This window comes from Falco rusticolus, chromosome 11 (genome assembly GCF_015220075.1).
Source record: "Falco rusticolus isolate bFalRus1 chromosome 11, bFalRus1.pri, whole genome shotgun sequence".
Taxonomy (NCBI): domain Eukaryota; kingdom Metazoa; phylum Chordata; class Aves; order Falconiformes; family Falconidae; genus Falco; species Falco rusticolus.
Window position 1 is genome coordinate 32,602,494 of NC_051197.1, and position 72,089 is coordinate 32,674,582.

Genomic DNA, 72,089 nt, shown 5'->3' on the forward strand with positions numbered 1-72,089 from the left:
AACTCTGAGCAGTATCATATCAATACAATAGACAGTGACATCCAGAAAACAAATGGAAGAAACAACATAGATGTCAACTGAGATAAGACAATTTGGTAACTGAAGAGCCCACAATCCCTCAGCAGTGAAGTGGATTCCTTAACTGCTGGAAAGCTAAGCCTCCCATAATCCAAGCTCTGGCCTTTATTTCACCCAGTAATTATGCACCCATACATTGAAAGGTGTGACAAGGCTTAGACTCCATAAACCTTTTCCTAATTTCAGAGCCCTGCAGCATCTAGCCATGGTCAGGTTACAAAATCAAAGCTATAATTGCAACTATGTAGGCAGCACCTACAGCAAAATGCAACTTAAGGTAATGACTCCCCATAAAAGTCTTATCTGTGTTAGCTAAGGAGAATCTAACAGAAAATGTGTCTTCTACATCTTCTTCCCTCAAATCTTAACCCTAACCAGAGTCATAACCCAGGCTTGAATCACACCCCAGGTAGCTGATATCTATAACAAAACTGGATATATGATATTTATATTTAGTAACAGCAGCTTTCTTCCTGTCCTTGCACGCTGAGGTGAATTCTGCATTAACCTCAGATATTCAAGCCTCTTTTCACAAGAGCTGCCCCCAACACACTACCTATACACACACAGCACAGCTGGCTCCTGACTTACAATTTCCAAGGCTTTTTAGTTGGACTTTGCTATTTTTATCTCCTGTGTTATGACATGAAAATCAAAAATGTTGAGCTAATTGTGCTTCTCTGTTCCAAAAATGATGCTGAAGAATATCTTTGTTAAAAATATAAATATATATATATATATGTGCTAACCTCTCCAAAACATCTGTGACTGAGGATAAAGTACTCAAAATCAGAAATTCTTTGAGGGTGCTACATAAAGATATGCATTACCTCAGGTGCAGCTAATGGATGAAATGCACTCCTCACTCGGCTTATCAGTACATTCACTGGAAATAAAGTCCAACAAGAAGAGCCTGGAATTTCCGGCTAGGTCTTGCCTGAATCTTAAAACTGAAAGGACCAGCAGATAAGCTTACTAAACACTTTCTTTTTATAAAGATTTTCTCTTTTCCCAGAGGGAAAAATAATTTAGCTAGCAACTTTAATCTATTCTGCAGAGTGGAATCAATAATTGGCAGGAAGCAAAATAATAAATAACACTGTCCTGCTGGATGGAAAGAAATGGAAATAAGATTTCTGGTGCAAATTAGGAATGACAGAAGCAAGGGAGAAAAAAAACCCAACAAACCAACCACATGCCATGTAACTCCATTTGCAAGAAAATAGGGCTTGCCTGCAATCTTGCTGTGAGAGAACAAAAACATGAACAAAATACCTTTGCAACATGTTCTGAACAGAATGTATTTTCTTTACAATAGCAACAGAACTATTCAGTAAAGTAGGCTTTATTGCAGTTTTAGAACTTGGACAGGCTGCAATGTTACTCATTTCACTGTTACAAATTGTCTCATTATCAGTCAGATGGTAAAACAGAGTTGTACAACTAGCATTGGAGCCCTGCTGAAAAGTTACCTGACCTTAGGAAGTGCACTGCTCTGTAAGTCTCATCTAGGATGGACAATTCTTCTCCCATAGAAGCCCAATTGCTTCAGCAGTGCAAGGTCAAAGGCACGGCATTCAACCTGGCTGGGGTGGGGAGAGATCCATGCTCCAAATTTTTCACTTCACATCTCTCTACCTGTTTCTATTTGTAGTATCGGATAGCATATATAATAACATGATAGCATTTATTATAATAAATTAATACTGATAGTATTATAATCATGCTGATTACACTTACTTCCCTTTTAAACTGCATGGAAATTTATACGGCTTAAGCATGGGGAAAACTAGGGGATGCTACTGAGTGGAATAAATATTCTAATTTTAAATTCAGTAGTCTTAACACCCTTTGCAATTATGATTCATTATTTCTTACATCTTAGCATGTTAATATTATACATTGTTATACTCCACAATTTCAGAGTCTTCAACATATTGAGGCGGTACAGTTTAACACATTTGTCTCTTATAACTTTTTTTTTTTTTTTTTAAAGGAGGCTGCCATTAGAAGAAATGATTGCCAAGTGCAAATCTGGTTATGCATGTCTTATTAGGTTGTACTAGTACAGACTTACGTGCCTGCCCAAGAGTCTTGCTCGACCAGAACAAAACAGTCAGACCTTGAAAGACTCAAGCTCCAAAACTAGAAAAATACAAGACTTAAAGCAGCAGAAGGTGTGAGTGGGTGACATCTGAACTCACGTCTTATGCCATTATGGCTCAGAATTGTAGTATTCGTACCATATTTAATATTTTTCCATAAATAAAAACCTGATACGCTATTCTGGGAATCATATGCACCAGTTTAGTAAGTTTTTTAGGAGGAAAGGTATGTCACTCAAGCAAAATTATGAATATTGAAAAGGTCAAAATAATATTTCATATATTACAATTGCTACTCTGCTTATTTGGAACAATGAGTTATTATTTTTTTTTTCTCCCAGCACACAAGATGAGCCAACATTAATCCATTCTTCTGATAAAGTTTACAAAGAGAATGAAAATTTTCACAAAATGAAGACATTGACATTCCAAGATTCACACCTCTAATTTAATGACTCTTCTTTCTAGATATAAGAAGAACTTTCTTGGCTCACAGCATATAAAATAATCTCTTGTGGTTTTAGAAATAAAGCTGCAGACTTTCCCTGTCAGGGACTACTGGAGGTTCATGCTTATTAAAAATAATAGCAGTCCCTACTAATTTTTTTAAGATTTCCTGAAACCCTCTTGCTAGGAATAGTGAATGTAATAATACTGAATGAATTCACTATGAATGTAATTACTATATCAGTAAATCTTGAAAAATGTTTCAAGTTAAAACTTTAACAAACATTGTTCTCCTTACATATGACAAAATTAAATATCAAACTTGAGAAACTTAGTGCAAAGTCATCTGCACTGGAGATCAATGCACAATTATCTCTTGTTTTCCTAACTTGTATTCTTGTTACGTGTTTGCTACAGAACAGCTAAATACTTGCATTCATTGGTTTGGTTTCTCTTAAGTGAACTAGCATCTAGTGGAACGTGATGGATTTGCATCTCTAATAATGTAACTACATCTTGCATTAATTTTATTATAAGTTTGAGGGACTGAATAGATTTCCATATGTGTGAAACAGTCCAGTGGAACTGGTAAACTGGTAAACATTATAGAATTAGTGATGGAAGGGGGCGGAAATGGTGGGGAGAGGATTTTACTACAAATAAGACTGCCATCTGGTTCATATAAACTTATCCTGGAAATTAATTTTTTTCTGCAATAAATACAAAACCAGCAACACATAAAGAGGTTGCACCCATGAAGCTTCTTCCAGCTTGTGGCTAGCAACCCTAGCAAAAGTGACTTTTTGAGACAAAAAGAGGTGACAGAATGGCTCCTTTGAAACATCAACCTAAGACACCCATCAAAGTTTGGAATACTCTGGGAAATATCCTCTCACAAGTTTTGTGGTAGGTTTTTTTCTATCCCTCCCTAGAAAAAAAATCTTAATATCTCTTCCAGCTGGAAAGTGCTCACAAGGGTGGCTTTTAAGCAGGAAACAACAAACCTCCAGGTGACATTGGCATGTGTTTCATCTCCGGATGATCTGGCAAGGAAAAGCATACCCTACCTCAGATATTCCAGAGTGGTCACCACACTTTACTCAATTTAGCTGTTCTGAAGGACAAAGGCTTATTTTGGTTGAATTCTCTCAGTCTGATCTCAGATACAACTGCAAGAAGCAGAGAGGAGTATTTCCTGCAAGAATGTACCGGAGCAGTACTCAGGACAATATCATGGTAGTGACAGGACTGGAAAGATATGGTATTAGTCATGGCATGAGTAGAACGTGTCCAACGATAGCAATATCGCAGGACACACTGATAGCTATTAATACAAAGTATTGAGCTGTTTTCCTTGTAAAATATATCTGCATTTTGATTTCTATCCAGGAACTGGAGCTCATGGAGATGATAACAGATCTGAAATCTGATTTCATCAAATGAAGTGTATTCATTTTGAATGTAGCAACTGAACTGAAAGCTATGACAATTTATTACTTGCTCAAAATTAATTAAAATCAGGGAAGGAGAAAAGACCAGAAAATTGCATGTTATTGACATAATTAAAATTAAAATTTGGTTCTCCTATTTCATTTATTGTTTTGCTAGAAAGAAAAAACCTTGGAAAGAAAGAAGCTTTTTGAGTGAGCAGTTAAACTAATTAAAAGTAATAAATTCCACTATCCTGAGATGAAGGTACAGATCACTTGTTAAGGATGCTACACAGTGTCATTTACTGACATTAGAGGAGAACTGGAATCATCAACTGATAGTGAAAAGTAGCAAAAAACATCAGACAGCATACAGATTGATTTCTCAGCAACCTTCTTTAATTTAAACACTCTGTTCTATACTGTAGCAAAAACACTGTTTTGTTTATAGCTCTGAGAATGGAGATAGGTTCAAAATGTACCTGCTAGTGTTTGGGAAAAAATGGTGTGTGGGCAACATACAAGTGGGTACAGTGCTAATGTAGGTCACAAACACGTTGACTTTAAACCACTTTGGGGGGGGGGGGGGAAGTTATACTAACAGCTTGTAGAGAAAGAGATATTTTGAAGGCTGGCTGTTTCTTCTTAGTGGTCAATTTAATCACAATGAACATGGTGGGTTCATTCAAAGGTGCATCTTTTCAGCCTTTGGAGATTGAAATAGTTAATTGAATTAACTTAGAAACATCCCCTAAGAAGATGTCATGAACATTACTACTAAGTAAACGTCACTGATGGGCCACTGTCTCTAGACTACAAACCACTGGACATCATACTAAGAACTTCAAGATTTATGTACAGTATGCATGGAAGTTTAAAATTCAAGCTACAGAAATATATCTGAAATAATTGCTTAATCTGTTAAGAAATGAGATAAATAAAATTCCTGTAAAAAGCAGAGAAAATGAGAACATTCAGAACCAAAACCAGCTGCAGGGTTATGGCACAAATTCTGTGAAACTATATCATAAACAACAGGAATTGCATCTTGCTTTATCAATGGATGGGTAAAAATCTGGGATGGGCATCTTTTCAGTGCACGCTGTTGTGAGAGAAAAGGCATTCTATCCTCCATTTCTCACCTCTCATTGCATTATTTCCATATTAAAACCACCCATACTATGCAAAACTATAGGTAAACTTTATTTTGCTGTTATTTTCTCTATTTTAAAATAGGTGAACACATGCATTTTGAAAATTACAGGCCACAGTCTTGCAATTGAAACTGAAAATTGCACAGGCCATCTGGAATCTCCCATACTCAAAGGTTTCCTCTCTGCTGGTGACTGAGGCCTTTCTAGATGGATTCTTCATGGAAAGAAAATTAGCAGGGGTTGATATAACCCGGATGACAGTAGTTATATAACACAGGAAGTCATAAAAAATCCTAAACACTATCAAACCTCTCTTTGCAGGTGACTCCGCCTTACATGATACATCATGTCTGCAAGAAATGACCCTATCTCAAGAAAGGCAACATCAATGGAAAATAAGTAAGAAAGCACATACTACCACGCACAGCTAGTCACGTGGATAATGCCGACTAGATGCTCAGCATTTCAGCAAGATTAAATCATGTCACTTAAGAAAGAGAAAATAGAAGATTATGGTAACTTGATCTTCGCTGGCTGCCAGATACCCACCCAGCTGCTCTCTCATTGCCCCTCCTCGATAGGACAGGAGAGAAAATTTCATGAAAAAGCTTGTTAGTCAAGATAAGGACAGGGACATCACTTAGTAATTACTGTCATTGGCAGAACAGACTCAACCTGGGGAAAAACAATCTAATTCATTGCCAAATATTAACAAAGTAGGATAGTAAGACATAAAAACAAAACTAAAACCATGTTCCCTCCACCCTTTCTTCCTTCCTGGGCTCAGATTTACTCCCAACTCTTCTACCTCCTCCCCTGAGGAGCACAGGGAATGGGGAATGAGGGTTGTGGTCAGTCTATAACATTTCATCTCTGCTGTTCCTTCTTCCACGCACTCTTTCCCTGCACCAGCATGAGGTCCTTCCCATGGGAAGTAGCCCTTCAGAAACAGAATGCTACAGAGTGGGTCCCCAACAGGCCAAAGTTCCTGCCAGAAAACCTGCTTCTGCATGTGGTCCTCTCCATGGGCCACAGGTCCTGCCGGGAGCCTGCTCCTCTGTGGGGTCTCCACAGGCTGCAGGTTCCTTCAGGGCACATCCACCGTGGAGTCCTCCACAAGCTGCAGTGTGGATCTCTGCCCCATTGCGGACCTCCATGGGCTGAGGGGCACAGCCTGCCTTTACCATGGTCTTCACCATGGGCTGCAGGGGAATCTCTGCTCCAGTACCTGGAGCATGCCCTGCCCTCCTTCCTCACCGGCCTGGGTGCCTGCAGAGTTGTTTCTTTCATGTTTCCCCCCTCCTCTCTCACAGATTCTGTCAGTTGTTTTTTACCTGTTCTTAAATGTGTTATCACAGAGGTGCCACCAGTGTTACCAATGGTCTCAGCTCTGGCAAGTGTCAGGTCCATTGGAGATGGCTGGAACCAGCTGTGTTTGTCACAGGGCAGCCCCAGTCTCCTCTCACAGGGGCCACCCCTGCAGCCCCCCTGCTGCCAAAACCTTGCCCCACAAGCCCAACAGAGTAACGCACCAGTATCATAATATGTACAGTTCTCCCTGGGCTGCCAGGTGACAGTCTGTGTTACTGATGCCTGTGATTTTATTCTTAGTCTCAAGCTACTTCATATCTTTTAATTGAAACCTGGCTTTGTGGTTTGCATAAAAAAATCCAGACATCATTTTGGTTTAAAATGCACTTGTATCCCTCAGGGCAGCAGATGAAAGTTGGAAAATGTGAGTCTTAACAGATCAAACGCCAGAAGTAAATTAAAATGAAATAAGTTGCTACTTTTAGAGCACATTGCCATAAAGCAAATCTCACAATTAATGGATGTTTTCCATTAGCCCTAAAGCACCCCAACAGTCTAGATAAAGCACAGCAGCTTGGGGTTTGCAGTATTATGTTGATGACATATTTTAGCAGTTTCACACTCATTAGATATTTCTGGACAACACTGCAATTTATTTTTTTTAGGAGCAGTGAAGGACTAAAGTTAAAGTAGCTATGGCAAACCCACAGTTTCCTGAAAACATTCTCCCAAGACTTGTTACATCGGTTTTGAATCTGAACTTATAATTAACAAGTAATCAGAAATAGAGGATTTTGTTGTTTTGTGTTAACTCTGTTTTTACAAAATGTGTTTTAATCTTTAGATCAGACATTGCAGGATATAAAACAAAGACAAAGAAAAGTATGGTAAGAGACTTTAAGTACAGTTTGAATCTGCCCTAATTATTACCCAGCTCCATTTTCAGTGCAATGCCATACTGAAAATGCACATGCATGCCCCTCATTGAGCAAATGAATGCAATTAACAGCAAACATTACAGGGCCTGAAAATAAAAATTTAAAACTTCTCAATACTGAGCTCTCAGCTACCAGTTAGACCGTGCAATTCCACAGGTTTTCCCACGCGTTGCGGTTTGTGCTGAAAATACTGATAGGCCACCAAATAGACCTTGTTTTACTGCATGCAACATGTGTTCTTCCTGATCTCTGTGGGCTTTGACAGAAAGAGCTGAAACAAGTTCTGTGAACAACCATCTCAAAGATGCCTGAGCTCTGACCTTGAAGATGTAGGCAGAGTGAAGTTGCTCTCCGCATAAGAGTAGGAGGGAACCTTGAGTTGGTGTTTGCTCAGCATGCTACATTAGCTCACCTGTTAAGGACCTAGTTGGCAAATGTAAGAGTAGAACTGTTTAGCTAGTCAATGCACTCATACTCTCTTCACTTAAATTCGAAAGGGAAAGTGACAGCTCCTAAGACCTCACAAATGCTTTGGTATTAGTCCCCAAAACATTAAAGCTGCTAATCTTACAAGCTCTCAGTAGCTTGTATTACTAGCCAAACACAACAGTGGCATGCACAGTCATTAGTGTAGAGGTTAGTGATGATGCATGGTGTGGCGTATGAAGGAACCATGCACGCCCAGTTTAAAGCCGGCCACCCACTATACACCTCCTGCAGCTTCTGGGTGTAACAATTGCCGAACACATTCCTCTAAGGGTTCAGGCCCTCCATAGTAACCTAGTGGTTGCCTTAGGAAGCATGAACATGATTATTAGCTTTTGTACAGAGATCTCAAACCTTGGCCAGTCCTAAGAAAGAGGTAAATATAAGCCAGCCTCTGCTGTGCTGTATGCTTTTGTCTTTCTGTAAAAAAAATTATTAGGCTTGATGTAGTACGCTGTCTCTGGAAAGAGTGAAAGGATACAGCTTGAAGTACACTTTTGTATATAAATAAATATATATATATATGTATATATATAAAAGACCACATTAGTTCTAATAGCTTCAAACTATATCAGTGTAATCCAAAACTATCAGACGTTTGGGTTTGTTTTAACTCAGTACATTAATTTTAAAGAAAATGAAGGAGATAAACCATATTTTCTCTGTAGTACCTGTTTACATCAGCCTGAAAAATGTTGATTTTCTAAAGAGACATGGATCACAAACTTTTCAGCACTATCCTTAGCACTTAGAATTCAGAGCATTGCCTTCCAAAGTAATTTTCATTTTGGGAGAACTGATGGGGTTCATTTTTATTTAACATAGGTAATGGACCAGATGGGAGGGGAGTTTTGGTTTGGTGGTTTGGGTTTTTATTTGGAAACAAGTCACATTTCACAGGAAACTTCCAGAAAATTTCTTCTGAAGAAATATTTCAACATTTCACAGTACAATATTAATTAAGAACTATAAACCTTAACATGTTCTCAAAAGTAACAAATAAGATTCAAATAAAAATATTTGAAGGCAGTGTTCTACATAATGATGTATGATGTGAATTTAATATTTGTGATGTTATCATATAAAAAATTACAAATATCAACAAAGGGGAATAAAACCAGCATCTGTGTTCTTAGAAACTTATTTCAAAACAACTTTGTCTCTCCTTTTTGATTTAGTTGCAGTGCAGAAGTGGCCTAGGAATTTAAGGAAAATTAAACTGAACATGCAAAGATTTATCACTATAACATCACAATAAAAAGTAGCTGAAAACTTTGTACATAAACAGAGCTTAGATTAACGTATCAAGGGATGTGTAGTCATGGCCCTTCCCCAAAACACTCTGTTGCAGAAATAGAAGCAGGAGTGAGCTGTTTCTACTGGGTTTTATACAACTCTGCATTTAAAAACCCTGTCAGGGATAAGCTTTTGGATGATGACAAACCCATGAAAACTGGATGGTTTCACATAAAAACTACCCAAGATTTATGGACATTTTGGGGGACGGGAGATGTGATATGCTCATTTTCTGTGAATCTGAAGTGCTTAAATAGGGAATTAGATAGCCAACTTCACATAAACAGTTGTGAAACATTCAAAATAGTCTTACTGCCATTTAATTACACAAAGAATGCTAGGTATATGTTCTCCCTATACACTCCAGTTTAAATATGGCAAAATACTGATATGAAATCAAACACTTCAGTTTGGCAGCAAGGAGCAGCTTACAAAACTGGGTCTGATTTCACTTGTTGCTGTCTTTTTATTTCATGAAATTGATTTGATATCTCAAGCAGGCTAAGATCTCATAACCCAGAGGCTTGATTATTAAATGTGAAACTGTAGTTTAAAGGCTTCTGACTAACTCAGAACAGGCGTGGCCTCATGCAATTTAGGCCACACTAACATATAGTTATATGGATATAGACAATTTAAGAAGAAAATGAACCCCCTTAATTAATAGCAAGAACAACCAAAGAACAAGCGGCAAATTCTGTCTCCCTCAGTGAAGCACCCCACAGGTACAATGTCAGCAATGAAATGGGTCCTTTAGCTCACCATGGGACCCCTTACTCCAAATAAATACGATGTACAAATTAAAGAGGAGAAAGTAGGACTATTAAGGGCAAATATTGATATAAGATTATTAATGAATATGATCCTATAGAAACATCTAATGACCAGCCAGAACAGGACTGTATTGAGAAAAGCATTATACAAAATGAGGGATAGATAATTCCTTCTTTGTAAGGTGTTTGTAGTCTTATTGCCATACTGACTGAGAGGTCTGTGACAGGTGTAGTTCAGCCTACCATCCTGCAATCAAAGTTATTCCTGGAATCAAGACAGATTTCCAAACTTTTCCATTTTTAACAAATTGAGGAGTTCAAGAATTATTTATTTAGATACTATTTAATTTATTAAAACATAAAGAATTTCCTGTTTTTCTTCCAGGAAAAGCTCTTGTGGCTTCCTTACCTTGAGGCTGATTTTGGCTGAGACCTACAACCTCTTTGATAAGAACTCCCAGTCCAGGCTGTATTTCTTACACTAGCACCATAAGACATTTGTAACACGTAAAAAAATTGGTTAAATGAGAAGGACTACAAAAATCAGGAGGGATTTGCAGGGCTTAATTTCCATATATTCTTTTATTTGCTCCTATTAAAATACAGTAGTGTCCTGGAAGCAACATGAAAGCCTTGGAAGGATGACCCAAAGGAGGTCAGGGTGGCATAGCTGACTCTACATCTATCCACATAAGATTTGTGCTATAATTCTATTGCCCACTAGCATACCACCCCCCTACACCTCCACAACTCACACAATTTTTTCTGATCAACACCAGTTGACTATGGTATTTATTAAAGTTATGTCAAACCTTGCAGGTCTCCTTTTCTAGCGACTGAATTTCATTATATAGTGAAGAAATTATAAAGCTCTCAGGGCTTCATAAATGTGAGAGGCTCAGGGTGAGGTAGGTCAGGAGTATGCATTGGGACCAAAGCAAAACAGTAAGAAGAGTGCATAGCAACCCATAGGACTTCTTCCTCAAATTTAGCTGGGAATAACCAAGAGGTTACCAGGTTGGCAACGTGCAAGATGGTTAATACTTAGAGATTTTAAAAAAATAATAATACTGGAAAACACATCTGAAAAAAACCCACTTTCTGAAAAGTTTGGTAATTGGGTTGGTCACTTTATACTGTGGACCTAGTTCTGTACACACAAAATAAACACCTCTGTCCTCTGTACAACAGTCTGTCTTTTGCTCTGTAAACACCCTTGTTTCTTGCAGGGATAACCTCATTCTGCAGAAGTTTGGAATCTCTTAAAAAAAAAAACAAACAGGTGGATACTCTGTTACTGGATGAACTTGGTTTTCCAACAGTGTGAATCGGAATGTTATATTACAACAGTACTTCCAGTTGATGACTGATTTTGGTTTTATGGGTTTAACCCAATTATGTTTGGATTCACGCTGAGAAAAGGAGAAAATTCAGACTAAAATAATTCATAGCTCCTTAAGATTCACAGAATTATGTTTCATCCCATGCTGGTTGTAATGGATTTTTATTCTTAGGTAAGGGAGTTTGATCAGAGGTTGATTTATATGTAAACTTCAGAAGATATTTTCAGGGAGGTGAATTAATTTTGTTCATCATCATGTCAACTTTTACCGCAGGATAAGTAAATCTGGATGTGAATGAAGCGTGTCTCTCTTTGTTCCTTTCCTCATGCAGAACTCCAACAGCTCAGTAGTAGGCGATGTGGTGATGGACATAGTAAGACAGAGATGGTCAGAGTTCTGGCACATTTTCCTTAAAGAGCAGCTTGGGTTTTATTTAAATTTGATAACTTTTTTCAAGCTTATTTAATGTGGCTGATTTTTTGTAAAAGAGAGGAAAAGTACATTGAATTGAAAAAATAATTAGTGGAAAGGCAAGATTTAAAAAATCATTAAAATTCATAACAGAATAATGGATTATTATGAATGTGGGAGTAACAAATACAGAATATATTATTAGTAAAATTGTAGAATTGTTGCTACTCATGCATTCCAGCTATATGAGTACTCCTTTCTGTGATCCCAGAGAGTGAATTACTGCTATGGAAACAACAGGCAGAAGTAGGGTTCAAAACAAAAAAGTAGAACCTTCCTACTTTTTTGTAGTGAACACGGAAAAGAATGTATAATACTATGTTCTGAAAGCTTTTCCTGTGTCCTAGGCTTAAATCAAGATGGTCAGCACTGAAAGGCAAGGCTGTTCTGGCCTACCAGTCCAAGCACATCACTGAATGTTTTACACCCAAAGTTCTAACTGGCCTGTGTTTAAACAGAAAAAAAGAAAAAAAAAAAAAAGAACAAGCAAACAAAACAGAACTAAACTAAAAAAAAAAAAGGAGGAAAATGAAAAATACATATAAAATTTAAAAGCTTTGATTGTCTTAAACTGGAGGGAGGACAATCCAGAAATCTACTTAACTGATCTCACTCTCACAGGATATAAACACATTTAATCTATATTTGTGTTAGGACTAGTCAACAGTTTTTTAAATAGAGCTCCTGCAGATGCTTGAAGACACATTAATCCATATTTTCCTTCTTTTGAACTGAAGATCTTTTCTGTTTGAGAAACAACCAGAAAAACAACAGAAATTTGAACATTTTTCTGCCACTCAGAACACAGGCACCTTTAATTTGTGATCTTTGGGGTTCTGTACAGATGGGCTCTTAGACAGGTACGCAGTGCACAGGCACAACGAGCACAGGAAAGGTGAGGATGCAAGGTACAGTCATGCAATACAATACCACAAACACCTGAGCTGTGGATTTAACTGTCTATCCGCTAACTAAAATGAGGAATTAAGTTTTCCAAGCTTTCAACAAGCATGCAAAATGTTAACATTAGCTAACAAGTGGAGATGTGATCCAGTCAAAAGGGTAAATATCACAGGTTAGACCAGATGATGTAGGAGACAAACAAAACCCTGTGATTGCATCTGGGAAGCCGTATCCAGTTCTGGACTCCCTAGTTCATGAGAGACTTGGTCAGATCAAATCAAGTGCAGTCGCAGTCCACAAGGACTTTTAGTGGGCTGGAAACCATGATGTGCAAGGAGAGGTTGGGAGGTGGCTTCATTCAGTCTGGAGAAGGGGAGACCATGCTGCCATCCATAGCTATATGGATAGGGAGGGTGCATAGGGAGGGTGCAGAGAAGATGGAGGCTGATTTTTTTTCCAGAGATGCATAACAGAAAAAGAGGCAATGGGCCCAAGCTGGAGCATGGGAAAATCTGATTAGATAGGTGGGAAAAAAACCAGTGTGGATGGTCAAACTCCAGTTGCTCAGAGACTCTGTGGAATCTTTGCCTTTGAGATAACTAAACCTCAACTGGGTAAAGCCAGATGGCCCCTGAAAGTCCCTGTGAACTTACACTGTTACTGTGATCTTATGATCTTCATGAACACATTGAAACAAGTCCTGTAAAGGTGCTGCAGACATTTTCTTTTAACAAAGAAACTGAAAACGTGAAGAGAGAAAATCTAATGTATTTTCTATTTAAAGATTCTAGCTCTGTGTCTCAGGTGCTAGGGGTATCAGCAGTACGGATGGAAGAATGCGATCTTTTCTCTGCCGTTGAAATGGATGCCTTGGGAGGGAGTATAGAACATAAGTAGTACGGAAAAGACACACTTATCTCAAAAATAAAATATAAACAAAATGAACACAATGATATTTAGTCTAGTGATATGGGTTCAAATTTTATTAGTGTGCCCTAGCTTGGCATTTGACACTCGCTTTCTGTGATGACTGAAGTTATTCATTTGAGATAAATTAGAAATAAAATTATCTCAGATGTTCTCAGAGTTCTGTATAGCACCTGCTTTATATCTCAGCTTCTCACTCTAAGGGAAAACAGAGAGAATGATTTTTAAAAGCCAAATTTTAAATGCCAAAAAAAATTAACATACAAATGGGAGCAGATGTTGCTTTCATAAAGGTTCACAGCACACACACAAAAAAAGTCAGTACTGCACACTGCAGAGAGTTTAACCTCTCTTCTTCCTCTCATTCCATTTTGGAAGTAACTAACTACACCATTGGTTTCAGGATAGATGGCTATCAGTTTTATAGTCTGTCTTTTTTTTTTTCTTTCTTTCTTTCTTTCATTATATTTACTCCCAAAGAACCAACTTATTTTCCTCCTGGGCATGTCCTAATCCAGAATCACTAAACAGCTTATTTCTATGTACTGCAACTAGTTTCCAACTTAATTCCAGCTGCCAATATTTGAGTTACGGGCTGTTAGGTGCAACTGGCTTTGTCTGCACTTGGGTTGTCTGACCCCAATCTAATTCATACACAATACTCTAGTGAAGTCTTGAGGAACCTCTATATATTTTCTGCTTTTTTAATGGTGAAAGAAATCTTCAGTTAAATCTCATCATACAAATACATCTGACTAAAAAGCCTACTGCAGGTTGTAATTACAATTGATTATATGATTAGAATGAAGTACTTCAAGAGCACTGCCTGAATAATTATTTGAAACTTGGACCAGGACCTCTCTTGAATTTGGAGAGAATCAGTGAGCTGCCTTTGTTTGTGATGATATTCCAGATATACAGTGTCCTAGCTTGGGTCAGAACCAGAACTGGGAATATAGGTAGTAAGAAGAGCAAGTTGTACTGCCGTTAGTGTATTTTGAAGAACGAATTTCACTGTGTGCCAGAACAGCACAGAGTACTCATTAGTATCACATAGGATTTCTCTGAGAGGGGCTAGGACATGAAGAAACATCATATGCCATGGTGGGATAAGATGTTAAGCCCTAAGACTCTTGCCCTGCCCCCCTCCTCCCACCCCAGTCCAGTGTGTTACACAAAGGTCTCCATCATGAAGCTTTGAATCCCACACATTTAACATTCTTATGAAAGGATCTGAATGAATAATTATAAATTATTCTTAGAAATGTCCCATTTCTTTCTGAAGCCTATGAGGATAGGATGGTTTACTTATACCTCATCCTGACTACCCCTATTGCAATCTTAAGAGTCACAAAGAAACAAAATCACAAATAGGTGATTTGTCAGCATCAAATGCAAACATTTACCAAATGTTGACAAACCAACCTTTGTGCAGCTTGACCCACAGCCAACTGGAATTCTCAGGTGAAGAGAGCAGTGAATTCACGGTCCTGCAGCCCAAGCCAAACTCCTTGACTGTCCACGGAGTCAGAGTTCGACTGACACTGTGGCTTTTGTCTGGAGAAGGCCAAGTCACTCTCTAGACAGGAAAGCTCAGGCACAGGAAAACTGAACTGGGACGTGTGAAGAGTAACCTGTTGTGGTGGGAAGTGTGGATGTGATTGTCTTAAGCCACCTGTCTCTTAAATCTAAACTCAAGGTCCAGAAGCCAAAGTCCTATAGACAGAACTAAAGCGATTCCTATTGAATTCAACTGGCTTTTAGCTAAGCATGTAATATGGAGTGCCTCAAGACTATCCTAAACTTTGTCCTGTTGGCAAACCATACATTTGTGCTGTCTGGCAACTTCCCAAAGAGCTTGTCACCTGCAACATCCCTACATCTTTTCCTTGTCCCACAAGTGCTGCAGATGTGGGCACAAAATCATTCACAGAGACGGTGAGTGTATTTTTGGGTGGAGAAAATTTGGTTTTGTGGATCACTAGATAAGGCAGGCTACTACACTAACCACTGGGATCCAGATTGCTTAGGCTACACAACAGAATCGCATTTGCGATGCATGAACCTAAACACAGACAACCACATCCATGTACTGTAGCATCTTTAAAGAGGTAGTTTCCAACTCCCCAAACAGCAATGTGTAAAGCTCACACAAGAGCTACCAGCTGATTCAGTATGTCTCTGGCCCTCAAATTTTAACCTAAACTGGAGTATTCTTCTACCAGTAAACAAATTGGAGAATTCATTGCTTCTATTCCCTTAATAATGGATGATTGGATTTTCTAGTTCCCGCTGACACGGCAACCCTACAAACAAGACTTAAATGTCTGTAGGATCTCCTGTGAAAATAAGCAGATAAATAATGAAACATGTTTGCATAGTAGAAGTTAATGAAAATAAATCAGGAAGCATTCCAGAGCCTGGAGCTGGGGCAGGATTTTGTCTTTTAATCATTATGAGCAGAAAGAAAATAGAGGGGAAAGGCACCAGAGAAAGAGCAGAAAGTTAATTAAAATGCACAACCTTCTGGTGTTTCCAAATTACATATTGACCTGGGGCAAAATTCCAGTTTCATCCACCAGGATGTTCTGTAAACAGACTTACAGGGGGCTTGTTCCTCTAGAATCATACGGAAAGGTTCCTTTTTGCCAGCCGAGTCGTTTAAACAGGTAGAATTGTGCATTATGTTATCTACCAAGATAATTTGTAATCTTTCACCAGTGTATCAAGAAATTGTTTTTCCTCCAGAAAATGAACCAGTTTCTAAACTTCTCACATAAATGAAGCTGGCTTTGGAACCCAAAAAACTACAGTTGCCTGTGACAGTCCTCCTACAGTGCAGCTAAAGGTAAATCATGTTTTCCTATTTAAAGGTACTAATTTTTCACCTCTAACAATTTAGGCACTTCTGAAAATATCCAGAATTCTAAACATTCACTGTGACATCTCTTAAAGATCAAATATGGTTTGAGTTGTTCCACCATCAATCATTTAAAGTATGAAACCCCAGAATCTTGCATGAGCGTGAAAGGAGATATAAGTGATAATGCTTTCCTGTCACCTCTTTTCCCATGCTTTTTCTTTGCCACATGCTGGATATGGAGCCTAAGCCCTGAATCACGTGTGCATCATACAGATATTAAGCACAGCAAGCCTGTAGGGCTCTTTTCCTTTGCTATACCAATTACCTTCCTTGAACAGTGATGAATATTTAAAATTCTTAGGGCTCTACATTGAATGAGAAGTGGAAATCAAATCTATATTTTAAGGAATATTTATTAGTCTTGTTTAACAGAGGTTAAGATTATTTTTGTTCTAATTTGGATGAGCTAAAGTATATAATAATACTGAAAATATCTGCAGATAATGTCTGTAGTGCTCCACACAACACTCACTCATTTAGAAATTAAGGAGGTGATTGGATTCCACCCATACTAATTAATAGCAATCTACAAAAGCATTCAAAGGCTTTACTCTGTCTTAAAAAAATGCCTGCTCTAATTCCTTTCGAACTCAAACTAAGCAGGCAACAAAATTTGAAAACCTTAGGAAAGATGGCATTACTAAAAACAAAACACGGCAAGTAAAAATCCCAAACACAGTTTACTTGCTTTACTGTGTACACTTTTTAGGTGGAACAGGTTGACCTGGTGATTAACAGTGGAGCTGAGTTAGCAAGACAGACTTCAGCCACTACAATATAAATTGTGTTTGCCATGCTAAAATACAGGAAAGGAAAAAAAAATATGTATTGGGAATGTATTATTTGTTCACATTGTTTTCCAGCTTTCTGATATACAAAGTTCAAACCTAGTTCCAGTGAAAGCACACACAAAATTATGAAAAATCTGTGCCTATTATGCACAGGTAATTATATAGTTATAGGATTATAAATATGTACAGAAAAATATATTCAGAAAGACATAGATGCTTTAACCATATTAGTTTTATTTCTCTGGAAACATACTCAGAATGAAATTCCTAATTTTACTGATCCAAGTAAAACAGCAAATTTACATCATGGAGTTACTGTATTTTATATTTTATTGGACCAAATTTGGTACTGCAAGCAGAAGTAGCATGCTGAGCACATTATACCTACAGTCGTAAGAAACCTGAAGTGTACTGCCTGGAAGTCAGACAAGAAGTGTAGCAGATGGAAGATAACACATGACAAGTGGTTGTTTCATGGAACAGGGAGATCCCAGCAGTAGCATTGGGCAGAAAGACGGCACGTACCTGCCTGACACAGGGCTCTTCCTGGGACTACATACCCTGGAAACCCTGTAATTCAGTATTTTGACCTGTCTTCTCCTACTAAGGAAAGAGAGAAAAAAATCTCTGCAATAGATTTGGAAGGCAGGCAGGCAATATTTTGGGGAAATTAAAATTTTACTGAAGTTGGCTCCCCTCTAATTGTATGGTAATTGCTCTGGGCCAACTTTAAAAAAGAGGCTGTCCCAGAGGGAGGAGGCACTGGAGAGAGGGAGTGATAATAGAAGAGAATGCATCTGAGTTGTGTAAATGAATGTCCCTGAAAATTAATAAAAGAAGTAGAAGAGGATGGATGTCAGTGTCTCAAAAATGCTGCAACATAAAAATATAATAAAAAGGGAATTATTACCTTGGGAGTGCCTAAAAACAATATAAGATTCTTTAAATATATAAAGGGAAAGAGATAAAGGGCTGAAAACTGAAATAATTAGCCCACTAAGGGATTAAGGAGAAACTTAATACGAAGCAAACAGGATATAGTGGGAAAATTAAATGAGTTTTGCACTTCTGAGTATCCGTGAGGGAAATGTGAGGTGAAATAGTATAAATAAAAAGAAGCATATTTTCCAACTGCTGAGTGGTACAAGTGAAAAGATATCGTTGCAGAAGATGATTTGGGTAAGTTAAAAATCACTAAAGCCAAATAAAGCTTCAAGAAAATAGGTTATCCCTGCAGTAACCGAAAGGAACATAGGAGGAAATAAGTAAGAGATTGTGGAGGTTCTTTTGAAAGGAATGTACTGAACTGCAAGAGAAAAGGGATATTCATATCAGTCCTTTAGAAAAGAAATACTGAAATAGTAAAGAGGAGCTTAACACACAGATCCACCAGTTATAATGATACACAATGGAGAAATAAAACATGAAATTGTTAAATGTAGATAATTTATTAGTATATGATTGTCATTCAGGAATGGACATCTTAAAGTTCTGTTTTCCAAATATACTGCCTACACCAGCATAATTATTTAAAAAATACATATATTTAGTTACAAGAGGAAGAAAAAGAAGTAGTGGAATAAAAGTAGAGGAAAGAAAATTAAAGACAAGAAGTACTTCTATTTTTGGTAATTACAAATCTGAACATGGTAAGTAAAACTAGTTCACTCAGACTTTTGCAGTGGTTTTGGTCCTAATTATGTGCAATTTATACTGCACACAAATAATCTCCAAATAAGTCTCTTCTGTATTGTCGGTGTGGCAGTCAAGCCATTACTGTGCACTCAAAGTTTATTATTGATTTTTTTAATCAAAAGAAAAAATGATAAATTAATATTGAAAAATATTAAAATAACATTACATCATTCATATACAAAATTATTTGTAAACAGAACCTCATCACATGAAGTGATAAAGTATTCTGGAAAAAAAAAAACCAAACCCAAACAAAACCATTTATCTTTCATCAGTTATTTGAACTGACTTGTCTACAATCACCCCACAGATTGTACTAATTCCAGTCTAGAACCTCATCTACAGGGATATTTCACCTTCAGAAAAAAAATCTATAACAAACCTCTGACAATTCATCCAATGACAATGATAGGATTTATTTACTGTTTTGACGTCGCTGTGGTCAAAGACTTGCCTTTCCCATTAATTATTACATTCATAAAGTTTAGTGAGATGCATGCACTTATTCAAGTGGCCATGTTTAAATAATTTACACAAATACTACAACTGGTGTCCTGAAACTGACTGTATAAATCTAAACCATATTGATGCTTTAAAATTGTATTCACTATATGAAAGCCATAAATGCTTTTAAAAACTAGAGGGGTTTATTCCATCCAGTTCTGTATAGAGTGCAATGCCTAATTACTTTGGCTTTGAAGTTGGGACTAACCACTCTCTGAAAAACTGGTGTTAGGTTCTAGGAGATATAAATACAGACTACTGGGGGCCAAGAAAAAAAATTAATAATAAGCCAGAAAGTATGTAGTTAACATTACTTATAAAAAAACTGAGCAGACATAATACAGAAGGATATTTTCCTATGGCAAAAAAAATTCTATGAAAAAAGGTTTTGTAGTTGCATTATTGGAGTGGCACAATGGCTATACATATGTACATTCTGCCAATTACTGCAGGAAAAAAAAAACAAACCAAAAAAACCCCAGCAACAAGATGCAGAAAGTGTTCAGGTTTCAGCATATAAAATTACATCCTACTTTTCTTATTTCACAACAATTAAATGTCAACTGTGAAGTGGAAATTATTGAAAAAAATAATAATTTCCATCAGTTTGGTAGGTACCTGCCTCCATTAGGTTTGTGAAATTACATCAGAATATAATCTGCTTCTTCAAAAAGTAGTAATATTGCTAATTGTGCATATAACAAGTCTTATTTAGTGGAAAGGAATGTATCTTCAGAAAATCCAATCTGCAAACATAGCTTTTTCTGACATTAGTACAGTTTTATTTGAATGTAGGAAAAGAAATAGAGAATTCATCCTTTATGCTTTAATCTTAAATTATATTCTAGCTGCAGGTGTGATAACGACCAGTTTCTTGTCTTTTTTTTTTTTCCTCTTCAGAAATGAATCTGAGACAAAGAATACTTTGAAAGTCCCTTTCAGAACCTGATAGATGCCATATGACATTCTTCTGTGATTTCACCTATAACTCACTGATCAATTGATCAGCAGAGCAATTCGGGCATCTGAAAAATTTTCTGCAGCACAGATTACAGAGAGGCTGCAAAGTAAGGGGCTTGCTGCACAAGACTCCACATTTTGTAGCCTGCAAGTTTGAGCATTTGCCTCAGCAGCAGCTCAGGCCACAGCACTGACCTGCTGCTTTATTTCCCTTGGGTACGCCTTTCACAGAGACTGTCAAGATAACCAACCTCGCATTGCTGGCCACTGCCCTCCTGGAACTGGGATCCAAAACTCAGGAAGTGTACAGTCTTAATAGTAGACAGTTATAAGTACCTATTTTTTGTCTTATTGCGCATGTATTTTGGTAATTCAAGCATGCACTTTTAAATTTCAGTGAGTGTAAATTAATGACCTTTGCTCAAAATATTTTATGAATACTTTCAGTCAATTACTTTTTATTATTTCCATATCTGTAGACATTATGAACTGGTTCTCAGGTAATTAATTTTAATAGCACCATGCATAAATGGGAAGTCTGCATTCTGAAGAGGGCATTTGGAGCTTATTTTTCAGTTTTCACTGCAGTAACAGAAACCACAAGAGTAACGGGGCAGCAACAGGCTGCCACAAGATTATTAGGAACAACGTATCTTGCTGATTTCCTGGCTACACCTGAGGGGTGACCCACTTCTTCAGAGCAGTCACAAATGGGAAGGAAAAATGTTGTGTCTATCCTGCATTCTTTTTTCTCCAAATGCATTTACGGCTTTATTGCAGTCTAACCTGTCGACCTGGTACATCGCGGGTATGAATCACATCCTAGGAGTTCTCTGTCCTTAAGCACTGTGTAGCACACATTCCTGCTGCTGGTAGTGGACCACATCACAGCAACATTCAGATTTCCAAGGATGAAAGCAAGAGGATTTGAAAAGTAATTGCAGATTACACCTACGCTGGCAATCATCTTTCTAAACCCTGCGTATATACTGTAGACACACACACATACATGTATATATCTGCAAACATGTATATATATGAATGCACATGCACACACATAACAGCTTCAAACGTTGCATATCTACATTTTAATTAGAACTGAGGGGAGGGAAGGACAGAATTCCAGGATGAGTTTGTGGAGAAATAAATTTGACTGTTTCCTATCATGTAAACAAAGATTGTTCTTTTTCTGAAAAAGATGAACTGAAGCGGTTTCCTATGAGATGAGGGGACTGGAGTGATTATATAGAAGGTCGTTTCCAGATGCATTCACTTAGGAAAGAAAACCCGAGAAGTCTAAGTGGGACATATTTAGCTCGCAGAAGATGCTGCCAGCCTGGCAAATCTCCCTCAGAGGAAGGGGTATGAAACCTGGGAGCTGGAGCTGCCTAGAGCACCGAAGTGCCCAGGCAGAGCCTCAGATTAGTGTTGGCCTGGGGTGAGTTGAAAAATATAAATAATCTTTTGAAATGCTGTGAAGTAGGTCCTTCTGACACACCCATCCACCCCATTTATTTACATCAAATTTAATTAATCTTCAATCTGTTGCTAACTACCTATTAACGAGGATTTGAGCCTCTGTCCACGTGCTAGCAGAAGCAGTCTCCTCTCCGTGCCTGGAAGGGCTGTGCCAGGCAGTCCTCTCTGCCTTTCAGCAGATATCGTAGTCAAAAAGGATCTCGTTCTTACACAGACACTGAAATGCCAGTTCACTTTAATTAATGACCTGATATCTGTCCCTCCACAGCATGCTGACGCCGATTCACACAGCTTCTCCACGCAGGAGTGAGAACTATCTCAAAAGGGCCCTAGGTAGGAAGGTAGGAAAGGTAATGATATGTTCCCTTTACCAGGAAGATAAAGCAATTCTGTGCAAGGCAGTCAGTGACGAGGCAACCTACGGAGAGTGCTGCAGACACCACTAGGTACCGCTGCAAACTGATTTCCTAATGTCCAAGCAACCTGCAATTCCTACATTAAGCCAGTAACCAATAAGTCTGTTTTAGGTACAGTATATCTTCCCAAGTAGTTCTTTCAAAACCCCATTAGTTAGAGACTGCCTATGCCCTGAAGGTTGAAAATGTATTATCCCTTCCAAGGTGTGTGTTTGTTTATTTATTGAGGTAGGAGAAATTAGTCTTTGTTTAGTCTTTGCTATGACAACTCAGGATCACTGTAATTATCCAACTGATTTTTAAATTCCGCAGAGCTGTTGGCCTTAGTGATATCTTGCATTTTTAAAAGGAGTGCTAAATTATAATGAGCACCATGTGTCTTTAAATTTTTTATATAACATTTCCCAATAATCCAACAGAAAGTACTTATTTCCCTTTCGGATATGTCCTTGAGAACAAGGTTAACCAGATAACGCTCTGGTTTTAAGCACTTCTGGCTGTTTCCTGGGGGAAATGAACACCTGCTGCTGCCAAATTCATCTACTTGGTCATCTCGTAGCAAAGCTTTGAGATGTTGTCATGTTCAAGCAGTCACTCTGGACTTAAGAAGCTGTGATGGTACATGTGCATTAATCCTGGGCTACTCTGATACTCATCTGTGTAACTAACACGCTACAGGCTTCTGATAATTTTTCTTTCCTTTCCCCCCCCCCTCCCCCCCAAGTTTCTCTATAGAAATACTGTGAATGGTATCTCCTCTGCACAACTCTTTTTCCTATCATCCATTTATCAGACATGAGATGTTCACTATATGTTACTTAATACATTAGAAATTATACTGACACTCATTATTTTCCCACAGCAGTTAATAAACTTTAAATTCTGCCAAGAGAATGGCCACCAGTTCTATTATATGGAACAAGCTTGGTGCTAAGTGAACTTTAAATACTCCATCTATATTTACCTGAATGAAACTTCCTGGATCTCCATAAGGGTGCATCTTGTTCACTTACACTGAAATTACATTAAGAAAATACATACTCTCAGAAAAAAAGATGTAAAAGAGAACAGTTTATTTCTCGTTCTGAAAGTACTCAGTTTCTTTTCTCCTGTGATCAGTCTCATAAGATTTTTACTGTTGCAATTTCAATGATTTATAAACTACTTTCTATAAAAAGTTTCCCTAAAAAAACATCCACACCTCATCTGAAAAATAAGGGTAAAGGGTTTTCCTTACTGATGTTAAGTATTTTAAGGTTTGTTGCGTTTGGGTTTTGGTTTTGTAGTTTTTTTTAAAATTAGACAAACATGCAAATAGGGAATAAATACATATAGATACTGAAATTTGGATCTTGTCAAATGAACATGCTTGAAAACCACTTTTCACTTTAATTCTGCTTTTTTACATGTTAAATAGCACCTAACTCCAGAAATGCTCTTTTAGGTATTTCATCATACCAAAACTGGTGGTTCAAAGATGAAATAACTTGAGGATGTGCAGTGTGCAAACTGCGATGTTCTATTATGTCTCTGCAGTTTACAAAACATGCTCGGATTTTGATATGTTGAAAATCTGGTTTTTAACTGCTTCCCAGATCAACTTTATATGTTTATTGATATGTGTTTAGTTCTGCATAGAAAGTAAAGCATAAGAATAATGAATAATAAGACTAGACTCAGCCACTTCAGCGATCTGTACAGACCATGTCAGTATTCACCTACTGCCCTTCTTTTACACTATTTGTCAATTGATGACTAAGAGTAGAAACCTCCATTATGTTAGTTTATAACGATCACTAGAAGTTCTTCTATGGCCAGTCATGTAGCAAAAGTAGGAAGGAGCTCAATGGTCTGCATTTAACCTAAAAAATAGTAATATTTTGTACAACAATCCCCTGTAATTTTCTGTATTTTTTTACTTAGCCATCATTTTACTAATTGAAACTTTTGGATTCGTGTAGCAGAGTTAATTCAATTTATGCATGCAAATATGTTAAGAAAGAATTCCTCAAGGCCAACATTTGTGTGATGAGGCTCATCTTCCTTTGTTGCCTCTACAGTGAATGGAGAGGATTAATCAGGCTGATCACTTTCTTGATTGCTGTAACTTAGCTTCTTTTCCGAGTTGGTCTCTGCGTTGACCACAGAGGGAGCAAAGGAAGAGCAGACTATTTAAAGTTACTCATTCTGAGTATCCCATGTAATGTGTGAATCAGCCTTTTTTTCCATGCTTCTGTATTAAATTGATGCATGCCCATGGACACTAACAGAGATATTTAATTTTTGGAAATACATGTGTTCATCTACAAACATACAATTTGAAAAATGTATTCCAAAGTATATGACAGCAGGGAGGGGGGGGGGGAGTTTAAACAGTTCTATTGTACAACAACAGATTCTAATGAATATATAATAAGAGTTAGTAACAAATACTTCAAATACTTGTTTTGTTTAGTGTAAAACTTATTCATTTGGCTTCTCATCCCCCTTCAAAGGCTTTCCTTCATAGGAGTACTAGCTTCTCTCCAGAGCAACAACGTTTTGATTATTACGAATTGCTTAATTCCAGGACACATTCTTTTTAGATTATGGTAAGAAAGGTGAATCATCTTAACTATCAAGAAAGTAAAAATCAAAATGTTTCAGAAATACAGTCACACCAATGAGGATCAGCTATGACTGGGCTCATATCCAGCTCCACTGCCTCCACTCCACAAAGAAAGGATTTAAGGGTTGCATGCCCACACTCAAGCATTTCTAATCTCTGAAGGAGGTGTCAGTGGTCAGATGTGGACATAATCAAGATCAGAAAGGATTTCTCCATCACCATTGTACTGACATTTTAAGTTGTTCCTTATTGTAAATGTGCAGGTTTTCAAACGCCATCTCCTAAACAGCACATACTACGGTGAGCATGCTATCCCCTGTCTGCTGGTCTGTTGTCTCACTTCTTATAGGATTTTCAATCAAGTTCGGGAGTTTGCTTCAAAACCTTTAGAGTAGCTCAGTGCTCTTGCCCATTTCTCATCTTGGTCTCCAAGATGAAGATAACAGTGCCCAATTTCACTTCTCAGGTACAACAAACCTTTTTTTTTCCTTCTAAAATTAAAACATTTATTAACTGATGAATTCTTATCAGGCATAAACACCCATAGGAATTATTATATTTTGGAAGTATTTAGACACCCATATTCTAATGTTTTTTATTTCAGTTATATTGCCTTTGTTTACTAGTATGGACAAAATCACCCTCAAACCATTCCAATGCAAATGTCATGTTTTATGCACTGTTCTTTTCTTGAGCAGGAAACTATGGAGAAATGAATGATGTACAGACATTGTGTGTAGTTTGTTGAAAGGTAATTCCTCTTTGGGAGCAGTTTTTCAGTACATGGTTTGTACTTGGCATCACAAAGATTAATTGATGCAAGACCCCAGATAATCAGATATTCATTACTGAAATAGAAATTCTTATATCCCTTGGGGAAAAAAAGGAATTTACTTTTTCCTAGAACATCCTTAGTTCCTGTGGTATATTCTGTCTGATTTGGCTTCTTTCTGCTCCCTATTGACTAATTTTTTTCTAATGGACCAAATCAACAAAGGTAAGTAGAGAAGGAAGGAAAAGAAACATTTTGATATTGGACTGCAGAAAGAAAAAGATCTTTGAAATCGCTGAAGAACATTATGGAGAGAGGAATATGTCTTGAATGTGAGCTTGTGGGAGGAAGCAGGAGGCTTTCTTGGGCACCCAATGTCTGTGATTGACAGAACTATCAGTACAATCTGATACCAAAGGGTGGAGATAAAAAGTCTGGATGCTAGGCTGCTAATACATAAATTGCAGGAAAAGTAAAAGAAATGTGACAGTTAATGAAAGCACCTGTTTAAGACCAGAGAGGTTTCCACCTTGATGGGGTGGGAACCAACATCTTGCTTTCTTCTCCATGGCAATAATTTCATTTGAAAAGTCAAGGAGGCTACTTTAGCATTTTTTTGCTGTTCTAATACTGTGGCCACTATGGTGCAGGAGAACTACAGATGGCGAGTCCACGTAAATTTAGCAGCAGAAGTAAATGGCCCAGGAGGAAGAAAAGAATTTCCTGCTGTAGAGTAAATCAGAGAATCTATGTGTACAGTATTTGTTGCCATCTCGATAGACTAGAACAGGATTCACATTAAAATTCAAGAAAGTTGTTCCAAAGTGGAATATTCAATAACACTTTCACATGATGATCAGAAATTACTTTGCATCGTTGGATAATATTGCATATAGTTATAAAGGTTACAGCACTGGAAATGCTAGTCTCTGAATTTGGAAGCGACATTGTGAGCAGCATACATCCAAAGCCAGAAAAAGGCCATGCTATTTTTGTCCTATTTTCCTTCTGAAGGATACAGTACAAAACTAACACTAAAAGGAATGGTTACAGGACAGTTGTGAATGTTAAAGAAATACAGCTGAATGCTACCGGCAGAATAAACCCATACCAAAAAAACTCCCAATAACCACAGTTCCCATATAGATTCAAATCCACAGGGTAAAAATATGTCTCATGTACACAAATTACCATAATCCTCCCAAGCTCAGGTATTTTCACTTAATATCCTCATTAAAGCAGGAAGGGAGAGCAGAATATAGTGTGCAGAATCATTTTTGCCATTTTATTACCTCATGCTATGGTTTTGCTTCTCTTTCTTAAGAGAATGTATTTTTCTTTTAAATGTATTTTTCTGTATAAATCTGAAGAGAGCATCATTCCTTTCAGATGATACACCATATGAAAACAGTTCTAGATTTTACACATATGGAAAGATGTACTTCCACTTCTGACACCATCATCTTAAGTTCTGGGATACAAAATCTTCTTTACAGATCTATAAAACTTTTTTTAGAGGCATTATGGAGGGAAGAGCAACAATATTAACTCTACTTTTTCTTTCTTTCCTTCTGCTGGGAAGCTTAATCTACCTGTGAACCACTTCTTCAGCCTTCTGAGCAACCATTTGTTACTTAATTTTCTTCCCCATTCCCGAGGAATAATTGAATTTTGATAATAATTTTCTTGATTGTGTTTTTCTGTGGCATTTTGTAGTAGATTGCCAGTGATTTGAGTAACTTTTAAGTAATTCATACATGTACAAAATATATTTGCCAGATTGGACTTCTCCCTCATCTTCAGAATAAGCAGCGCTGCCTTTAATGCCATTTCCCAAATATAAGCCTGGTTTTCAACCCAGTTTAGCCAGCAATTCCTAGTCACCCCGTCATAACAGGTTATTTCTGACAGTCTCCATGAAATCTTTCATATTCTGACTGCATAGGCCCCGAGTGAAGCAAGCAAACAAACTCCAATTTGTGTTTGCCGGGCACCAGGACCTTTCTATCCCTTCATTTCTTTGTTGGGCAGCAAAACTTGTGCATTTTGGTCTCTGCTGCTCTACTAACAATGCAGAACATATAATAAGCTTTTCTTCAGGTTGTCAGTCCTGTGTTAGAAATTCATGATCAGTTTTTATGCGAAAATATAGGTATGACAAGCTGCCTTTTAAAAGCCACGACAGCCATGAGGAAAAGCATCTCAGTGACCCTGCTTTAGCACTGCTTCAGGAAAATGTAGTCCATTATTTTCTCCCTGACTCCCAGGGAGATAGGTCATCCATTCCCAGAATTTGCAAACGAGACCGTGTGCAACCCTGATCGCTACAGGGCTAAACACCAGACCACACACCTCCAGAGACGGCAGGGGACAGGGCAAGAGGATCATCTCCTTCAGTGCATGAACAATGCTTGCAACAAACACCATGGAGGTTCTGCTCGTGCAAGCACGGTGACTTATTTTATGTGCTGCTGGTGTTGCAAACTACGTTTGTACCAATATCTGCACCCAAAGTTTATCCTAGACATTTTTATGAATGAGCACACAATATTGCCTAATTTCTGCTGGAGGAATCCCACAAATTCTTTGATTCAGTATCTTTGCCATGAGTATTTTGAATTGCTCTTAATTTAGTTTTCCCTTTTATTGATTATCCGACTTCTAAATTGAAGCATATACTAAAAAGCTTCTATGTTTATTTTTCAATCTCTTCATATAAGACCACAGAATATATATTTAATTTATAATAGATTAACTAAGTAGTTAAGGAATAATAAATGAATAAAAATCACATTATAACATTCCATTTAACATGTCTAATTAAAGCTACAGCAAACATAAACAATCAGAAATGTATACATCAGGCATTTGTTTTCAAGCAAGATTTCAAGAATTTTCTGTTCCTGCACCAAGTTCAGGGTGAAAGGGGAATGATGAGTTATTGTTAAACAGTGCAAACACCCTAGTTTGCTGACAAAGGACACACCACTAGTGGTGCCCATTTCTCCAGATCTTTCAAGGCTAGGGAAAGGCAACCCCTGAATTGTGGCACTGTAGTTTCCCAACACAAGGCATTGGGAAACACAAAACATCAAAGATCTCCATTTATTTCAGAAAGCACCTTTTTCAGATAGAGTCCATAATGGGAAAATTATTTCTCCAATGTATGTTTTTCAAGATGAAAAGTGCGAAGAAAATCCTATCTCAGCAGCATAGGCTGAAAGTCTCAAATAAGAAGATAAAAGAAACATCCTCTTCCTCTTTCCTAAGCCCTTCCCCAATCGCATCCCTACAAATGAGATCATGCTGGAGATTTTAAAGTATTTCCTGAAGTACCAGGTAATATCAAATCCAGGATTTCTATCTGTAGGGACTTCGGTACTTTGAGAGTGTCTTTCTGACCCAAATCAATATAAACATTTAGAACTTCAAAGGCATGAAAAGCATTGCTAAATGTTGACAGAGAATTCTCAAGATACGAGATATAAGTCTGCAGTGATTTGAAACTTTCGTATTATAAATTAAAGTACCTATAGATGCAGTGACACAGTTCCTTATGGCTGTCAAAATCTGGTTGCTTATGAAGTTTTTTCAAAGATATTGATGGCTTCTGCAATCGTGCAGCATAGTTAGGGGCAGTTCACCCACTTCTGGGGGATGTAATTTTTAGCCAAGGAGACAGAGAAATTAGGCCACGCTCACTGTTCTGCTAGAGAGTGCTAGGCTGGATAATTCAGGGAATTTTTTTACTATGTAGTACCTTTTGGGAAATCAAGAATTCTTACATACTTAAGAAATACTGAACATTTTGTTTTCTGCTGAGCAATCGCTGAATTTTGCCTAACCTGTCAGAGGACAGGAAAACCAATTAGTTTGCGCATAAAGTGAAAAAAGATTTTTCAGGTGTTAGGTTTTAAATGGCAGCATATCACTAATTGTAGCATGTGAAGGCACAGACCTCTGGTGAGACCCTTTATTGCATAAAATAAATGCTGGTTAGATACAATGCCTTACCCACCCAAGTTCTACCCTGGAACGTGCCTACCTGCAGCAAAGCACCTTCACAGCCAGTTCACACTCCACCGAGCTGTTTGCTCCCTCCATGACCATCTGAGGAGGGCTCTTCTGCTCAGACCAGGATTTAAGCTGGGGGAGGCTTGGGGCAGCCCCTCACTGCAGACAGGTGTGCACAATTAATCTGCAGGTGAGCTCAGAGAGCCAGAGTTAGTGCTAGCGGCTTCCTCACTGCACCTTAAGGCACAAGCACCCCGCAGCCTGGCACCCAGACGATGAGCAAAGCCTTTTCTCAGAACGGGCCCTTACAACTAATCTTTCTGAGGGTGTGCACTGAAATTCATAGTATTTTAAAGCATCATTTTATGTTAAATGTATGTATGTGTATGTATATCTATACATACATGCAAACGTAACCTTGTCTAGCAATGCTATTTTCCTTCAATTTTCAGGATGCTGCTACTACTAATCTGACCACAAGAATTCCATATTCAGTTGAGCGCAATGAGGAAGTACTATACTATCAGCTTCTGAATTATTATCAATCATTACATACCACGAGTGGGATCTTCCAGATTTTGTCAGGGACTGGAATTTCTACTTATCACTCACCTTTAATACACATTGGATTAATAAATCTGGTGGGTAACTTTGGAAGTTTCAGCTCGTGTAATTTTCATTTTGATCTGTTAGTTCATCCATGATACCTTCCTCTGCCTGTGGTAGTCTATCATGTGTTGTGTGTTTTCTCCTTCAGCTTCACTGAAACAACAGCACTCCCAAATAATGTGAAGACAGAGCAGAGGAGCTGCCCTGGGCAGTGAATGTCAACATGGCTTCATTGAAAGTTTTTTTTATGAAAATCCTGCTTATTGGTTTGATCATACCTTTCACAACTTTTTCTATAGTCCTAAATATTTTTGTGATATCACAGGTATCTTCTTCTTGCTTACAGTTTCTGCTGTGAAACTTCTAAACATAACCATAAAGCTAATTATTCAGGTACTCAATTACACTGTTTAGAGCTCTTACTCAAGGTCCAGCAACTTTTTTCCATTCCAGATGCCAAGAGGTGTTACAATGTAATTGCATCCTCTAGCCACTGGGTCCCAGGACTCCCTCCTGCTCTGCCACTAGAGCTCAGTATCACCCTGTCCACTCCCACTGGCCCCCCAGTAGCTGGCACCTGGGCCCTGCAGCACACACGCCCCAGATACACGAGGAGACACACAGACGGTTAAGGAAGGATGTGATGGGAAGATGCCAGATGCCAGGACAGACCGTGGGGACCAGGCGCAGGCTCAGCCAGGCAGGTGCCCTGACCAGTGCCACTTCACACCCAGCCAGCCCCTGTCACATCCCTCCTGCCCACCCCCCTGCGTCTCCCTTCCCCCGCACAGCCCCCCCAGGTCTGCGCAGCTCCATCCGTTCCACGCCTCTCCCAGCCCGTGGCCGGGTCCCCTTCAGTCACAGTCACATCGATGGCAAAATCCAGGCTGATCTCCCTGGAGGTGGTGCCTGTAGCTTCTCCATAGCCCAGCCGTTAGTGTGAGTGGTGAGCTCTTGTTGGTCTCCATGCTTGTTTTGTCAAGTCTGTGTCTCTGTATGTTTCATTTCTCATTTCCCCTTTTTTTTTCTCAATTTACAAGGTCTCTGACTAGATAAACTCGCTGGAATGAACACTCTCTCACACCCTCATCAATTAGTGTGACTGACCAGGTTTGTTTCTCATCACCAACCCCCTTATCGTTTGTCAGTCAGGTTTGTGACTATGGATGTTCCTGTTTATGGCTTCCTCCTTTTCTTATTTTCCCTTGCTACACTGAAAAAAGGCCCTTGGCTAGATGTCCTTAAAGGAGCAGACACCGTACTTCCAGCTTACCCTTCAGAATACCTCCTGCATGGATGTCTTCATGGCCTTTCCAAAGCCATCTGCCCTTGGAAAACCAACTCTTCTCTGTCCTACTCAGCTTTGAGATTTTTTCTTGTTGTTCTACCTGTTATTTTGAACACAATACCCAAAACACATAACACATTATCCAAATTCAGAAATGCCCATTGTATTGTTTCTCCACCAACACTGTAGGATTCAAATAATATAGATTTGTTTCCATTCTTTTTATGTATCTGCTGACAGTTTTTATCACTAACTGGAAACATTTCCTTAGAAAATGTGAGCATTCATTTTTTCTGACACCTTTCTAATATTTAACATCAGTGTTGGGTGCTCTGGTGTCAAAAATACAACTTTCTTACGCCTTCTTTATATTACTCTAAGCAATTACAATTTCAAAACCACAGAAAAATTGTGGATAAGGTTTGAGGGGAGAAGACCATCTGCAAGCAGTCCACAAGATGAAACGCTTTGTAAGAGAGAAGTGCTTCAGTATTATAATGGAAGAATCCTAATTAAAGTGCAGTCACGTTCTCTGGAAAACTGACCTGTGCAGAGTCATGCAAGAAGACAGACTATTGTGCTAAAATACAGAATTATTGGATTAATTTTTCTTGTTGCCCTTTTCCCCTTAGATTTCGCAGACCTATGTACCAAGTCCCACTGACTGCAGTTTATCTCAGTTGCAGACTTTTTGTCTCTGACTTTCCACACACCCAATAAAAGCTTGGCAGAGCAGCTTCTGCTCTATTACTCCACTCTACCCATTGCAGTTTCATGGTTTATACTCAGTGTTTAAGAGACTCTCCTGATTTTGTTTGACTGTTGAAAGAAGTTTAACACCATTCTGCTTTCAGTGTTTTACAGCAGAGACCATGGCCTCATTCAGTTCTCTCTGGAACACCAAAGGTATTTCTAAAGTAACTTTTTTTTTTTTTTTTTTGGGGGGGGGGGGGCAAAAAAAAAAAAGGGGGGGGGGGGGAGGCAGTATTAAAATGTAGGTGAGCATCTTCTTTTACTTGATTGCAGTCCCAGTGGTCAATGTTCTATAAAAGGCAAGGGAAAGGTTGATTTACTGACTCTAAAAAAATCTCCCACCCAAAGGTCTGTCCTTTTCCATAAAAGAAAAAAAGGAAATAAGGAAATTGTGGGTGTTCTCACATTGATTTTTTAACTTCAGATTCAATCCTGAATTTTTTGTTTGCTTCCTTTTCTCAGAATTTTTGCACACACAGCAATTTTTCTAATGGAAGATGGAGGGGGAAACATGATCAGATGCTTCTTCTAAAGAATTTTAACAACAATTTATCTGTCAAGTGTGGAAGACAGGTGAAAAAGGAAATTGCTTATATTTTAGGAAAGTTTTTTATTGTAGGAAGAAAAAAGTAGTTATGAATCACCTAAAGTGCAGACAATTATTTTTCATGGAGACTGGGTGGCAGTTTTTCAACCTTCTCCCCCATGTGTCTCCCTAAAATGTTCTGGTAGAATCCAGTAAGGTAAAATTAAACACACTGAATTTCAAAAAAAATTTGAAACTCACATGTCAATAACCTTTTGTGTCCTTTGACTACAAACTTTTTCCATTCATAGGCTACTAATCTGAAGCTTTTCTGGCTGCATTTTTGTATTTTACTATCTGACTGGCGTTTCCTGACCTGACTGAAGTGAGATGATTTACATACCTATATGAGCACATCACCGTTAAGTACCCAGCCACTTGCATCAATGGTCTCAGCAGAAGGGCAGAAGAGACAGAAACTACACCAAGGGCAGTTCTCCAGGTCCAGAGAGGAGTGCACTGGTGCTGCAGACAGATGTTATCTATATCGCCAATATCTGGTCCACACCTTTTCTGTTGGATAGTTGGAAAGTCATTTTTTCCAGGTTATGAGTCTGATACTTTTCAAATGCATTATATCTAGTATTAGAAAAATGCATTTTTATGTTGCCTCCCCATTTAATGCTTTGATGTTTGTTTAGCAGGTAAAAAGTATGAGAAAAAACAAGAAAAACAAAAGACCCTAAAAATCTTTTGAAATTCCTAGGGTTTTGCTTTTCTGCTTTTGCTACAAAGGAAAACATTTATAATGTAACTGTTTAAAAACACCTTTAAAGCATTATGTTTTTATCTTATTTGAATGAAACAAAGACACTGAATATCTTTAACAGTGATGTGGCATTAAGGAGGGAAGCAGTTTTGTGTCAGTTGCTGATAAACTATTTATGTAAAAGCTTAAAACAAAATAAACCAGCCTGAAACCCATGGATGCACTTCAATAAGAAACAAAAAGAGCTGCCTGTTCAGGATTAGTCTCACGTTGTGAGCAACTTCCCCAGAAGCTGACTACGGTCAATACTTCATGTAAAACTGGAAGTCCCATGCAAGCACAGGTGTGGACCGCTAGTCTTGAGATTTTTACTTTATATGAGTGGTTCATTATAGGTTGGAAGTAAAGGAGGTTTGCCCTTAAGCTGTATATGCATGAGTAGGACTCTAGGAAATGCAATCTCAAAATGGCTAATTGGAAGAGAATGCAGATGTTTTATTCAGTTGCAAATTCTGGCACTGCTATTTGGATGAGACACTGACAGGATTTCATTCTTTTGTGAATACAAAGAAGTGATGAAGTAAGCAGGCACTGACAGTGTTCGTGGAAATAAAGCAGAGACTGTGCACAAAAAAATATTCTACTGCCAATTTAGACATTTCACCATCTCAAGCTGAAATTTGCATGACAATGTAGAGCAAGAAACCATTCAGCAGCAGAGAAATAAGTGCTCCCTCAAAAACACCCACCTGCCCACATACAGACTTTGCTGTACTTCATGAGATATGTTTCTCTATTCTAATCCCACTTTATGGCTCATTACAGCTCATTGTAACCCTCTCTTATGTATTCTTTTCAGAGTGGAAAACAAAGCAGGGCATCCTTAATATGCAAGGCCTGCTTCTGCTCCTGTTGAAGTGGTTGAGTTTTAGTAGGAGTGCCAGCAAGTTTTTGAAAAGTATATTAAGTTGCATGGGAAATACCTGTACGGGATTGAACTACTCTTCAGCTACTGAATCGATTACATACGCAGATTAATGTTTGGATGGTGATTGACATAAATTCATTCCAGGCACATTGGCTTGTACTTTTACATTCATGCTGTCAGTCAGCTCCTCGATCACCACTTTTTGCCATTGCAGTGGAACAGTGAGCAGTACGGAATCTGCCACTTGACAAAATAGTAAGTGCATTCCTAAGGCCTTGCTTTCACGTCAAAAAGGTCGTGATCCCTTGATACAACACTTTGTATGCTATAAATTCATGCTACTGGTTCAAATTTGTTCAAAAACCTTAATGGATTAACTTTTTGTCAACAAATTCTTTGATAGATCAGGTATCACCAGTCCTGCAGCAGGTGGCACAAAGTCATCTTAAGAGCATAAACATGACTTAAGTCTGTATTGGCTGATATGGCTTATTTAACAGAAAGGCGCTTTGATCCGAGTCATATCTGTACGGCTGGGCGATTTGGAAGTGCAACAGATTCAGCATTAATCACAGAACTGCAGCTTGTCTTCCTGCAGAAAAAAAAAAAAAAAAAAGAAAACCAAAACCCCAAAAACCAAACCCAAACACCCAACCCACCAAGGGAGTAAACAAAAGACTTTCGTGTCCTTCAAGCCACATAGCAGGCTGCAGCTGGCAGCTCGCAGGGCGCCTGGGGAGCACAGCACCAAACGAGCAGCTGAGCAGGGCTGCCCCACCTCCACTCGCCCCAGTTGCAGCTCATGATTGACGCCCATTCAACTCAGTGGAAGCAACTTATTTGATAATTAGTTCCTCTTTTCAGCACATTTACAGAGCACATATTCACAGTGATGTGCTCCTTGGGAATAAGTTTCCATAGGTTGGGTTCAATCCTTCATGACTGTTACTAGACATAAATGGAACAATCTTTTCTTTATGGCAGCATCCTTTCCACTGAATGCTAACTCTAATTTATATTTGCTGAGACTCTCACAATTAATTTATTGTGTGATTCATGTTTACTATGTATCATTACTTACATCAGAGTTCACCATGAACATGACAGGGGTCCTTATTTTGCCGAGGGCTGTATAGAAGTAAACACGATCAGGGCCCAATAGAAAGTGAAAAGAGAAGAGTCATTTGTCTTTGCCACATCACAGTTTCGAGACTAGAAAGTTTAGATCAAACTGGCATGGTCACCTGTCATATGAATATACCCATGCTGAAAAACATAACATGGGTTGATGATAATGAGACAGAAATTCATAAAGATGATTACATGTGAGCTGCTTCAGGAGCACACGGTGAACAGAATTGGTTCAAAGCCAAAAAGTTAAGGGGTGATTTTGATGAAAGACCTGTTGTGGCACAATATTAGAATGAGATAACAGAACGGGTGATGAGACATAACTTTCCTGTACAAAATGTGAGATTGTAAGAGCACCCTGATGGGACAGATACAGGGTACTACGTTTTGCAAGGTAAATTAAAAGAGGAGAACAGCCAGGCAAAATTGTCCATTATTTAACAATAAATCAAAGGTAATATTTTTTGATTCTGACATTTCAAATGATATGCCTATTTCTTAATTACTTCTGTCTAATTGTATAGTTGCTTCTTAATTGTCAGAAAGTATATCTGGGTAGGCAAACAGAATGAAACATGGTTTTTGCCACTTTGTAGAGTGTAAGTTTGTATATAAAGTATTAATAAAAACCTAAAAGAGAGATAAATAATATTAATTGTGCCTTTCTTAAAAGAGTATAACCAAGTCACATTTTTTTTGTTGTTTTGCTGGTTTAACTATGTGAATATTTCGATATTATTTTCAAAGGAGCAGGAGTGCAAAATTAGCATCTGCATTCCGAGTTGTCTTAGGTTTGTTGAAAATGCTCATTTATTCAAATCTTGGAAGTGAACACTGGTGATGACTAAATCAATAGGTAGCTTGGCAAGTGGATATTTGATAAACCGCTTTGAGAAGAGTGAAGTGTCTTTCTCCAGCTATGGTGAAAATTTTAACTGAATACATACCTGAAAAAAAATATGATTAAATAGAAGAGTATCTGAAGGTTTTTGGGGTAGTGATTGCACACAGGATTCTTCTGACAGAAACAATGGTCTCATATCTTCTGTCGTTAGTGAAACATACTTTATGAAGTAAAAATACTGATCTAATATTAACAAGATTTTAGGAAGACTGTCTTATCTGGGTTCATAATGGACCATAAGTTTCTCTTGTACATGCATTGTTTTGAGTTTAACAACAAAGTATCTCTTTAGTCTAAAAATTTAGAAGGAAATACTTGCAAAGTGATAACACTTCCCTACTCTTCCTCTCAAACATATAAGGATAATAACAGTATGTGTTACTAATTATTCTAAAATACTTGCAATATAAATAAATGAGAGCAGAATTTTATCTAAGAGAAACTAGAATGTCTTTGCATAAATCAGTTTATTCCCCAAACAAAGTGTTCTGCTGTTTTTAAGTAGGAGATCATTCCTTTACATTCAAGATGATTTGAGGAAAAGTGAAAAGTCAAAAGAAAGCCAAGCCTGGTATGAATGAAAAGACAAGGCAGGTTTAGAAGCTGTTGAGTTTCTTTTCTGCTACAAATGAGAATAGCTAGCATCGAGACAGGTATATGAAGAAGGATTTGGATTTTATTTTTTTTTTTTCCAAAATTGATAACAGTGCCCTTTTTGGGACACACACACACAAAGAGCTCTCTACTATAGAGCAGGTAAGTCCAGTCCTGGTACCCTTCTAAACAGCAAAGCAAGCACAAGCTATTGACTTGCAATCAAAGCAGTATCCTTCCTGGCACGGTGGCTAACCGTGGAAGTATGACAATATCCTAGGCAATTTTACCTATTGTCAGTGATTACAAAGTCCATCAGTGTGATCCACTCTTCCCTCTTTTGTAATTAAAACTTTTGATACAGATGGTAGTGGAGGATGCTGTAGTGATCAGCAGTGTCTGGCAGTGGGCTAATGCAACAGAAGACTCTTAAGTGAGGAAAAGCACAAAAAGTTATGTTAAATGCTTGTGTGGGAAAATTACGTTGGTTTATATTATGATGTGATATTACTAAGTGATTGTGTATTTGTTAACTTTGCTAGACGAAGCCGAATTATTGATAAAAAACAATATGATTAATCATTTAACCACATAATGAAACTATTTTTACAAATGGAGTAACATATAATATTCATCCACAGTAAACTTCACTGAGATCAAAGTTGTGTGATAGCAGAAATTCATTGGACCAATCCCGTGCCTTGTAAAACATTAAGTTACTGAATTTCAATATATTACGGACTCCTCTATAAGCAACTCTTACATTAAGACTTAAAAGTGCCAGAATGTGTAGAAAAATAATCTGCCCTTTGGAATATTTCAGCAGGACAATCATTCAAAATCCATGTTCTTTCTTCCTGAGGTTGCAATCCAAGCACAGGACAAAGGGTAATATTAGCAGAGTTTACACTGAATTTTATTAAAAAAAAAAAAAAAAAAAATCAATGCCAAATTTTGTGTTTGAATTCTGAGGCAGAACCTATTGGATTTCAGAATGGACTTCCCCCAGGCCAAGGAGGAGGCTGATTTCTGCCCCAGATCTCAGTCTGAAGGTAGAGACATTTGGAGGGTGCATCAGATGTGAGGAATCTGCAAGGGGAAGGTGGAAAACCATCACTGTTGCTGCATGTTACAAAGGATCCATTCCAGCAAGCACTGAAAGCTTCCATGGAAACCAGAAAAAAAATCTTGCTTTCAGTCTTGACAAGACCAAAATCACTTTTGAAAATGAAATTTCCAGCTATTCAGTTTTCAGTTAGTCTACTCAAGGCATAACAGCTCCCATTTCCTTCCCACACTTCTGACACTGATGCAACCCAGCTGGACCTCTGGTAGATAGAAAAGGGAGGAGGAGCGAACCCAACATGGAAAAAGTTGAGAAAGGAATTAATTTGCCATAGTTCTCCATCAGAATAGGTTTAGAACAGCGAGCACTCAAATATTTTATGGTATCTTCAGAAAATGATCAGATGGACTGTTCCCTACTGGTGCTTTTACAATTGAAAAAATGATGTGAAAAACCAATGTCTTTTAAGCCACACAATAGCTCCAGGACTTGCCTGCACTAGTGCTTTAAATCTGCGACAGAAAATGAGCCTATTAATCAGTGAAGGAAAGGACTAGAGACTGTCCTGATTTTGTGCAGACGTGCATATCATTTAGCCTATTTTGTAAGTGTAACTGAATAAAAGTTTATGACCCTCCAAGTTTTATTTTTTCAGAGCCTCAATTAAAGGGCTGTGATATTCTGGTGGTTTGATCCAGAAAATAGATAGTCTCTGCTGCTGACAGATAGCAAATGATCTACCAGATGCTTGGATCTACAGATACAGAGCCCAGCCATGATTTTAAAGTGAAGAATTAAAATCTCTTCCCTTCAGCAGCTAAGAAATGCCTCATTAGTGCTATAAAGGAAGAACTGAAGGCACATCACTACTATAAATAGTACTCTACGTCTCTCGTTAGCTCAAGTCATTAATAGCCTTAGGAAGGAATGAATTGCCAGACTGATAGATATGTTTTTTATGTCCACAGAACCCAGTGATGTGGATTGTTTGCAAATATTCTCCCTATTTTTCATCTGGCCTCAACTTCTCCTAGACTCCTCACCAAAAGCTAAATAGACTTTTTTTAAAAAAAGTGAATACAGACTCCTTACTTACAAAAAGGGAGACTCTTGAACAGAACATAATCACCTATTCCCATGGTTATGGTTTGTTTCATTTATGAAAAATGTTGCCTACTCAATGGTTCTATTCTGGTAGTATTTGTGCCCAAATGGGTACTTCCAAGATTTCCTCTCCCAAGCCTTAAACTAAGATTTCCTCAACACATAGTAAGCTCAAATTTCAGGAAGATTATGCTCTTTTCAAAATAAAGGCTTAATTTGCAAAGACATTACCATCTTTGGGTTCCTAGCAGACCTATCTTTCCATTTCAGGGAAAACCATGGTGGATTAACTACATCTAATGCTTAATTTTAATGTCAGCACTTCCAGATTTTTTAATATCCAATGTCAGGACACTCCTTTTCAAGGACAATTACAATATTAAATGCTACTTGCTTATTTAACTGGGGGAAGGGTGGGGTGGGAGGGGAGGGATGGTCTCTTAGTAACTTAATGTATTTTAGTTGAAAAGTAATATTCTTAGTCTATTTGTAAGAGCACTATTTAACTATTAAGTCCTCCCCAAGTGTATGTTTTTATGCATGACATGTACAGATCATCTACAGTAAGATATATAAAGGGTATATCTTCTTTTTCTTCACAAAAATGGTATATATACTACAACTTACAACAGATCATTATACTGATAATAAGATGATGTTGCCTACCATACACAAAGATCTTGCTTTCCAAAGTTAGGAAGTTTCTAGAAAACTGTCTGAAAGCAACTAGAAATCTCAAACATAATTTTAAAGGCTTTTAATGTCAAAATTTTCCTATTATTGTGAGCCTGAATGCAATGCGGAATTAGAAAGCAAACTATATTTTTTTATTTCCAAGCATCCAGCTCTAACTAAACATCAGAAATTGTTTGATGCACTCAGTGTTGAGTAAATCAGAAAGGAAAAGAATAGTGTTGTGGAAATTTTAAATGAGATGGTTTGTGTAACTCCACTAACATCCTTTTCTGTACGAGAAAATGTCTCACTTAGAAGAAGTGTGACATAACGATAACCTTGTGAACCTACAGTGTAATGTGCAGTTTTGCTGTTAATAGCTATAATCCATAGAATTTTGGCATGCTGTTTTGTTTACAAAGTCTATTATTAGGCAAAAGGTTAACAAAAACATGACCTACTGTAAGCTCCTTGGGAAAAGCACAGTTTAAGCATTTTAAAGGTTAGAATCTAATTTTATATATCAACAGAAATATTTTAGGAATGTGTCTCTCATCTGCTGTATGGGCTGGGTGCCATTTAAAAAGTCAGATCACAGAAGAAAAGGCTCCAATCAACCGATGTACGTGTTCTGTGCTGAATTTATGATACTCAGACAGCTTTTTAGTTTCATTCATTCTGATCCAAATTTGAAGTATTAATTTAGATGTTACTTGAAGTCAGCGGGATTTTTGCCAGGCTAACAGCGGAGCTGAGATAATTAAGGACTTTGGGATTTGGCCTGTGTTGAGAAATTACATGGATCAAAACCCTGAAAGGACAAATCCCCTATTTAGCCCTTTCTGAGCCAGTATTATGTGGTTTGGCCCATATTGCAATTTTTTTTTATCGTCAAAGCCCATGTTCAAGTCTAGAGAAATCCAGAAAGATGAAGGCAGAAACTGAAGTGTTTTCCTCTAGACTTCAGTAAGACTTAAGCTTATGGGACAGTAAGATGTTTTAAGATGTTATTTGATTCAGTTACTTTACCTGCTACATTTAACAGCATGCATAAAGGATAACAGATTATTTCCTAGCTACACCTTTCATTTCTGTGGGTTTTGCTGATCCATACAGCTTTAGGAGCCAGCCCAAAATACTTGGTTCCCACAACTTCCCTGAAAGCCTTCCCCTTATTTCGTGAGAATGAACAATCTACAGCATTTGAGTTGAAAAGATTTCTTGACTCCCATTTTCTTTTTATCTATGAAAAGATGATCTAAAATTCTAAAAAATATAGACTTAACCAATATTGTTTTCCACAGAAGAAATGGTGTAACCATAGATCCTCTTAGCCACAGATGAATTAATAAGCAAACTTCAAACTGCAGTGTGTTTGTGTATCATATCATATGAACAGACATTTTGTAAGTGATTTATAGCCAGCGAATACTACTTCAGAGCATGCCTACTGTCCTTTTATAACATACAGAGGATTTACTAGATTGGTATGAACATTTGTTTTCTCTCTTTGAATACATGTCTACGCTGACATAATCATTCAGCAGATTCATTTTCACCAAATGACTTATAATCCAGAGTACTTGTAAACTTGAAAATATTTGAGAATTAACATCTTAGTAAGTAAATTTTGCCTTCTCAAAGTTAGTAGAACACCTAACTACATGAAAATTTACAGAGCTCTCTATTCCCAAAGGCATTTTTTCTAAAGCATCAACCTTGTTACTGTAGAAAGTCTATGAGTGTAAAGGAATAATTCATGTGGGAGAAAAACATAAACTACTTACTCTTTTATGTCTATCAGCAAATATTAAAACCCACATATCAGGGTCTATTATTACCTATTTACGTCACTGTAAAGGCATTGACTTGAGAAGCAACTCCACCAGTTTTCAACAGGATAATAAATAGAAAGTGGGACATTGACATTTTCTATTTTTTTTTTTTTTAATTCTTCAACCATTCTATGCATGATTTGCATCAAAATATCCAGGGATATCAGAAGATAAAACAAATAAATTAAGTCAGCCTCAAAAGCTGATAGTCTAAGTGCATTACAATCAAAACTCCTTTGTATTAAACCCACCTCTGAAAACATGAATCAAAGAAGGTTGCTTGAAAGTAAGTGTAGTAAAACTTCAACTTATGTGAAAGTAAGTTGAAGAGGTGCCTGCTGATACAAGAGTCTGAGAAAAGAGTTACAAAACCATATACCAGATTAAGACACAGTTCATCATACAGTCTCACACTGTATCTGCAAGATTATCTGCAAGATGCAAAAACAACCAAACTAGAACCAGAGGTAGATCCAGCTTACTCTCTGCCAATAACCGGTAGTAGGCAGGTAGATGTGAATACAGGAAAAAGGTAAGTAGATAGAGATACTTCCCTGTGGTACTTCAATTACTCCACATGAAATGATTCATGCAAATGTAGACTAAGGACTTCCTGCAGCAGAAGTCCTAGTTTTCCTGCATTTTAATTCTGTCACTCTTTCCTGTTTCTCTTTTCTTGTTTGTTTTGCAACTTAATTGCGTCCTGTAGGAAGAACTACTTATTTTTCTTTATTTCAAAGCTGCCCTTTTCTATTTTTATGTGATGTCCCCTAGTTCAGGTGTTCAAAATGATCACGCACAATCATTTTTTTATTTACCCCTGCTCTTGTGACACCCCACCTGGAGTACTGCATCTAGCTTGGGAGTCCCTGTAGTAAGACAGACATGGACCTGTTGCAGCTGTTCCCAGGGAGGGCCACGAAGATGATCAACGGGCTGGGACACCTTTCCTGGAAAGGAAGTTGGAGAGAGCTGGGCTTGTTCAGCCTGGAGGAGAGAAGGCTTTGGGGAGACCTTATTGTGGCCTTTCAGTATAGAAGGAGGGCTTATAGGAAAGATAGAGAAGAACTTTTTACCAGGGCCTGTAGCACCGGGACAAGAGGCAACAGTTTTAAACTGAAAGAGGGTAGATTAGATTGGATGTAAGGAAGACATTATTTTTTGATGAGAGGGGTGAGACACTGGAACAGCTTGCCCAGAGAAGTTGCGGATGCCCCATCATTAGAAGCATTCAAGGTCAGGTTGATGGGGCTTTGAGCAACCTGATCTAATGAAAGAAGTCCCTGCCAATGGCAGAGTGGTTTGACTAGATGATCTTTGAAGTTCCCTTCTAATCCAAACCATTCCATGATTCTGTACCTTTTCTGAACTGCTCATGTTTCTACAGAGTTCTGTAATACTGCATTAGCCATCTGTTTTGCAGGCTTTAAGGTCTTTCTCTGTGTAGTAATTGCTTACACAGACCTTTATTAATTCTTGTTCTCTCACCCGGAAGTTTGGAGGAGAAATCAGAAATCTACACACAGTATTCACAAGGTATTGGGTTCACCTTGGATTTCTCAAGTAGCTTAATGATGTTTTGATCCTTACTCTTCTGCTAATTATTCTGAATATTTCAATTACTTTTGCTGACAATGATTGAGCACAGAGCTGATGCTTTTCATAGAATTATCTAATATAACCCAAGATCTTATTCCAGAGTACCAGCAGTAAGCTTTCAGTCCTTCATTGTACTAGTCAAGTCAAACAGTTACTCTTCATGTACTTTACTTTTGCTCACACTGAATTTCACCTGCAACTTAATTATCCTGTCATTCATTCTCAGCAATTCCCTCTGCAATCCTTGGCCCCAACTTCTACTACTTACAGCACCTTAATGTAATCTTTAAATTCTGTTGTACTCAAAATAAATTTCAGTATTGTTGCTTAAATTGCCAAACACAATTGCATAAAAATGTATTAGAAAACTTAACAGGTCACCTAAAGTGCTAAGTTGGACTCGTGCTTCAGGGAGCACAGGAAGCAATACTACATAGATACAGAATGTTTCCTGCTTACCTGTTTTTTCCAAGAGAATATAAATTCTGTTTAAAATTTGGACAGAATAAATATATTATCTGATATTAGATAATCATATTATTCCTTCTATAATAAGAACGATAATCTTTCATAACAGTTTTATGAACTAATGAGCATATAGAAGAGTGTAAAAAATGAAATTTGATTACCGATTATATTGACAGATCTTAAAATAACAATTACTGGTGGAGAACCATTTCAAATCACTTTATAATGACAAAACTCAGTTCCAGTTTTGACATATGTGGAAAGCTTCACTTCTTTCAGATAAATGTATTTTAGCCAGTGATGGGTAACAGTTTTGAATAGCAAAATAATTCCAGTCTGCCGGTCATAATATATATTGAATTAGATAAATGTGCTTGTTTAGAAAAAGACAAAGAAAACAAAAGCATGAGCATATTAGCATAACTTTGGTTTTAAGGCTATAATGACTATTTTCTCAACTTTAATTGAAAAGTATATTTATTTCATTTTATTAAATGGTAATCCCTTGCATCAGACAGTATCTGGAGATGCAATCTAGTAATGGAAAATTAAAATGTGCAGTTTCATCTACAGGGGCTTATCTTCAATAATGGAGCTATCCAAGCAAAACTTTCCTTTATTGAGAGTTTCACTAGCAGATGGTCTCTGTCCAGAATGAAAGCCTAGTGAAATAAGAAACTTCTTTGCTGATCTTCTTCCTGAATTTTTTCTATTTATGACACCTTTTAGACTCATTAAATTTCTGGAGGTGCTCTTTCCTATCTGTTCACCATGAAAGCCAAGTAATGCTCAGCAGACATTCTCATTTACACTTGATAATATTTTATACAACTTTTTTTCATGCACTTTGCCTGACTGTTAAGAAACTACACAGATCATACATAAATAAAAAAATGAAGTTTAAATTCACCACTGATTTAAGCACATATGCTTAAATAAATAGGTCCATTAACATACAGCTTACTGCTTGAAGTTGATGGGTGACTTGGTCACACTCATATTGTTTGGAATGAAATATGATTTAGGTTTTGGAAAGGACAATGATTTCCCGATAGGGTGAGGGGGAAATTTCTGCCATTGCAAGTATATTTAACATGACAAAATATTAATTCAATGCACTAATATTTGAAGAACCGGAGAAGCAAGCAGAATAATACTGAGAAATGCACAAATGGCAGTGGCATTATTTTCCCTTGAATATTTTTTTTAAATAAATGTGTTGTAATAAACACCTGCAGGCTTGCCTTTAGGGTCCTTGTTGTTCCTAGTGGGCACAGGCATCAAACCCTGGTCCCGCTTTCTTCACATCCATGTTAAATGAAAACAGAGAAGTGCAGACACACAATCACGCCTGCACATATCTGTTAAACCTCAGGTTATGTTCATTTCCAAAGGACTTGCACCAGGTCAAATACAAATATTTCTGAGATGTTCATGCACCATTTACTGGTATTTTTCTCAGAGAAAAAGCATCTATTTGCATGAACCTGATTTACTGTAGATGTAAATTTGGTAACAGCACTTCAGGCTAAAGAGTGATCTGAGGCTAGTAATAAAACTTTAAGTAAAATTATATAATTAAAGCTACACTGAGAACATGAAACAGACATATGCATACATCTCTATTTATGTGATTAGGTACTATGTCCATCGTTACATGGTAGACATATGAGCTACCAAAATAAAATGTAAATGCTGTCTTGCTGGATGAGGGAGAGAATTAAATCTTCATAGCTGGATTTACTAGAGATGCATTGAAATCAATCTCTTTAAAAGACATTTTAAGGACATAAACAAGTGTTGTATATACTCAGGGCAAAATTAAACATAAAAATGTATTGCCTCTGAGGCAGAACAAAATAGTTTCTTGCAGTGAACAATATTGCAGAGTCGCAGCATGGGTTTTGAATTCTATTTCAGTGAAGAGGCTCCGAAAAAGAAAAACACATTAATAATAAGCTTCTGCCTGTGATAATGGAAGTTTTGAAATTCTTGATTTTAGTGTGCCGTGTAAGTGAGGAGAAGCTTTATGTTTTGTTTTTTTTTTCTTTCCTTTTTTTTATTGGGTTTTTTTTTGGGGGGGGTGTTTTGGTTGTTTTTGGTTTTTTTTTTGCAATGCAAAGCAACATCCCATTCTCTACACTATTGGTGACCATGTTGTGATTTTATTTCACTTAATAGACAGCTAGCAACGAAAAAGATAAGCTCACTCATCAGGAAATGTTTGTTTTCCTTTCTTCTCCTTTTCCCTCCACCTTTCCCCCATCTAACTGAGCTGATGCCTTACATTGTATCAGTCAATACATAACTTTACTGACTCAAATAGAGAAATAACAATTCTTGTAAATATGATTCCTATATGGGAAGTCTGAATCTTTGTCAGATGAGAGCATCATAAATAAGTGACAGCACAGAACTACAGCATATTTCCATAAACCCTTGTAATCACTTGCCTTTTATTTTACCTGTGGGTATACATGCACGCTACAATCCTTTCCCCACGTGTGCACTGCCAGGGAATGACTTTTGCATTGGAAGAGGTGAGCAGGCATTTTGCCTCTCAGACTGGGAAGAATCATTAGCACTTGAACATATTCACATGTAGGTGAGTTACTTGGGAATGAACACAGCCTCTGAGAGTTTACAAACCCCACATATTTAGTCATCTTGCAACAGGACATGGGAAACAGTCAAACTGGAATTTTCCCCATTTCTTTATCAGGATGGATGGCTTGTTTCCTAATGGTAGTTTGTCTGGTGTGAAGATAATGAAGAAGAAGAATTGGAATATACAGAAGAAGAGCTGTTTACACATAATCATCATGGAACTTCACACTGTGATATATTATATTGGTGCTGTACAGCAGATGTACTATATTTACTTTAATATCTTCAAAACAGCATGGATGCAGCATTGTGCATTCTGCAGTCCCCATAGGAAATCATTGTCATTTTCCATAATTTTTTCTTTTTTAAAATCTTGGAAGACTTTCTTGCTTTTATATCCATTTCTCCACTCCACCACATCACTTTTCCCTTTTTTAGAGCCACTGTAACTCCTTTGAGAAGTGTCATATTCAGTGTTCTGCCACTGATGAAAACTTGAATTTTAATTCTTATAAAGCATTCTATAATGGATCCAACAAGGAGAATAATAAGCATTGTGCTATTAAGGTTGATTACTGTCCGTCCTGTCCTCCGTCCCCCTGTGCCCCCCCCATTCCCTGTCCCGTCCCGTCCCGTCCCCCCCCGCTAAATATTCAAGGTCTTAATTTACACTGGGTTTGTTTGTTCATTTATTTGATTTTGGTTTTTTTCAGGATGTTTTTTCCATGTTTTGAGTCCTGTTTTTGTATTTGGCTAGTTAAATGCTTTTCATCCAGACTCCTGAATGCTGTACATATTTCCCTCAGGAATACTAATATCTGCTGGTGGGAAATAACTGCTGAACAGCAGCTTTCTTTGTGCTGAGCTAATTTACGAAGGTATTCACCTTGCTCTCAACTTTGTTAAACCAACTAGTGGTTGGAGGTTTTGACCTTTTGTTTCTAAATATAAAAATAAAAATGTCAATGCAGCTGTTTGGAACAGTTTAGAAAATTACCCTTCCTGGGAGACAAGAGAGAATGACAAAGACCTAAGCAGAGAAGATGCATATTAATTCTCCCTTTTCTTCCTCTTTCAATAGATGGGTGAGCGAGAATTATAGACTCGTTGCATTATCTGTCTAGTGTTTACCAGTCACATGGAAGAATATAGTCAAATTCTTATATGAGGTGATCTCAAAGCCTTGTACATTGTACAAAATAATTCAATCAAATAAAGTCCCTAAAGAATCTGCTTCTGGGACTCCTGAGTCACTTTGGCTTGATTCTCTAGGTTAGTTTTATTTAGTAAATGATGTAAAGTCATGCTAAATTAGAGTTGTGAAGCATTAATACAGGACGGGAAAGAACTATTGTATCAAAGACAAAACAGACCAGAAACGGTCAGGAATTTTAGATGTAAAAGCATTGTGGAAAAGCCAATAGGCAGGACTGGGAAGGGATCTGGACTAGTGTCTTGAAGAGATACTTGAAAAATCTCTCTTCACTGAAACAACAGAAAATCTGAATCATTACACCTGATTTCTTTCTTGTGAGAGAGGTGAAATCTGGACTACAAGGAATAAGCAGCAGCTAGTCATGGGCATGGAAGGAATGATTTTCAGATGCTGCAGCAGAGGTGAGCCTCAGGAGATCGCAGAAAAAATCCCTAGAAGTCTGATTGTCAACTTTTGCGTTAATATGAAAGTTAATATCTGTACATTTTCATCTTTTCTGTGGTCCATTTTCATTGCTAGATTTTACACAGAGAGTCCCTCACGTTGGAGAGATTGTGGCTTCAGTCTAATTCTAAATAAGAATGAATTTTATATAATATATTTGAATTCAGTATTTTCATTACAATTTTTTTCCTTCCAAATATAGAAGATTCACACATTTAAAGTTTTATTTTAAATTAGTGAATCCATTAGCTCAGGAGGTTATGCTTGGTAAAACCTTGGATGAAGACTCCTTGTGGCCAGGATGAACCAACTGAATTCCAGAAGAACAAGGTCTGGGTAATTTATAACAGTTTATGAAGGGTTCATTTGCCCCATTAAACACCTGACCCGATTTATCCATGGTCTGCTTTTAAAGGCCAGAAGGTATCCGTGTTTCTTATGTTTTCCATAAGACCAGGAACCCTTGATCAGTTGGCTTCCTCAATTATTTATGCACTTTTTATCAGACATTTGCAAAACAAGCAGGAGGTAGAAGCCCGTGTTTTTTAAATAAACTACTTGTATCCTAAAACATGTTGTGTCAGAAACTGGTGTACAAACTTTCTGCTATCTCATCGTAAGTATTTTGCTTCACAAGTGCATCTGGAAGTTCAGCTGTTGCTATGGGTTTTTTTTGGAGCTTACAATCATTGCCACTATAACAAAAACTTACATAGTTCATTACACTTTCATCATAAATCTAGGCAAAAAGTTCATTTGTCTAGGTAGGAATATGTGAAATATATGAACAAAGGACCAATTCTAATATAGTTCATGACACAAGGAGGTCTGTACACACCAACAAGTACCCAATATTCAAAGACAGATATTTGATATGTCAGAAGAAAACCAAAACAAATCATTTTAAAATAGCTAAATATTTGAGATAGTATCAATAGATCATACATATGCATAGAAAATGCATGACTGATCCGGACAGTTATAGATTTTCCAGTTCAACACTCTTTTGGCCAACATGATAAGCATTTCAAACACGTTACAAGGTTTCCTCAATAAAATACTGCGTTATTATAGAGGAAACTTGATACCATTCTGTGCATAATTGTAAAATTTGAGCTTGTTTTTCTTAAATTTATTAATAATAACCCTTCTTGCAAAATCTTTGGCTTCACTTAGACACTCAATATTCTTTCTGTTTAAAAGCCATGTGTCCAAGCATTATTGTGCCCTAGACTTTCATCATTTGCAATAACCTCTGCAACTGCCAATATAAGTGAAAAAAACCCAAACCAATACAAAACAAAAGACCCACACTATCATTGCTGTATGGATCATAATGGTTCTTCACCATTCCCTCAACCAGCTCTTGCTTTGGCTCAGTCATTGCTCATAGCTTAGGAGTGGGGAATCAGCTACTCATGGGGATTGTAGGTCCAGAAAAAACACACAGGAAAAATATTATTGTGCACACAAAATGTCCTTCAAAGTGGTTCAAAATGGTCTTTATGTAATCATAGGCTTTTTGCATAGATTCAGGCCATCCTGGAGACAGACTAAAGGGCTTAATTTACTCAAGAAAGCCAATAAATGCTCCCTTCAATTTTCCAAGTAGTCTCCATATTCTGAAGTAAAAAGCCTGAAACATTCAGGTAAATCCCTTATACTATCTATCAGAGTAAAGAATACACCATTGAAGAGTGGCTGTCTGGGGAAGAAAAGGAAGGTTTATTTAGTTCTGCACTAGTAAGAACACCACCATGCTGGTTAAACTATGTAAGAGATAAATCCTTGAAGTGCAGTCTAAGATACATGATACTTCTCCAGACAGGGAGCTCTCACATCTACTGTACCTGGCCAGGTAGATGTAGCACCTTCACTTGCTGCAACTGTCCCTTCTCTTGTTGCAGTGGATATTGCTTTTAGAATGGAAGGTGTTATGCTGTGATCTGTGATGATCTGAGGAGGACTTACTGGCTGCTAAAACATAACAGCAAATTTCTGAATGAATCAGCATTTTGTGAAAAGTGGCTTATCAAACAGTTCTTAGGAGAGGCACGAGTTTAAAAAAGGCTGAAGGATTTGTTTAATTGTGGTGCATCTGATGTTGGAATTTCATCTGGAAGCTGTTATTTTATGCATTTACTTTAATTTCACTTCTTTTTGGGGAGATGGGATATTGCGTAGAAATGAAAAAATTTAGCCAGATACTTGTCCAAACTTGTATTTCAAAATCTCAAAGCCTTTTTCAGGCACAAAAGTTATGTGCAACTTTTAATTTCTACCCCTACATTTCCCGCAGGCTGCCAGCTCATAGCCAAAAGAACGATTAAAAAGTGGGGCTACCCCAGTTACGATGTGTTATTATGAACAGAGGCTCTTCTACATGATAATAACTGCATAGGCTTAATTAGACCATTGATAAAAGACATACGCGAAGCCTGCTGAATTCTTAAAATCATTACTCCTACAGACTGCAGTGGACTTTTAAAAGCTCTGACTTGGTGTCTGGGGGAAAAAAACCAATGTTTGGTATATCTGGCTTCTGTGATAGCTGGCTGGGAAAGGAAGGGGAGGCCAGCCCATGCTGGGTTGAGCTTTTTCTTGGAGAGAGAGAGAGGTCTACAAATCTTGGCGTCGGATATATGTAATCAGCTTGCAGCTCTAGCCTTCCTCCTCACACCAGGCAGACCAGCAGAAAATCAAGCCAGCAGACATGTGAGGTTCATGATGCAGGTTGAAGTATGTTGCTGCAATTTTGTATGACAGGCTGCAGGAGGTTGAACTTGATTTTGCCGAGTCGCTTAGCAGCAGCTGTGATGACTGTATAGTCCTTATACTGTCTGGCCAAATGACTAAGCCAGGGTGATTCCTATTATGTGTATTTATTAAGTTGTTTACTTAATAACCAGCCAAGGACTCTAATAATGAGAAACTGGATTTCATCCATATGGCATTTATGTTACTCTAGTTACTTAAGGTGGAAGCATTAACAGGAACAGCAAATATAATTGCCAACCTTTCTTAATCTAAAGCCTTGATAAAGATGAAACATAAATTCACAAATTTTTAGCCTTAGAAAAATAGCAAATTGATAGGCCCAGTGAATAAAACCTTTTCAGTGTACCCTGAAAAAAAGCATGCTAAATTAAATAGCAGGTCTGGAAAGAATGCCAGTCCCAGTGGTGCAGCATAATTTTATTAAAATACTGCTTTTAAGGGAACAGACTAATATTGCTTGACCTCCAGGTTCATTAAACTATGATCTTCTGATGTAGCCTCCTATTAAATTCCAAAGACCTACTGAAAAAGTGGGAGAAGACATAAATGGCACAAATAAATGCTGTGGAGTCAGAAGAGTTTTCAGGGAGAATTTTTATAAAAAGAAGAATTCTATGGTGAGAAATATAATGGAAATCATATTCTGGTAACATTGACTTTCCAAATTTTAAGCTGATACTTTCTTTTTGAGCATTCTGCCAGTATTAAAAGACAATAGATGATATGAAGTAACTGCACTAGACACAAGATGAGCTTTTGCTTGTAACATCAGACCTCCCAACAGGACTGTGTGCCGTGTCATCTAAGGTTTATGGTTCAGTCAGTGCCAACCTATGCATTATTCAGAGTTGTAGATCCAGCGGCCTCCTCTGACTACTGACTCTATACTCACTGTAGTTATTTAAAAATTGAGTCAGAAAGGAAAGGCAATGCTGGGTTTGGTGCATAAAATGAGACAATTTCTGTTCTTTCAGTTTCAAAGCAATTTCAGTGTCATCAAAGCTGGTAGTTAGAGAAGGAAGGATTTGCTACAGAATGGTAGGGAAATACCTGGATAGGACCATAAGTGGTGACTGAATTCACCCCTGTGTTCAAAGGAAGGTTCCTCTGTCTATGCAATTCCAGACAGATTTTTGTCTTAATTGATTTGAGACAATGCTACAAATTTTCCAGCTTTCTCAGAAAATTAATTTATTATTTTCTGTTATCATTGCTTTGAGCAGAGTTTTTCTGCTTTCCCTCCTGTAGCATCTTTTTGTGATTTCAGGTTCATTAGTTCTTACACTCTTGCAACAGATGCGGGACAGAAAGAGGTCCTTATTTTATTCCTTGCTCTTTGTTATGTGAAGGGTGCATGTGATGTCAGTTTTATCATCAGATAAAGTGTTGTGCTCAGCATTAAGGTATGTGGGCACATGACTATGCTGTGGCCTAGGAATATATCTGGTAACTAGATAAAGGGCTGTAGGTCTGGGCATGGATATTAAACTGCTTTAGAGCCCATGCTGATATTTGGGGGATGTGGGGAATGTTGGGTGGGATACACAAATATTCCATACAAGGATCAGTAAGGAAATAGAAATCTTGTTAAATCTTGAAATTACTAAATTACTGATGCTATTGCAGCACATTAAGGGGTGTCAAAAGGGCAAATGTGAAAGACAGACCCTACCACAAAGTGCATTAATGAAACAGAAGAATGTATGCCAGTGCCGGCTATGAAATGCATGTGCATTTTTACTGGAATGTGCTGGGTTTATAGCATGATTTTAGAAGACTAACGAGCAAAGCTATGGCTGTCAGATGATCAATAAAAGATGAGAAAGTTTTTAGGATTAGCATCAGAAAACTGTTAAAAGGCAGCAGGAGAGAAAGAAGAAAAAATACAACTTTCATATGAATGTAAAATGGACAAATACACAGAGGAGCTATTGCTCAGCTGTTGCTTTTCTTTCGCTTCCTTCATGTTTTCTCTCGGCATCGTTTTCTCCCTGTTCTGAACATTCAGCATGAAATGACTTTTCATTTACTCAGCTGCTAAGACTGGCGGACACACCAGTAAAATTTCTTGTCCTGCCTTCGTGCAGCTGTAGGATGATTCCACACAAATGAGCATTATTTGACATGAAACAATTGTCAAAAAAAACCCAAACCAAAAACCCAACCATAGAGAAGAAGAGGAACCTTCTGACTGGTAACAAATTCCATCAAGTACCTTATCTGAACCCTCTGGAAAATATTCTGGTTATAAAATGACATTGAAAGCTATGACATACACTCAGTGTCACTCTTAAAATGTTGAGGGTATTGTTTAGCTCTCCATTTAGCAGAGAAAACTGTGTTGATCTATTGCAAAAAAAGGATTAGAAATCAGAAAAAAAATTGTAAAGTAAATCCTTCCAGCTCCTCAAAGATAATTGTGTGTATTTATTTTGAACGTGATCTAGTTGTGATAGTCCACACTGTAGTGCAGCAGATATGAAGGTATATATTTCAACCAAAGAGGAATAATAAATGATTAACTCATTCTGGTATCAAGCCACAACTTTTCAAATTAAATAAATCTTTGTTGACTGATAGGAACCTAGAATCCAATTTGATTATTGTTGATGTAAATATTAATTAACACCACAGAAGCATGCGTTTGCAATGAATGCAATAAATGAAAAGAACGGTTTTATTTGAACCACCCTGTTTCTGTGAGGAATTAAAGTGACAATACATAGTATATATAATGAGTATCTCAAAAAGAAAGCCATCACCTGAAGCAAAAATTAGTATTTTTTTTTTTTAATGTTTGAAAGTGTTATTGATATTTATGTGGGGTTTTTTTAAGGATGGGACAGGTAGAGAGGAATCTGGGATAGTGCCATGTACCTTCCCCTGTTAATCTTCGAGGATTTGTTCCGGTATAATGAGTGTTGGTCCAAAATTTCTGTCACCTCCAGGACTTCCCCGAGAATGAATCCTAATGAAGATAAAAACTCTTACTCCTGTCACTGCTGATCCTGTTACTCATGAAGGATTCTCCAGAATAAATGTTTGGCAAAGAGGATAAATGACAGATTTTTTTTAGGAAAAAAAACCCAACAGAAGAATATTAATAAATACATTAAATGGTATTTATTACTATTTAATCCACAAAAAAGGAACCAGAAAATGCTGATCAGCACTGAATGTGATTGCCTGTAGTATTCAGTTATCAGAGCAGTCCCTGGAACAGATCTGGCTGAAATCTCTGAGGACTGTGCCCAGCCATCGCCAGGCATGGAGCAAGCAGCTCCGAGACCAGTGTTTCCACTGGCTGTTAGCTGTGGCCATGCTGCTTTGGAGAGTTAGATACAGATTTAGCATGGACACAAAATATTCTGTGGCAGTTGGCTTCAAGTCAAGAGAACACCCATAGACATATTTAATTTACAAGTCTAAATTTAGCTGAAGTGTTTCAGTATGGCTCTGGGTAAAACACACTATTGCTCAGTCTGGTTTAACAAAATGAATGAACCTTGATATCAGGGGAAATGTTCCTTTTTAAATAAGAGGAAAGGATCGTCCGGTTAAATATTAAATGAATATTAAAGTGAAACAGCTCCCTTCTGGGTGTGAAAATGGAGTATTGATAATGTGGATCCCAGACCTCTATAAAGCTACAGTTCACTGTAAGTTTCAGCTCTTGAACAAATGGCAATTCAAGTATTAGGCAGTAAAATATTGCAGATGCTTCAGTACACCTCTGGGAGATGCTATACTTAGAGCAAGTCAAATATAAAATAAATGGAAGGTAAAACCAAATAAAACCCCAGGAAATAAAGTTACAGTTGAGCTGCAAAAAACAGGCAGGCTTCTATGGCACTAGCCAAATATTCCGTGTGATCCCAGTCGGATAGGGATACACAAATGCCATGAAATTACATCCATACAAAGAGCAAGACAGTCCTTCTCAAGTGGGTAGAACTGCTGCAAGAAAGTTTGCTGAATCAACAGTCATTAGCTCCTGGCTGGATGTGAACAAATTTTCATGAAGCTGCTGTTGTTTTAGACATGTGCTCCAGGGCCCAGCCAACAAACTTTGGAGACGATGGTACAATGAGTATAATCCCCGTGGATCCCTCAGACACTTTTATAAACTATAGGGTTTTCTTTTTTTGTTTTGTTTTAATTAAGGCTGAGAATTATATACAACAGAAAGATATTATGTATGCTGATTGGTGGGAAGAAAAAAATTCTTTGCTATTTACTGTTAATGCAGCTCCTGCTGTGATACTGATGATAAGGGAAGTAAAATAATCCACAGAAAATTTATAAATTAGTAAATGCCCTTACAGATTTGCCTGATGTATGTCTGTTTATCATTGTTTTCACTTCCTCAGCTGAGCCCAATATAATTTTCAGAATGAACAAGTATTTAAAAACTGATGTCTTCAAATAAGGTTTCATATTTTTGTGTGCCAACTGTCTGTATATCTTGTCAAGGATTAAATGCGTTATTGCACAGGGATTAAAAAACTCTACTTATTCTGAAGCAGCCTTAATATTATGTATCTGGGCATCTAGTTTCATTTATGCTAAACATAATAATATTATACAAGATTAAAAGCTAAATCTACACTAGAGAAATAACAGACTATTAATAACGTTCATACATAACAATATCATCATAGCTCATCCTTGCTTTAGATAGGAGTGTAGAGATTGTTTTCTTTTGCTACATGTTGAATAAGACCACATTTTTTATTTCTTGAACAGCTGTTAACCTGCCCACCAGACTGTTCTAAACAGAATGAGCCTTTTGCTAAAACCTGAGGTCAGAAAGTTATTCTTCTGTTTCCTGGTTCTACATCACTCCAGGAGTACTGATTATTCTGAAATGCATAAATGTGTAAAGAGAGAAACTCGGCAGTCACTGAAAGGGCATCAAGTGTCCTATTTCAACTATTTAAACCTTTCAGCTTTGGCAGTCAATAGCTATGCATCATCCAAGTTTAATTCATAACAACATCCGCAAAAGTAGATATAGGTTTGAAAGATTTTAGCACGAAAAATATAGTCTTAAAACAGGTTTGGAAAATAAAAATTTAAGAAAAGAAGGTCCTTCAAATCCTATTCAGATAAAACAGGCTAAGAGCCAAATTATTATTTTGCATTAGAAACCTCGTATTTACTGTCCTTGTGGACAGCATCACATAAAATAAGGCTAACAAAGACTTCAACAGGTTATATAGGCTGAAATCCAGTACTTTAAGTGAATACTACCAAGGACGTTGTCTTCAGACTCTCTCTACCAATGTTTCAATTAGGCCCATTACTCTTGTCTTATTCACCTAGGAAAATATGTTTTTCCTGCATTTTGCAGCTTATTATATGCTTGATGACTGTTCCCAAATGTCCCTTTAGTCTTCCCTTGCCTCAAGTACCTCAGTTATTTCAGTCTTTCCTCGTAGGTTGTATTTTTTAGATGTCTAATTGGTTTTTATTCTATATTTTTCTTTTTTATATTTCATTAAAAACTTGAACACACCTTTCCATTATAAAAGATTATTTCTGTTCTACTTTCAGCTTTCTTCAGGGAGAAGAGATGGAGTAATTCTTCACCTGCTCTATTTACTTCCATTACTATTACCTTATTCTACTTGTTTCATTATTTTAGATTTATTCTGTTATAACTGCTTTTGATTCTTGTCTAACGTTTGTTGTCTTTACCAGCCATCTCTGGATGACTGGGTCTCTTTTTAAGTTTCCTTTTCTATTAAAGAAATCTGAGTGGTAAGCAGTTTAGAATGCCTGATATACTATAGCTTTCACAACTTGCAAAATAAATATGAAATGGTCCTTTCTATCACTGAGGAAAGAAAGATAGAGTCTGTCACAGAACTGAAAGTTTTGAAGATGTATATTTTATATCATTTTATTCCTCGTCACAGTTGGGCTATTGCAGAATTTGTATTTAGGATACCAAATGGGGAGTAAGGCTTAGAGAAAATTGAACGGAAGAGCAAATAGAACTCGTGCAGACTGAAACAGCAAGATGAGAAAAGAGAGAGCTGGAAAAGAAAACATTTTCTTCTCCTCAGCAACATTTAGATATTTGAAGAACTTTCTCATCCCGAAGCTGAAAACCTTTCGGAAAAAAAACTTTCAACATACTCCTTTCTCCCTACCCCATAAAGTCCATAGTCCACTGACAAGTAAGGGGGCAGTCACTCCAGCTCGTAGAAAAAAGACAGAAAAGAAGACTTAAACCTTCAGGTCCCAGAGTGCTGCTGCCTGCCATGGCATATTTTGGGGCGGCATGGTGAACCATGACATGCCTGCCAGGTTTTACATCATCTTCCTCTTCAGAAATTTAATTCGGGCCTTGACGATACCCTTTAAGGCTGAAGTTTCAGTGACAGTGCTACGTGCTCATTAAAAACCTCCATTTTCATTTTTAATGCTGAGTCAAAATTACCCTGGAAGACTCCCACTAGTCATGAAGAGTAGTTTGATAAAGTGCAATGAAGGCAGTATCTTTGGGGTTGCAGAGTAATGGGTCCCTGTGAGCACAATATTCTGTCGCGGGCTGGGCGAGGTGTTACTGAAACCCGCAGGTGTTAGGAGGTGCCGGTGCTGTCTGGAGCTGGGGAAACAGGGGCCACTCTCCAAATAACCTGGTGAGATTAAATACCCCCTGGGCCGTGTGAACTGATAGCTCTCTAAGGACAAATAAAACAAGTGAAATCGGGTGCCCCGACCGAAGGTGTGGTGAGACAGCAAAACTTCAGAAAAGTAGAGGAAAAGAGCACTGGAGCAGGGCAGCCAAGGGCACAGCAGCACATAGTGTAGGGGAGCTCGGCTTACTCTGGGAGCACTTATAGCTTCTGAAGGATCCTGCTTAGATCAAACAACTTATTTTTTCTTTTGGAAGCTGGATGAACATTTCTGAGATTTCTGAGTTATCTGAGATATGCCTTATTTCTTTGTACTTACTGTAAATGCATTTAAGAGAATACTACACATCATTTACAGTACGAACTGTCTTTGAGACTCTTTATTTCACCTAAATGAAATTAGATGTCTTTTCAGAATGATCTCAAGACATTTTTTTTTTTTCCAAAAATGAATGATATAGTGGTCTAAAATTTCAGAAAACTGTTTTGTTTGACTATGGATTATTCAGGCAAATATCTAATCAAAGACCTTGTATTTATGAATTTTGTGAATGGCATCATCATGTGTTGGTACCAAAGAAACAAAAGTAGCATAAGATTGCACTGTGATTAAATAAATCTTTTTACTTGAAACCCGGAGTCAGACAGAGGATATGAAATAAAAATCACAGAAATTGGATCTTTAAAAATGATCTGGATGACATATAATATTCTCGGCCAAAAGAAGAGTAAAACTGTGAGAGTTCTGTGAATGTCATAGATCTGATAGGATGTGCCATGATGACCTAAGACCACACTGGTAATTTGTTATAATTGTAACCCTGTTATTTATGAAATTGTTGTCCAAAATAAAAGTAATACTGAAGTATTTAAGCTGTTGTCATGACTTTAATTACTGCCATGTTTCTTACAAAATGTCTGCTTTTTGCATGGACTCTAAGGGATGTTATTAAGTGATGACACTGACACCACCATTTCATCCTGTCTTTACATCTTTCTTCACTTGCACCGACAACCTGTGATAACCAGCCTACTTTTCTGGTTTTGCCACAGGTCATTAAGCAAAATCTCATTTTCATCTTTTTAAGTGAAAGTCACAAGTCTGGGACTCACGGTAGCTGTATAAGCCGGCAAACACAGTGTTGCAGGTTCTTACAGCAGACTGCAGACTTTGTGTTAAGCTAACGCAGGCTCCTGAGCTTGTCTGGGCCTGTCTGGAGATTTGTTTTAGCTTCTTTAGCCATAACAGCAATTGTCTAACCACTAGGTGAGGAGACTGTCACCTTTTCTTTACCTGGTTTTATACAATAGTGTGGTGTGACACTGACTGTATTATTGAAGCTATTAGTTATTGATAACAAACAGATATTCTGCATAGAATGAGCTACCCATGACCTAGGATAGAATCATAAAATCATTTCAGTTGGAAAAGACCTTCAGCATCATCAAGTCCAACCATGAACCTAATACTGCCAAGTCTACCACTTAACCATGTCCCTAAGAGCCACATCTACACATCTTTTAAATACCTCCAGGGATGGTAACTCAACCACTTCCCAATGCTTCATAACCCTTTCAGTAAAGAATTTTTCGCAATATCCAATCTAAACCTTCGCTGGTACAACTTCAGGATGTTTCCTCTCATTCTATCACTTGTTACTTGGGAGAAGAGACCGACACCAACTTTGCTACAACCTCCTGTCAGGCAGCTGTAGAGAGCAATAAGGTCTTCCCGAGCATCCTTTCCTTCAGGCTAAACAACCCCAGTTCCCTCAGCTGCTCCTCACAAGACTTGTGCTCCAGACCCTTCACCAGCTTTGTTGTCCTTCATATACATATAAGAAAAAAGAAAAAAAAAACAAACAACCAAACAAATAAAAAAAACAACAAAAAAAGAAGAAAGTTAGCAAAGTTTAGCATGTATAAAAACATGTTAAAATGTATAAGAGCAGGTTAGGAAAACCAGAAAAATTACTCCAAAGAGTACTATAGCAAAGAGTAAGAAGATGTCAACAACAGACTTCTGACAAGGGACTCGGGGTGATTGCAACTGACTGGAATGCCCTCCAGCCCCAGTCTGAGACCACTGAGAGTAAGACCCAGATGAGCAGTGGAAGAATGAGCATAACAGAAGAAGAAGGTGAAGAATTTTGTATATGCACATATAATTTTAAATGCAGTTTTAGCATCATTTTAAGTGTACAAGTAGCAAAGTGTTGATTAGACTTTTAAGACTTTAGAGCAGCAATAAATCCTTGACTTCATATTCCAGGTGTGTTTCTTTTGTCATTAGAAAGATTCTAGAGTGTAAGAAAACTGTGGGAATTCAAGTAGCCTTTTCTGCAACTTGGATGCAACAAACTGGCACCACTGGATTTCAGAACTCAGGCTCCAAAGCCACCTGCACCTGCTGGATGGCTTCAGATAAATCACTTCTATCTCTCTGTACCTCATTATTTATCATCAACAAAATGAAGGTAAAGAGTCTGACCTCTGCTGATAGGAAGCACTGAAAGAGGTGGGTAGTGTGAATCAGCCTTTAACTGGCTTAAAATTCAATGCTGAATTTCAGGACTTGTATCCCTTTGGAATTTTGAAGTCCAAAGGTTCACAGGTTATCAGACAATGTCTCCACAAGTGTTCAAGCTTTATTCCTGCTGTTGACTCCAATATAATGAGAGAGAGAAGAGCTGGTCTTTTATCAATTTCTTCAGCATATAAAAATTTGCTGATCTCACATCTCCTAAGGAAAAAGCAACTTTTCAGAAAAAAAATCAAGGGAACAAGTAGAAGATATGCACTCAACCAATGTTAAGATATTTTCCATTTTTAAAAATAATTTATACACAGTAAGTATTATTAACTACTACTCTACTCTCTGGCTCAATCTCTATTACTCTCACTTTACAATCTTTACTACACAAGTAAAAAAAGATTTCTACTTTGATGTAGACGTTAGCCAACATGAAATAAATCTAACATACTTTAACTTCAGGAATTGCAATATGCCGTAACTCATCTCTGTGTGTTTTGCTGTGCTGCAATCTGCTCCTATTAGGTGCAATGTCTGTGCAGAGCAACGATCATGAAGAGGTAGGCAGAGATGTTCCTGTACCTGCTGGGACACATTGCTGGACTGTGCTCCTTTCATGTTACATGAAACATGAGACATGGGCGGCATGATCCCTGTCAATAAGACCTACTTTGACCATGACTCAGGTGGACAGGAGCCCCAGCTGACACATCATACATAAATAATGACATTACAGCACAGGCTTGGCTGTGTGCTTTTGAAATCAAAACTCAACAAGTTTTTATAAGTTATTGCATACTAGATACGCATCACTTCAATTTTTTAGAAGCTGGAGTTCACCTTTCCTTTTCAAGGGCTTTTGTTGTTGTCACTTGTTTAAACATACCCAAATTACCACTAAATTTTACGAGCATGGATAGCAATATAATTTATGTTAACTTGACTTTTACCCAATTTGTAGCACTGTGGCAGAATAGTCAGGCACAATGCATAAGAACTTTACATACATGTGTGAGAAATGTAACCACCAAAGGGTCAAAGAAAGATGTGCGTAGCTCCATATAACAGGAAGAAGAAGTTCTCACACTATTTACGCACAGGGACTGCAAATAGATAGGGCATCCTCAGGAATACACAAGAGGGACAACCAGCAAGACAAACCCAAGACATGTAACATCAGAAGCAGAAGTGACTCCCCCCCTTTTGTGAGGGAGGCAAGTGACATAAAAATGTCCAACCTGAAGAGGAAGAATGGAGAAGGAAGAAGACAACTCCATTTGATTTCAACTTCTCTTGCCAAACTCTCCAGCCTGAGCACCTTGGCCACTGAAACTAAACGCCAACAAGGATTGTTGCCATCAGTACTAACCAAATGGCACCAGCTCCGCTCTATGTCACACTCAGAGCTAATTCAGAATGTGAGTCAGAAAGTGACCCTTTTATGTGCATAGTGATGATGGCAATGCCATGTAAAATGTAACTGTTAACATACATTGTGCTATAACTGAGTGAATGAATGATGATGACTGTAATAATAAAATGAAATCATTATAACACTGATATGAATGATAATTATAAAAATGCATGACAATAATGACAATAGTAGCAGTAAGTGACATTTTGTTTTGAAGTTTAAACGTGGCCAGATTTGTCAGCCTGCTATGCTCCCATTGCAGCAATCTCTAATTCCTTACCAGATATCTCCTTATGTATGTATGTATCTGCTTATCAATTGATAGATACAGATATGGATATCCAGTTTCAATAATCTCAAAATGCATGGATAGCTTTGGAAGAGTGATGAAAGCACTGGTACCAGCCAGAGACCCTACTACATCTGCTCAGGGGAGGTGAAATAAACCAGATGAAATGTCCAAAATTATTCTAGCTCTGCATTAAAATGGTTAAGGCTAGCTTTTTTCTGTTATCCTGTCTGAACAAAAAAAATCGGTGTATCCTTTTGACAAGTGTGGAAAATCAGCAGGTGTAATACTAGTTGGTTTTGCATACGTTTTTTGTAATGCCATCTGGCTAAGCTATAAAAAATAAAATATGACACTTGACTAAATTATTAAAGCTTGTTAATTGACTTTGTATATGTAAGAGAATGTACCATTTATACCTTTAAAAGACTGTTAAATACAGAACAAAAACTTACCAAAGATTATGAGTTTCTTCCTCAACCTCAAGTCACAATAAGAAAGAATAGTGACAACACTGCAACACATTTCATATTTTTCATTTGTATACTTTTTTGCGTGCTCCCTGGACATGGGACACATGGAGACAACCGTTCTCTCCGAGTGGTATGAAGGAGCTATAGTGTGCATTTAACTTGATTTAGTGTTTGCAGTTTTTGTATAAGAAAGAAAGAAAAATAAGAAAAAGAGAAAGTTTACATGGAACTGCTTCAAGTCAAAATAAAACTGTATTAAAACATCCAAAGTCAGGTTGGACCGAGCTCTGGGCAACCTGATCTAGCTGGAGATTTCTCTGCTCATTGCAGGGGTGGGGGCAGGTTGTGTGTGTGTGAACTACATGAACAGCAAAGTTCCCTTCCAACCCAAACTGTTTTATGATTCTGCGATTAAATTAATTCACTAATGACACACTTCGGGGGTCATTACCACTACTGTCACTATATATACAAAACTGTTGGTCCTTTGCAGTTATACCCTGAAGTAGTTAAGTGTGTAATACCATGGAGCTGATGCTATAGGGCGTATACACTACATATACACTAATAGGTGTATGTTTCGTTGGCCTATGCTATCACAGTGTTACAAAGTGCATGTATACTGTTGCTGGCCACACTGGTTTAGTTTATCAGCTCTACAGGCATACACCTTGACCTGGAAGTCTGTTAGCTCGCTTTGTCAGCGATCAGTACCTGAGTCACCCCCAGCTGCCCTCTCTCCCCTTTTTACCTCTAAAAATCTTCTGAGTGAAGAGGTAAACTGAAAGATGAGTTTGTCTCCTATTTCAGTAAACTGATAACAAACCTGAATGAAGCTAAAATTTGGGACTTGAACTTCAGAACTTCCATTATAGAGTAAATTGACTTTGATTGATTAAGACAATAAACCTGACACACTTCTAACAGCCTGTGTTCTAAAAAAATATAAGAGCTACTTGTTGATGTGTGATTGTTTCTTATTATGTGTAAAAATAAAAAGTAGCTTCAATATTTCTCAAACCTCAGGAAATTATCACTGACTCAAAAGTGCCTAATTGCAATACTGTAATGCCAGCCTAAAAGAAAATGCAGCCAAACAAAAGAAAGCACCCCCCTTGTTTTTGCAGAATGAAATAATGAGGAATGTAGAGAAAAATGATTAAAATGAGAAAGCATTTACGTAGAACTGCTGTTAAATAAAAATAGAAATGAACATTAAAATATTTGTGTTGAAACATTCAATTCCTTTCATTTTGTCCTCCATTAAGGTTGACATGAACTGATGTATACTGATAGACTTTGACAAACGATCATGTTTGAGCAGTTATTACAAAAACAATAATTTGATTTCTAAAGCTATCTTTAAACACAAGCTTTTATGAATGTCAAAAACCTTCATTTAGAAATAGTACTGCTGAAATAAATTCTCTGGCATAATGCTAAAGTTTGAAGGAGAACATATTTATAACAGTAATAATTCAGAAATACTTTTTTTTTCTGGGAAGACTGTGTCCAGCCTATGCTAATAGAACATTACTGGTAAGTTCAGGTACCTCTTGTTCTTATACTCTCAAGGGAGTAAAAGCATTTGATTTGTCACCTGAATATTTTATCAATTGACATCAAACTTCCCTTTGCTCTACTTATGTACCTCTGTCTTCTGTAACATAAGACAATTAAAACCAATTTCACCTGTCCTGCTGAAGCACACAATTGAAATTATATTATCTAAATCTAGGTCTTCAGGATTTGACTCCACCCACATATACAAAATACTATTGAAGTTTTCAGATCATTAAGAAGTACTTGAGGTGCTCTGGCATTTGCAGTGCTGCAAAGTATGCCACGACTTGAAAAATTCCAAAAAACATGGAAAAGTCAAATGTGAATGTCTTAACATTAAATTGACTAATATGAAGAATATGTGAGAACTGAGCAGTGGCTATTGAAAACAGCTCCATTTCATAGGCCTACAGATTTCTGATAAATTTTCTAATTTAGAAGAACAAATTTCACTGAAAATAAATTTGTTTCTACCTTAGCATCCTTTCAGTTTGTACACTTTCTGGCTTATTTCAACATGCATTCAAGCAAGCACTTTCTCACACATCAATGACAATAAAGTAGGTGCAGAACCTGTAAAGTTTCAGAAGAATCTATGGAGATCTCAGTGAATGCAAAAGTATCTTATTGCATGTAAAATATTTTTTAGAAATTAATTAATTGCATCCTAATGCCATAAATGAGGGCGGAACTTTATTGAAAATCTGGCTCACGCTTTCTGAGAGTGAAAGTGTGAAAACTCCCCTTTTAATTTCTAAACTTTTGACTTGATTAGAAAGTTTTTTGCTTGGATTTAGAAAACCCAGAGACAGCAGCTGTTTTGCTGGCTTTGTGTGTGTGTGTTACTGATACCTTGGAGCTAATTGCTGCATAGTGAGGAGCAATAGAAACCAATCTTTAAAACATCCCACTAACAAAAAGTGCACACAAATGTTCTCAATAACTCAAGTATGGAAAATCTGTGGTCTTAGTCCATGCCACACCTGCCCAGCAGTTTTTTTCAGTAACCTTCTCCCTCAGCATTGGTCAAACCATAGCTGATGTCTTCCTATAAAATGCATTCTTTTGCAAGGGATAAATAGAACTTAACTAATTTGAACTTGTGAGCAATGACTTTGACCTGCTGACAGATGTAAAATAAATTAGAAATGTATGTTTCTTACAGCAGCTGCAAAGCCTTGTGAACAAGCTTATTAGGAAAAGCCCAGAGAAACGTCATCTTTCCTCATCATGAGATTTCTTTTTTATTAGTAGTATGAGTTACTTTTGTCAGAATGAAAGTGAAGAGAATGCCTGAAAAACAGGAATACAGCTTGGCAGAAAATTAAGGCATCTCCAAGGGAATAAGTGATAACTTCTGGATAACAGTTATAAAAACATTCTCTGTTTATATATAACCACCAATGCAATAATATACAATTTACCTTGAGGATAAATTCATCAATAGAATAAATTTGTCCACTTACTCAAAAAATACGGTGATGAAGTCAATTCAAGACCCAGCTGGAGAGTTTTATGGAAGGAATGAATGCGAACTGTGAAACTCAGAATATAGCAGCACTAATGAGGAGGGATGTATCACAGGATTTTCTAAGCTCCAACACTTGAAAGACTCTCAGTACACAGAAAGTTTATTTGAGGTTCTGTTAAGTGAAGTCTCAGCTATGAGACACTGACAGATCACTGGTGGGAAATAGTAGGTATATGCAGCCATTTCAGAAATACATAAATTTCAAAGAGATTTGTTTGGTGGGCTCTCCAAAGACTTGAAAAACTCCCCAGTCAGATGCAACTTGATAACAGTACAAAAAATCTCCAACTTTACAGATATTAGCAGAACAACTTCTATAATTTTTTTTCTTTTTCTTTTTTTTTTTTTTTTTCTTTCAGCTATGGTCCTTTTCTTTTGGATAGTATCCTTAGCAGAATTATCTCCATCCTGTTTGACTCTAGGCTTAATTTTTTATACTTTTTGCTTAGGAAAGTCTCTTTGAGGTGCTGGAAGTGTCAGCACCTTCTTTGCATAGTGTGGGACAGGAAAGGTTTAGAAACACATCAGCATCTCCCTTGAAATCTCTGCTTGCTCCTTACCCAATGCATGATGACGGTAAATGATTATTTCTAGGGTGAGTATTTCAGCAGATATGAATCAGCCTGCTGCTCATGTGACAAGGCAATGACCCTGGAACAAGAATTCTGAGAGCCCGAGAACCTGGTTTTGAAGGTAAACCTCATACATTGGTCAGATTTTGGAGAAGCCACCTCAGCTTTACAATGTCCCCAAACACTTGTTAAAAATCATATGCAGCATGGTGTACTACCTACAATAAGAGACATCTGAGAAGCTCTTCATTTGGGTGACCTACAGCAGTCACTGGCCTTTCTGGGAGGCAGCTGTGCAAACTACACGTTAAGGTTGTGTCCAAAGGAGGGCAGCAGCGATGGTGAAAGGACTAGAGGGCATGAGTGATGCTGAGGATACCAGGTTTGTTCAGCTTAGAGAATAGGGGACTGAGGGGTGACCCCATTGCTGTCTACAGCTTCATCATGAGAGGGAGTGAGTGGGGATGGTGGTGCTGATATCTTCTCTCTGTGTCCTGTGATAAGGATGCGAGGGAGCGGCTTTACAGCTGTATCAAGGGAAGTTCAGGCTGGACATTAGGAAAAGGTGGTCAAGCACTGGAACATCTCCCCAGGGAACTGGTGTCAAGAAGCATTTGGACAACACTCATAAGGTATTTAACTTTTAGGTTGCCCTGTATGGAGTCAGGAGGTGGACTTGATGATCGCCATGGGTCCCCTCCAGCTCAGGGCACTGTATGATTCTCTGACTCTACCCATCACCAATAGCAGTAGCAAGCCACTAGCAGCAGTGCACGGCAAGGTCACTGTGCCGTTCTTTGAATCCCGTATTCTGGTGCTGTTCTGGGGCAGATATGAAAACAGCAGTGTGTGTATAGAGCGGGTTGGATAGCATTTAATAATGTTACCCAGCAGCTTCCACATGTTTCACATATGCTAAACTCAGGTAAAATTTCTGTATGTCTCTACTTTCATTTATTTTGACACTATGCTTCAAGAAGGGAGTGCTAAGGGTTACACTTTTCTCAATCTAAGAGTTCCTAAAGATTACTTAATTATAATTAAAAGAGGAATTTCTGGATTTTTACACTGATGCCCAGCTCAGTCTCACCCAGTGTGAAAGAAGGTCTTGAATTCAAAGAGTGAACTAACTAGAAGCATGATCCAGCAGCCCTGAAACAACTGTCTACCCATTCTGTTAGGAATCAACACTCACATAATTTGCCAAAACACTGAAGTGACCAGAGAGGTTTAAGCTATGCATGGCTGTCACTGTCACATAATACCAGTTACAGACCATGCGCATTGCTGGTACGGGCATGCACTTTAATGAGGGAAAAATCTGGGTCATCATGGCAAAAAGCACTTATTCTCCTGCCTATGGATTCCTTGAGCCTTTTTCCCTACTTTACATCTATAGTAATGGAAAATCTTGATGCATGGATCATTTGTAATTTCTTATTATATTCGTTATGAAAACGTGTGCCCCTTAGTTCTTATAGGTTTGTCATTTTTGAGATATCTGCACTTCATTTGTTGATGAAGGGCTTCTCATATGTTTGTTATTGTAGGTAGTACACCATGCTGTATATAATTCCTAATAAGTGTTTGGGGACATTTTGTGATTCTCCTAAAGTAAAGAGCGACTCAGCGTCACTGATTTTCTGCAGGCACAGCTATGAACTGGTCATTATTAGTAGCCCAGAAAATTGCACAAATTTTTCTAAAAAGTTTCACATATTTTTGCACTGACCTCATGGATTGTTTTTTTTTTGTCCAAAACACAAAATTCCTTCCTCTTTTATTTATTTATTTATTTATTTTTAAAAAGCCAGCTGCTATTTCTTCATTTCAATCAACATGAGTCTAACTGGGAAAAAACCCCAAAAGATTCTTCCCTCTCTCACCTTGAAACCATCAGACTTTGCAGTTAATTGAAAAAAAGGCTGAAATGTAAAACTCGTACTAAAGAGAAGTAAGTGCTGGAGAAGTGAAATGCTTATCCTTGGTAAAAGTGAACATTGGTATTTTTCTTAGGAGGAATGAGGGCTGACTGGAGAAGGATTGCAATCCTAATGAAATATACAGTCTTGTCTTCCCTGGAGGATAAATTTCCTAGGTGGAGAGATGTTGTGAAAAGGAATTGTTCCCTGAACAAATAAATTTATTGCTAAGGAGCACCGCCACTTGTCTCCATCTACTTCAAGAAAGATTGGTCTCTCAAAAGAAGTTCTTGTTTTGAACTGATGAGATTTCTCTGCCATTTGAAGAAAGTGGTTAAATGTAAGTAAAGTGGCTAAAGTAAGTATTATCAAAGTAGTGACTCCTATTTTTCACTTGATGGAAATCTTTTATGTATTATATTACATCAAACCTTAAATGCAGCACAACCATGTTTTAGTAAGTAGATCATGGCAATAATTTTTAAAATTTTAACTAAAGAGTTAAAAAAAAAAAAAAATGGAAAAAGGTTAATTCCAGTCATTAGAAAAGGCACCCACTGCAAAACCGCAGGTTTTCTTAATTACTTTTCCTCCAGGGGCAGTTGTTGTAGAATGATCCTGAGCTGAATGAAATACAAGTTTTCTCTTCCATTCCTAATAACAAACCCGTGTTCATCTCTTACAAGCCCTTCAGTTAATTATCTCTGAGGAACCTCAATTAAGGCCTCTGTTTTTCTTGATACTTTGGCTAAAGTGCATGTTAGATAAGTGATACATAAACAAAACCTCCTTTATCAGGAATTGAAACCCACAGATGATATATACACAATTCATTAAAATTTTTAGCCTTGATTTCTTTTGACTGAGAGATAAACAGTGTAAACAAATTGCAGAACAAAAATAATAAATAAACGCCACTTATCTTCACTAGCCAATAATTATACACAAAAACCTTTCATGTGTAATGAGAAATGAGCTGAAGTGAGAAATATTTTGATCTGGATGGAGCTTAAATAAACAAAATAAAAAGAGCAATGGCATATTAAGAATCTTTCCTCATCTATCACAGCCTAATGACATCGAAATGACAGAACTAGGTGAACTCCATTGCCATAACAAGTTTTAGAAGCTGGAACAGAGCTGAAATTGCAAGATTAGGTTATTTCTGAAGCAGTGTCCTGACAAGGAAACATTTTGAACTCAATTTATTTCTCTCCTAGAACGGACTTTTAAAACAATAGCGATTTAATATGACTCTAGTGTTTACCAGGATCTGTAGCCTTATTCTCAGAGAAACCATAACTGCCCACAAACTTGAATGGCTTTACAACTTCAATTGCATGAGCTAAATTATCAAAAATATCCTGTTATAATTGTCTGTTGGCTAAAAACAATGGTTCTGATTTTTTTTTATAGATCATGCTTTGCAGCAATTAGTGTTGCAGCATTGCAACAGTCAGGTCACAAGGCTCTGTAGAAGACCAAGAGAGGCATTTCTATTTTAAAACAGAACTGATTTCACTCACTCACCAGAACAATCCCACGCTACAACAGCCACAAGCACCAAGGTGTGGGGCTGAGTGACTTGGCCAGGGTTAACTGCAGGTGCACAGGGGACAGGTGATGCTGAATATAGAGTCATCACCCCATCTCTTACACTCTCCTTGAACAATAACTGTGCGCGGGTTTTTGGAAGTGCCTTTTTGTATGATTTAGGACCGCATAGTGACTCTGGTTTGTCCTTTGATTTAATCTGATATTTAATGACTCTCACTTTAGGCTGCTTTTTCTTGTGCTTCCATACCCAGACTCTCCCATCAATTCTTCATTCCTATGAACCTTAAAGTCTGTTACAAATGTCTATGCAAGGGCAACTACACTGATCATTTACATCAGAAATTAACAGGAAATATATAACATTCCTTAATGTTGTTTAGCAGCCAAAAGCCCAGCCTTTGACAGATTTTCATGCTATTTAACTTATAACATTTGATTTGTTTCATTAGTCTGCTGAGGTTCCATATACAAGGAAAGCAAAAATATGCCAGTGCATACTAGATTACCTCATTCAGGATTTTATGCATTATATGTACATATATTCATAAATATTTCAAATATATATGCACAGACATAAAAAAGCCCCTATATATACAATCAAGCTTTGATGGAGTCAGAAGAGAAGACCTACTCTGACATATTCCATTCATAATGTGTCACATAACAGTTAGTCTGACTCATGGCCAGTGGGGGGAAAAGCCCTCCCGTTGAGTCATGAGGTTTGGAAAAGGTTCCCTTGCTTTCTAAACCCCTCCTCAGAGAGGAGTCTGGGTGCGGCTGGGGCCAGCCCAACTCTCAGACGTGGCCAACGGTTTAGCTCTAAAGGACACAGCTACTCAACAGAGGCAACGTCTGCCTGCCAGGGCCCTCTCAAGGGCTTTCACTGAAACAGTTTCACAAAGTTGGAAAAAAAATGGATGATCTATGAAGGCGACAGATGCAACAAATTGCTGTTGATAGATGCACTTAGTGCAACAATCAAGCTGGAGTTAAGAGCTCAGCGCTTTAGTTGACAGTACTTTCCCGGGTAACACCTGACCAAGTCAGATGCGCGAGTCTTACCAAAGAGGCGTCGCTGCCTGGGGAGGAGAGAGCTCCAGGCCCGCTGACCCGTCCGGTGGCTGCAGTTGTCGTCCTCAAAAAAGAGGATTCTAAATGCCAGATGTACCTGATGACAAGGTGGGACGAAGTCAGTTCTGGTGTGCCGACTGGCCCTTAGCAAGGGTTGTCAGTCCTGGAAGGTCAGTGGGGCCTGATGGTTCAGCACGGGGTGAGGGATTTGGTGCAGATGGGGGTCTTCCTGGCTTTCACTGGATCACAGCAGGCTGTGAGGCTCCCTCACCCCAGCATCACTTAATCGGGCTGGCTGTTAGACCACATCTGTTACCTGTTTTGAGCTAAACATGCTCAAGTCAAACCCCAAAAGCCACTTTGAGTCGAATACAGCCATCACGACCAGAGACATTCCTTGTCATCTTCGATGGTGGTTCATTGTTAGAGAAATAAAGGTCAGGATGGAGGGGGCAGGGTGCACACTGCCACAAACTGAACTAATTATACATGTATACATATATATGATAGTTAATGTGGAAACGGAACCACTGTGACAATGCAGCAAGTGGAGATATAACCAGCAATAGCACCATCAATTCTGCCAACAAATAAATAGCTACTATTTTAGTTTCTGTCTGGCTTGACTGTGAGGTGCTATAGAGACAAGGGGCAAAACCAATCTAAAATGCCAAAGCAGCATCTTCCTGGATAAAGAATGCTGTGGAGGTGATCAGGCAGTAACAAAAGCAAAAGAAATATCAGAAATTTTATTCAAGGGTGCCAATTCCAGAGAATTTTGTGATTCAGGTCACAGCTGTTGGAAGTGATTCAGTTGCTCAGTGTGGATGCCTGAATTCAAAGGCACAGCATGCCAGCTCCCACAGGCTGTATGTCCCTGCTAGGGTAGATTTGCCCACTTTTATGGCTTAAGAGCTTTCTCAGCTCCTGTTTTCCACTGATGCCCTGCAGAGGCTGATCCCTACAGGGTGGATGCAGTTCCCAGCCTTAGAGTCTGTACTGGTAGTCTTGAGTGCTACAAGCACTACCCCCAAGAAGACCAAACTTAGCTTGTTTTACTGTCACTTGCCTTCCCCAAGCTGTTGCCAAAAGTGCCTCAGATTTCCACCCTAAAATCCCCCAGAGGTCTCCAGCACTACTCTGAAACTGGAAAACAGCCCCTGCATTTTGGTGGTGCGGAGCATCCCCGGGCCCAGCTTGGATGACCCTCCCATAGGGTGCTCAGGTAGGAGAGAGGGCAGGCACCCACCGATGCAGGTAAAAAAACATTCCATAAAAGCTCCCTGGCACTCTGAAAGAGTGTGAAAACTCTGGCTCCACAGTCAGGCTCGTTTTGTCATCCCTGATTTCTGGCACGACCGTGGACAGCAATCTTTTAAGAGAGTTTTCGATTTGATTG